Source organism: Furipterus horrens, unplaced genomic scaffold (genome assembly GCF_987537825.1).
Source record: "Furipterus horrens unplaced genomic scaffold, mFurHor1.1.pri manual_scaffold_12, whole genome shotgun sequence".
Taxonomy (NCBI): Eukaryota; Metazoa; Chordata; class Mammalia; order Chiroptera; family Furipteridae; genus Furipterus; species Furipterus horrens.
The window spans coordinates 77,984,620-78,042,395 of NW_028327182.1; the positions used below are offsets into that span (position 1 = coordinate 77,984,620).

Here is a 57,776-nt window from a genome sequence, read left to right on the forward strand (position 1 = left end):
GCCCCAGTTAACCACCCCTTACCACAAGCTGTAGCCACTGCAAAGATGGTCAAAGTCACTTCTGGCTCAGGTTATCATCACAGCCATAAGGACTTGCTGGGGGAGCATCCTGCCCTTCCCCCCTCCCATGGAAAGCTGTCATAGTGTGTAGTTACCACTCTAACTTTGGCTGAAGTGTCAGCAGCACGGGCTCCCTAAGCCCTCAACCCAGTCTCTAAGCAAATGGATCCCCTGCCTGAGGCTCCTCATCAGTTAACATCTTTTGTGATCTGCAGCCTTCCCATCACAGGGAGGGCCTGAGCGGTCACTCTACATTCAAAGCTGGATTGAGCGCTGTGGGACCCGCATACTCCAAAGCTACAAAATATCCTGAGGGAGAATGTCCTCATTCAGCCTTTTGATGTTCAACCATTTTACACAGAAACCTGTGTCCTGAGCCCTGGAAATCATCACCTTGGTGACAGTGATAGGCTCTGGCAGAGTGGGGAGAGAGCTGCTCTGTCCTTGCATATCAAATGCTCACTTCAGGCTGAAACTTGACTGCAAAAGGAGTTCCTACTGTTCACTAAGCACTGACGCTACAGTTTCTAATTCTAAGCAAAGTGTGTAGCTAAGATCTCCATTATGGAGATAAGCCTTAGGCATCAGAACTTTAGTTTGCCTGAGGTTCCCCAGTGAGTAGTTAAGGAAGAATTTGAACTCACCTGTCTGACCTGGAGGTCTGGGACAGGGCAGCATCTACAGCCTGTTTCCTGTTTTTGTACAACTGTCAAGCCAAGAATGATTTTTAGTTTTTTCAAATGTGGGATAAGTAAGTCTAGAGATCTAATGCAGACAATGATAATCACAGTCAACAACACAACAATGAATACTGGAGGTTTTTACATTTTTTAATGATTAAAAAAATAAAAATGACACTATTTTATGACACATGAAAACTACATGGAATTCAAATTTGTGGCCACAAAGTTTTATTGGGATACAGCCATGCTCATTTTCCTGCCTATGACTCTTGCCACATGACAGCAGCAGACTGGAGTAGAAGCTTTATCACATGCCAAACCTAAGGATTTGTTATTCGGCCCTTTACAGAAAAAGTTTGCTGACCCCTAGTCTAGAACCACTTTGAGGGTCAAGGAGATAATGTTCTGATTCACTTGGGATCCTGGAGGGTTGGAGCAGGCAGGGAAAATGAAGACCATATAACTCAATCTTTCCTCAAGGTGATGACAGATAAGCCACACAGGCTCCCCGAGGAGGGAAGTTCCAGATAAGGCGACTGGTATTCATGCTCTCAGTCAATGCAGTGAGTGAGGGCCTGTGACTGCCTCCTTAGGGTCATCAGATGCCTTTGTTCTTAGGAGTTCAAGAAATTGAACACATTAATCCTCATCCCAGGAGAGGGAAAATGTGTTGGGTCGCAGAATAAACAACGCAAGAAGGAAAAGTGAATATGAGTGAGAGAGGTTATTTGGCACCAGGGTTTAGGAAGTCCTAGCCATCCTCTGTCCTGTGTCTGTCCCCTATGAGTGCTGGAGAAGAATGCGTGTCCACTACGGAACTGTGGCGGTGGGAAGGAAATCCTGGCAGAAAGGCTGGGAGGCCTGAGCCAACTGCTTAATGTGATAGAGGAGAGAGTGCTCTCAGGGCTCAGAGTGAAACTGGTTTAGAGTGACATTTCAGTCAACTGAATGCGGAGGTACCCAGGGGTAAGGCCAGATTAAGGACCTGAGAGCAGCCCAACTCCCCCTAGTTACTTGATCTTGATTAGAATGATTCTGCCTCTGAGAAAGTCTGTGTGTTGCTTCTGACAGGCCCACCTGGGACAGGCATCGCCAGGAGCTGAATGGCTCTTTCCTGAGTGTCAGCCCTCACTGTAGGAAGTTTTCCAGGACCCAGGGAGGAAAAATCCAGATCATTTCCTCAGAAACTTGCAATCAAAAGGCAAATCAGACAGGCAAACAACAAACTAGAATACACACATTTAACCATGGGAGGACTGGTGGAGAGCTTCCTTTGGGTTCCACACCATGAGTCATTCCTCTTTGGTCTCCTTTCTAGAAAAAACTCTGGCCTTAAGGTCAGTATTTCCTATCTGAATCATGACTGGGGTGGCCTCCCCCTCAACAGTATCTTTCTGCTCAAATCCAGCTCATTCTGGGCACTCAGCATTCTAAAAGCCTGTGTGTCAGGTACCATGTGAACTCTGGTGATACAGAGATAAAAAGCTCGGTTCCAGTTTCACAGATGGGGGAGGGGGGAGGGTTTAGGAGCATCTATCTGTTAAACAGATCATTACTATCATTGAATGATGGTAACTCTTAGAAGTGTTTGTAGCAGTGGGAAGGGCACTGAGGGTGATGTATCTGTCCTGATTTCCCAAAAGAAGGCAAATAAATTTTCTAAATAACTCAATTTCTTCTTGGGGTAAGTGGAGACTCCCAGACTTACACATCTTAGTAGTGTGCGCCATCTCCTGGCCTGGGACCTGCCCACCTCCCAGCCTGCTAGTGCCTGCAGGTAAGGCTCTTTTAAGCTCACACATTTGTGAGTTGGAAAAGAAAATCACCCCTTCACCCCTTACAGGTGCTGGCTGAAGGATCATAAAACTGCTCTTCCACTTTGCTATGAGCCATGTGGGGGAAAGCAGGATTTTAAGATTTCTATCATGGGTAGATAAATTTAATAAAATCCCACTCTAAAAAAAAATGCAGTTATGTTCAAGATCTGTACTAAATTGGGGAAAGGAATCTTGTGCTGTTCTTGTATAATAATGTAAAGAGCTACTCTCAATGCCAATTATGCTGTTTTTAGGGACATGTTTTCCTCCTCAGTAAGAATGTCGATTGTGCTGTCTAAAACTAACTCAGAAATTCTGAGGTGTGTGTGCACACAAGCATGCAAGTATGTCTCAATACTAACCTGCTGGGAAACCAGAATTAACTCCTCATCACATACAACACAGTAGTAGGGAAGTCTGGAAGAGAGGGGATGTGGAATGCCTGAGGCTGCATGGATTATAGACAACATGCTATCTTTTTTTGTCATATGTGTTCTTTTTTCTCATTGTGGTCTAGGGAATTCACAGTCTCATTAGGCACCGATGGAGCCTTCTATACCTGACCGCAGATTATAGCTCTTTCAAAAGAACCTGTAGTTCTGTAGTATGAGATTCCTTTCATTTTGAGGGTCAAGTGCTCCGTTTGAGAATTAACTGAATGCCTTGAGTCTTCAGACTAATATGCACCATTTTTCTTTAGAATTTTTTCAGCTCTAGAATGCATAATAATTTACTGATCTTATAAAGAAGGCAGCTGTAACCTGTATCTCATTCCTCAAGGGAGTGTGTATCCCTATATGTTAAGGGGCTACCAAGACATCCTCACCTTTCAATTCATTCTGCATGGGAACTGTTCAATGATTTTCCATTCTCAGTGAGAAGGGATGAACTAATTCTTCACCAACTCCCAATGTAATGTTGAAATTTAGCCCACAACAGCTTCTAAAATCTCCTAATGCCAGACGCCTCCCTGAAATTTTCCATTAGCCCAAGAAACAGAAATTCTCCACAGCTGCTATCATGACTCCCATCTGCTTTCTTGGAGTCATTAGGACAGGCCTCCGGCTGTGCTTGTCATTTAACTCAACTTTCTTATTTTCAGATACAACTGATTCTAAAACTTCCAAGCATTAAGATATTGTTACAGTGCAATGTAGATTTACTTATATGAAAATACACTCTTTTGATGACTTTTGGTTTATACTCAAACATGGCATACTTTTTTTTTTTTTTTAATCGAAGGAAAGGAGGGAAAGAAAAGGATTAGAGGTAAGAGGAAAAGTCCTGGACCAACATGGGGGTCCATCAGAACAAGGGGAAAAGGAAGAGGGGAAGAAGGGAAAAGGGAAAGAAGGAGAGAGAGGAAAAAGGGAAGTGGAGAAGAGGGCAAAGGAGAGAGCAAGGGGCAAGGGTGAGCGAGTGGAGACCCCTGATCACCCAGAAAAGTCTCTAGGAATCATCTATCTCTAACATGGCATAAATTTTAAGTTCTAAGCTTGGCTTTAGTATCAGCATCAGTTTTGCTTAAGATTCTTTGAACTATACTAGCAATTTTCAACCAGTGTGTCACAAGAATTTTTAAAACATGCAATACCTGATTATTTAGTCAGTGCCACTGACCTCTTTTCCCTTAGATTGTCAAATAAAAAAATGACAACAGCCAACACAATAGTCATCCAGTGTGAATGAATCAAAAGTATACCTATCTTTTTGTTGCATCAGCCAAAAATATATCTCCTGGTGTGCTACATAATTTTACATTAATTTACGTGTGCCATGAGATGAGAAAGGCTGAAAACCACTGATCTGTACTATACTAATCTAGGAACTTTGGAGCCAGAACCTTGGAGCATTTTAAAGCTCAAGCTTTTAAAAATATCAACATCTGCTTGAACCCTTCACTTTGCCAAAGGCCACACAACTCCATGTGTGCTTCCACTCCAATTCCCTGAGACATTGGTTGTCTAGCTTCTGAAAGCATTTAAGTTTGCCACTCTGGATTTTAATTCCACTCCCTCATTCTACAGCTGAGAAAAACAGACTGCAAAGAGGGGCAATAACTTGCTTGGGGAAGCCGCTCTAGAAAGTAAAGCACAGTTTCCCACTCTCTCACTACACTACTCTCCCTTTTAGGGACATACTTTGTTCTGTGGCCAAAATCAACATTCGTTACCAATAAGAAATAGAGAATCTCAGATTCTCCCAGCATCTTAGAAAGATGAGTTGTTTGGGGACAGCAAGCATTTCTTGTCTATTATGTGGATCCATGTAGGCAGAATATTCACCAAAATTCAACCCCCAGTCTGACCCACTTCAAACCACCAACAAATACCTGGGAACCCAAAGACATCGTGCAGACCAGGAATCTCCTCTCCTAGCGTACGGTTTCACCCGAGTCCTCAAAGGAACGGGCCGGAAGTGGCGTACCGTCACAGAGCGGAGAGAGGTACCCATACCGCGGTCGCGCTGGCCGGAAGAGAAAGGTGCGGCCTTTAAAAGGGTCCCCTCTTAGTTCCCGCTTCCTCACCGTTGCTGTTGGAGGCGTTGGGTAGGAAGCTTACGCGGCCCTGGGCAGGCGGTGAGATGCCGGGCGGAGGCTGCTGCCCCGACTGCGGCTCCACTGACCTCGTGGAAGACTCGCACTATTCGCAGAGCCAGCTTGTGTGCTCTGACTGCGGCTGCGTGGTCACCGAGGGAGTTCTTACTACCACTTTCAGCGACGAGGGCAACCTCCGAGGTACCTGTGCCGTCCTTTCCTGGGCTGTGGGTAGGGTCTGGGGCAGCGGACGGACTGAAATCAGAGTCCTCTTATCTCCCGCCCACTCCTTGTCACGTGCACACCTAAGTACGGGCGAAAACGACCTAAAGTGAACGAGCGAGCTACAGAAGGTTAGGGACTGCCGTTCACGTGTGTTTTCCTAACGTCTAGTACAATAACTGATAAGTATAGTAAGCATAAAGAGTGTTCAATACATTACACAAAGAGAAACAGAGTTCCACTTAATTTACCCAGTCTGGTTGTGGTGGAAATATTGGGGGTCAACTTTTTACGGATACAACACGTTATTGCCCCTAAGTAAATTTTAGTACTAATTGGCAAACATTTTTTGTTTTTGTTTTTCAGTTTGCTTTCAGTGCAGCCCTCAAATCTGCAGCCGAGAAAATTGTCCAGATTGGACGTATGGGAGGGTGCAAATTTATACTGAAATTTACAAAAATGTGGACCACTTGGAACTTCAGTGCAGTCCTGATCTTCCCCAGTCTGTGTATTTGATAGTGCTTGTGGGCATAGGAAACCAGATGGGCCTTTAATGTGCGTAGATGGGCACCTTATGTGAGACAGCAAGCAGTTACCTAATGATTTGAATTCTACTCCCTGGCTTTATGTGGTGGGAGCGCAGGGGTCTGGTGGATAAAGGCTAAACAAGCTATTTGTTGCCCCCCTCCCACCAAAGTTTTTTTTTTTTTTTTTCTTTCTTTTAGAAGTAACATATTCCCGAAGCACAGGGGAAAATGAACGAGTTAGTCGCAGTCAGCAACAAGGTAAGAATCAAACTTTTACGACACAGTGGCTTTAAAGAAAATTCTGCTGATGGTCCTACCTGTGTGCTTGCTTTTCCTCATTTCAGCATTACCGTGTAAGGTAGAAGAGAAGAGGGTGGCGATTAGAAATAAAGGATGGGGATGGTTCTAGGAGAGGTAGCAAATCAGTGTAAGTTTGGGGTTTGCTCAGGGATATGTGTGATGTAGGCTCAAGGGTCCAGATCACAATTTGCCTCGACTCTGAATCAAACTAGCCTCCTGAAAATGGGGGGCTGAAATGTGCTTACTTCTCACAAATTTCTTTGAGCCTTTAGAATGACCCTTACTAGGTGTCACTCCTGTTATTGTAGAAAGGTACTATATTATTGTGCATCTCATATCAGAGGCAAGTTTAGCAGAAATTGCTAGAAGCTGCACAGTATCTCTTTTGACTCCTCTTACTCTTGCTGTGGGTTTTCCTAGGTCTCCGCCGAGTGAGAGACCTCTGTCGAGTTCTGCAGTTGCCATCCACGTTTGAGGACACAGCAGTTGCTTACTACCAACAGGCATACCAACACCCTGGCATCCGTGCTGCCAGGCTGCAAAAGAAGGAGGTGTTGGTTGGGTGCTGTGTCTTAATCACCTGCCGGCAGCATAACTGGCCGCTAACCATGGGAACCATCTGCAGCCTGTTGTATGCAGATTTGGATATGTTTTCTGGCACCTACATGCAGATAGTGAAGCTTCTGGGGCTGGATGTGCCTTCTCTGTGCTTGACAAACCTGGTGAAGACCTACTGTAGCAGGTACCTGTCTAGTGGGAGATGTGGGGATGGCATGGGTCCTTAGATGGGAATCCTTTTACCTTTGGCTGTCTCTTTTTGACTAAAATCCATCTAAAAGAATGGAGGAGAAAAATCTGTTCTCCCTCTTTTGTGCCTGTACTAATAAGGGTAATCCATTTTACATTTTTGGAATGCTATAATTTTCAAAACTCTTTGCCCTCACAGCACCCTAATGATGTAGGAAATCAGGTATTAGCCTTGGCACAGGGCTCCTGAGTTCCGCCACTCACATGCGTGGCCTGCGTGGCTATATGCAACAGCCCTGCCTCAGCGGGATCAACTGTGAATGCAGCTGAAAGGATATGAAATAATGTTAGCAGATGACAGAGCTGCAGTTAGAAGCTAAGCCTTTCTTCTTAGTAACTGTGTTCTTTTCTTTTTTCTGAAAAATATAGTAGAAAGGAAAGCCTATCAGTATCAAATAGTCTTGGGTTTGAGGCTTGGTCACTTCCTAGCTGGATGACTATGGGCAGGTTTTCAAATCTAAATGCACATAACAGGGTGTAGAGAAGGCAACAGAACATTTGTAAAGCACTCAAAGGCTGACGGGGGTTGCTCAACAAATTTTAGCTCCCTTCTGCATTCTCCTGCCCTTCATCTCACAAGCAGAAGACTCGCCCAATCTTTTCTCAGTTCCTGTATGAGACTTGCTGCCCAGAAAGCTTGAATGTTCCCAAGAGGCTAGAACAGCTTGCCCATCTTGAGCAGACTGTTCTTCGTCACTTGGGAAGAGCAGTCTCCCCATAGGCATTGAGACAAGATCCTCGTTTTGGTTATTTCAGCTTCAAACTGTTTCAAGACTCCCCATCTGTGCCAGCCAAATACGTGGAAGACAAAGAGAAGATGCTGTCACGAACACTGCAGTTGGTGGAGCTGGCAGATGAGACATGGCTGGTGACCGGGCGGCATCCCTTGCCTGTCATCACTGCTGCCGCTTTCTTGGCTTGGCAGTCGCTGCAGCCTTCAGCTCGTCTGACGTGTTCCCTGGCCCGATTTTGTAAACTGGCCAATGTGGACCTGCCCTACCCAGCTTCCTCCCGCTTACAGGAGCTGCTGGCTGTGCTGCTGCGGATGGCTGGGCAGCTGGCCTGGTTGCAAGTTCTGAAACTTGACAAACGGTCTGTGGTGAAGCACATTGGTGACCTGCTCCAGCACCGCCACACTTTGATCCGCAAAGCCTTTCGAGAAGGAACGGCAGAGGTGGAGGCCCAGGAGGAGCTACAGGGACCAGGACAGGGGCAAGGACAAGGAAAAAAGGAAGTGGGCAATAGTTCCGTAGATTTGCCTGAGAGGAAGCGACCAGCTAGTCCTGCCCTTCTCCTCCCACCCTGTATGTTGAAGCCCCCAAAGCAGGTCTGCCCCACGCCCCCTGCCCCCACGGTCACTGGAGATGAGAACATTTCTGATAGTGAAATAGAGCAGTATTTGCGTACCCCTCAGGAAGTGAGGGACTTTCAAAGGGCCCAAGCTGCTAGTCAAGCTGCCACAAGTAATACTAACCCTCCTTGATACACTTTGGGAGTTGAAGGGAACACTTGGCCCCATTCTGACAGCAACTTATTAAGCTGTCATATCCAGAGAAATAAGTGTGTACAAGTCCTTATGTGTTGTCTTTCTTGTTTAAAGGAACCAAGAAGGGCTCTGCAGCTAATTGGAGCCCAGGTCGTAGAGATCAGAAGGAATGTAGGGACACCTGGATTGGAGAGAGCATTCTGTGGGATGGCTTTCCTTTTACACTGTTGGGAGAGGGTCAGGCTCTCTCCTGCTCCTGGTTTCAATTGGATGCGCTGATGCTGCAGGGCTGATGGGGCCTCCCAAGTGGTGTGGAGCAGTTGGCATTTCCAAAGTTAGCAGCCCTCAGAGGAGAGGAATAGGGCAACTCGTGGCCCTGTGTCCTGTCCTAGGTATTGATGGGTTAATGTGTATAGTATCATGAGATCCTCTACCTCATAACAAAAGGATTGTGGGTGGACTAAAGTTATAGCTCAAAGGGCTTTGCAAAATTTTAATATATTAAAACAAGAGGCATCTGCTAGAAAACATTCTATTGTATAAAACCCGAGCTTTTAAAAACATGTTTTCTTTGGCACTTTTCATCCCCTCCCTCCCCTTTCCCCAGCGTATTGCAAAAAGCTCTCCAGTGCTAAGGCATTGGCAGGGTATGTAAACAGCAGCCAGCATATGTGGAAGAATAATACAAAGCTTTTTTTTTTTTTTCTTTTTCCTGTCTAATAGTGTCTGTGCAGCAAGCATAAATAACAGGATCCATACCAAAGCGTGTAGGTTTCCTTTCCTCCCTTATGTCTTCTTTCACCTTGGTGATCAGGCTGGGGTGACCTGGAGACTGGGAGGGGACCTGGACCAGGCCTTGTTTTCATGGTGCTATTTACAAGGCCCTAGGTTCCTTCTACTTTTACTGGGTCCTGTAGTAAAAGGCTGGTGGTTGCTTTTTAGGTTGGGGGGAAAATAGGAGTGCTGGTGTTTAAAAGTGGAGGCTCAGGCCCCAGGGGCTGTGACCGCCACTGGAAGGATTTGACTTGGGCTTCTGTGCAGCAGGAAGCTGGTTTGATATTTTGGAGGCTTCCGCATAACAGGGAGCTAGAGGTCAAATGATTGGAATGGGTCTTCCATGTGGCCTCATGGAGGCAGAGAAGTACTTTCCTTTAGTCCCTTGGTGTTGGGAGGATGACTGGGGACATGGGTCTTATAATTGAACAAAAAGTGCTTTTCCAACACCTCTTACAGTCCTGTGGTGGAGCCCCTCTTCTGGGCATTGTTTATAGGACTAGGTTTGGGGCATGACTAACTTCAGCCCCAAATCTAAGCACTACTCTACTTCCCTCAAATTATCCCCAGGCAGAGTCAATTTCTAGGTGTAGGGCTTTGTCTTTGTCTTCAGGAGCCACCTTGGAGCCCTGCTGTACGGTATGTGTGCCACTCATGTGGGAATGGTATCCCTCCCTAATTGTGTACCTGCCCCCGCTTTGATTTCCCAAGCTGTCTTTCACACTGCCCCACTTCTCTGCTTGAATAGTTAATCTGAAAAGCAGCACCATGTCACCTCCAGTTGGTTCTGGTCACCTGGAGCGTCAGCTGGGCTGGCTCCCCAGTTAGCCAAAAACTTCGGTTGGGGAGAGACCCTAGAATCTGGGCACAGATGGCTAACTTCAGAAGAGGGCAGTGAGAGAGCAATGTTCTTAAGTTCCCATCTGTGTTTTTCTAGTGAGGCTGATGGCCACCAGTGAGGTAGAGTGGCCTGGGTGCAGGGAGCACCTCTGGAGGAGCTTGCCTGGACTGGGCTGTGCCTGTCCACTATTCATCACTCCAGGCTGACGGGACCTCCCCTACCGTGCATGGCACTGAAAACTGCCCAAACTAGCCTGGGCTGGGGTAGAAATTATCCTGGGATTGTCTGTCGCTATCCCAGAAGGATGGCCCTCTTAGCAGTGGCAGGCCTCTGCCTATTCTTGCCTCCAACCTCCAGAACTAAAGCTGGTGAGCCCAGGTCCAGCCCTGGGCACTTGCACCTCAAACTTGTTGACGTACCGATAGACGTCTTTGAGGGCCCCCGAGAAGCCGGGATGACAAGCCCGTGTGGCCAGCCCGACCTAAAGTGTCACCCGCCCCACCCTAGACGGTGGTCTCGCTCTTCCAGAGGCCCGTCTTCATGCAGCCGCCACCAGCCGCCTCGGCGCCAGAGGCCATGGTGATGTCGTCGTACTTGCCGCCCTTGGGGGCGCCGTTCAGACTGGCCGTGTTGAGCGGGTAGGAACGGCGCTTGCTCTCCTTCTCCAGCGCGCCCTTGAGGTTGTCGCGACTGGCGCTGCGGCGCTGGCCAGGCCGGCCCGCCTCCGGGAGTGGCGCGGCGCTCGTGTCGCTGCCCTCGGACGGCGTGAGCGCGGGCTCGCCCTCCAGCTGCAGGCGGGCGCCGGGGCTGTTGCGGCTGCTGCCCGGGTAGCTGTCGGACGGGCTGTTGTGCAGGCTGCCGCTCTCGCTGGACAGTAGCTCGGGCGCCCCGGCCGCTGTGCCCCCGCGCAGCGCCTTGAGCCTGTTCTTGCTGCCCGCCTCCCCCGTGCGGTGCCCCTTCGCCCGACTCTTGTGCACTCGGCGCCCGTGGGGCAGGTTGTTGGGGTGGCGAGGAGCGAGGCTCCCTCGGGAGCCCACGGGCTCCGGGTCCCCTTCCCCACGGGCCACCACCCCCCCCTCGCACACCTGACTCTGGGCCAGCTGCAGGTTGGTGAGCTTGCAGGGGCCTGGGGGCGGCGCGTGGCCACCGCTGCTACCACTCGGGGATGACTTAAGGGAGGCGGGCCCCTCTCCGAAAACCGGGGACCCGTCGTCGGGGGTTGCGGTGGGCACGGCTGGGGGTGAGGCGCGCGAGGCCGAGGCAGGAGGGCAGCAGGCGCGCCAGGAGGCCCTAACGTCCCTGCGCCTGGCGCAGTGGTGCGTGAAGACGAAGAGGCCCAGGGCTGAGGCTGCCACCCCGTACAGACAGCTGCACACCACCCGGGGCAGCCAGCGCTGGGACACCGCCAGAGCCCCACAGGCCCACATGGCCAGGTACAGGAAATGCGTGGTCACCAGCGCCCCCAGCTGGACTCCCGGGGAATAGAGGCCGTCAATATCCTCTGAGGGTCCAGGCGTCACCACCCCCGCACTCCCGGTAGCCAGAAGGGAACCTGAGTCGCTCAGGAGAGGGCCGCTGCTCCTGAGCCTGGTGGAACCCCTCAGCTCCTCTCCTGTGTCCAGGGAGACTCTGCTCGTCCCCCCCTTTGAGTTCTGTGCCAGAGGACCCCTCAAACGCAGCCCTGCACACAGGAAATAGATCCAGGTGATCAGCAGAATCAAAGCCACGGGGACGTAGAAGGCTCCTAGGCTTGGACGCCACACCAGCCAGCAGCTGAGGGGAAACACAGGCAGTGGGTGAGGAGGGGGCGCAAGTCTGAGGCAGGGCCCATAGGCTTGGTGGTTGGGGACACAGCAGATACAGTGAGTTGACAGGCAGAGACTGGCTTAGCATGCACGGGCTTGGGTGGGCTCACTGGTGGGGTTGGGGGGCAGCGGGTGCCCCTGCCAGTGGAGTAGAAGGCATCTGGTGCTGGGGTGGGTAGGTTTGGGGCAGGCGGGCAGGCAGGCAGGCAGCGTGCTCACTAGGGGCTGTGGTCCCGGTAGTTGTGAATGTTGACAGCAGCTGTGATGCCACAGATAATGAGCGGGATCCCTCCGGCAATCAAATAGAACCTGGAGAGGAATGGGTTTCGGGGGGTTAGAGAGATAGGGAAAAAGGGAGAAGAACCAGGTGCTCAGAACCCTTGACTCAGAGTCTCTGTCCCATTTCCTTTCTCCTTCAAATTGCCAGAATTTTTTTTTTTTTTTTTTGCCTGGATGCAAGGCCCCTACAGAGCAGGCTTGGTAGATCTCTAGGAGACTTGGCCAAGACTCTTCTAAGGGTCATAGGCCAAATTGCTTGCTCTCTCTCACCCTAAGTGCAGAAGTCAGAGGGTGCCACTCAGATTCCCGGGATCCCTGCTCAGTGCCCTTCCCTGGTACTGTTGTGGTCACTTCCTTCCCTGGCCTGGTCATGCCTTAAAAGCCCTAAGGATGCACCCACTACACGACCCTCAGCAGCCTGGCACAGCCTTGTCGCTTGTCTTTGGAGAGTGGTTTCCCAGGACCTTGGACCCACCCTGCACCCACCCTGAGACAGTTGACTGTGGTGTAACCACCCTCTGAGCCTTTCCCCGCTGCGAAGCTGACATCTGGAAGCATGTACCGGAGCATGGGATGGGGAGCGGGTGGGGCAGAGTCCCCTTCCTGTGGAGGGGGCGCCCTCCAGGTGAGCTCCTTGTGGAGAACGCGGGCCTTCACACCCATCCAGAGCAGTGTGGACAGTGAAGAGTAGTGCAGAGTGATGCCCACCTGCGGGATCAAGGCGCTGAGGCAGGGACTGCTACTAGATCAGGGGGACTGGGCTGCTACCACTGGCGCCATGCCAGAGCCTCAGCCCCACAGTGTGCTCCCACTCCCCCCACCCCGTATTCCCAGGCCCCAGCTCCACCCAGATCCTCCCCCAAGTTCTGTCCCTGCTGTTACCCTCTCTTCTTCCACTCCAGGTTTTCCCCCAACTCTGGTGACTCCATGACCTTGTTATTGCTTTGCTACCTGGTTGGTCCCCAACCTCTCTTCCATTGCAAGTCCCCACTTTGAAGTCCCACCTCCTAGTTTCTCTGCTTCTTACCACCTTCTACTCTCACACTCCCCTCCCCCTACAAGTAAGACTGGACACAGAACAATGAAGCTGGGGCCTATTAGTGCGAGCCCCTTCCATCTTCCCCCACACCTCCCTACTGCCTAGGCAGCCATCACTAATCTTGGAGCTCCCCAACCACCACTCCAGCCCCTTCTCCTCTTACTGCCTGGCAGACCATCTGGTAGTTGGTGAGTGTGATGCCTCCTGCAAAGACGGCAGAGGTCATGGCCATGTGGAAGCACAGGTTCAGCAGCATGTGCCAGCTCTTCCGGGACACATGGATGGAGCTGCCCCAGAAACAGTAATAAATGGGCCAGCCAGCCCAAAGTCAGGCCCATGGGGTCTCAAGGCCATTGGGAGGGTCAAAGAGAGGGTGGCAGATATCTGTGTGCATGCATGTGTGTGAATGTGATAGAGGCCCCAGGGCAGGAAGGCCTTAACCCACAAAATGTGCTTTCCAACCCCAAAAACTTCAAATAAAATGCTGGGCAAGAGCCTGGCAAAGTTACACAGACCCATCTGGGAAAGGAACACTTACTTGCCAGTACTTAGTGAGACCATCCCCGCCCCAGCCTTCCTTCCACACCCTTCCTGCAAGAGCCCTCACCTGTGGTTGAGGATGTAGGTGATGATGGTGGAGAAGAGGCAGAGCAGCAGCAGGGCTGTGCAGGGGTACACGACTGGATGCAGCCCTACCCCTGAGCCCCCCACCTCCCTGGGAAAGGCACTCAGCTCCTGGAAAGAGTAGGGAAGAGGAAGTGTTTACTAGGAAGCCAGGAGTAGAGGCCATCCCATAGAGTCCTGCCAGGGCCAGTCCCCCCCTGGCCAGTGTTCCTCTTCCTAAGCCCTGTCAGCTTTGGTCCTCAGCGTAGTCCACCTGGATTGGCAGAGATGTAACTGCTGTGACATCCAGTCTTAGAAAGTTGGCCTGTGTAGCATTAATAATCTACTGCCTACCTTTCTGGGGACTTTAATGAGGAGGAAGTCTGTCTAATACAGCTGCATGGCTGCTCAGGATCTGGGAAAGTGGGGTGTGAATGTGGTGAGGGAGGGGAGCTAGATAGGGGTGAATAAGGAGAGTGACCAGAAAGGAGAAATGTTGTCAGATTCCTTTTTTCTACTTTAATAATCTGAATCTCAGAGAGTGCAGGCTGGGTCTCAGGAGACCAGGCCGGGCAGTTCCAGGTCCTGCTCTCTCATTCCGAAGCGGGACCTCCCTGTCTCCTGAAAGATGGAAAGTGTGGGCAAGACCAGAGGGACATTTCCTTGAGCCTGACAGTTCTGAGGCCTGACAAGGCTGCTGTCCTTTATTTCTCTGTGGCCTCAGGTGATCAGAGAACCCTGCCCCCGCCTGTCCTCTCACCATCCAGTCTTACCACTCACCATGAGCACGGCCACATTGCCCAGGTGCTGGCAGTGCAGAGAGCTGACATTGGGGTGGCTGGAGCGGAGCTGGCAGCCTTCGGAACTCCAGCCCCCAGCCCCGCCTGGCCCCTCCTGGCTCCACCAAGCTGCCACAGGTTCGGCCCCCTCAGCCCAGTGCCGCAGTGAAATGGCCACTGGCTCCGTCAGGTTTCCCACGCCACAGCCATCTGCGGAGGAAGGGGAGTCTGCACAGGCATGGGCAAGGCCACGGGAGGCTGGCTGGGTGGAATTAAGCAGCCAATGAGCAGGCATGGGACACCCTTGGGCCAGGTGTGTTTGGTGGATATAGCTGGATGCCAGATGTGGGCCTGCCCTCCAGGTCCTCAGTCTGAGGAGATACCAGGATGACTCAAAATAAGAGCACTGGGAGTTGGCCCACTCTAAGTGCCAAAAGGGGGACAGTGACGTGCCCTAAAAGAGATGACTCTAGGGCTGGGGTCAGGGACAAGAAGGTAGAAAGTAATGCTGAGGAAGCAACGCCCAGGTGAAGAGAGGATTCAGAAGGGCAGAAGGAGAGGTGGGACATCAGAAGGTGTGAGTGGGTCAAGGGTTTGCACTTAGAGCCCTTTTGAAATCTGACAAATCTTGCATATAAAATCCAGTGTCTTCCTGAACCTTCTCTCCAATAACCCCTTTCTTTATGGGATGTCTGTGTCCCCTGTCCTCCTTGGAAAAGGTGAGGGGCCACCTCCACGAGGATGTTAGGGGGTGCTGTGGGTGAAGGAAGAGCAGGATGAAGAGGCACAGAGCAGAAGGAGGGATCCCATGCGGTACCTGGACTTCAGCCCCTTACTTGTTCCTGCATAGATGACAGGGGTGGCCACACCGCGCCTCTTGCCAGGTCCCACAGCGCCAGGGCGGGAGGTGTTGCCATGGCTGCGGAAAAGGCGGCCATTTCGGAAGACGAGCAGTTGCAGGGTGCAGTCTGGGGGTGCTGGGGGTGGCAGGGCAGCCGGAAGGGACGAGAACAGACTGGGCGGCAGCTGGATGGAGGCCAGGGCCACGCTGTTCTGGGGGGGACAGACAAGTTCCTCAGAGACACCTGGATGCCCTGGGACTCTGATCTTTCCCAGCCCTTCCTCCCACCTCCCCTACCTCATTTTCTGGGTCCTGCCTCCTCTCATATCATCCACCTCCACCAGGCACCTGCCTGTCAGCACCTCCCCTCTTGCCGTCCTCCCTACCCCAGTGCCCACCTTGATATGGAAGGATGACAGAGAAATGTTGGGCCTCCCGGTGGTACAGCGGAAGCGGAGCTGCTGATCAGCCAGGGGCTCCGTCTCAGGAGAAGGGTTCTGGCCAAGGCCTGCGGGCCGGGTGCCAGGCCCGCTTGCCTCCCTCCTCTGGAAGGCTGTGCAGGTCAGGCCCACATAGCTGTTTGGCTTGATGAGGTAGGCCTCCAATGCCACATTCCTCGAGTTCTAGGGATAGGGAACTTGTCACCTGCCACTTTGAGTCATGGTGGCCCTCTTGCCTGAGACTGCACTGCCCCTCACTGAAGATCAGCTCAGGCCGTGTCCCTGTACTCTTTATCCCTCACTGTCTTCTTCAGGCCTGGTCAGTCTTATGTCGGCCACGGAGTCTCCCCATCCCCGGCCATGGTGCCTTCTTCCTCCTAAAGCTCTTCCTCCCACTCATTCATGCCCCGCCTTGTACCTTGCTCCCCTCTTAAATGGACTAGTTCTGCTTCCCCAGCTAAGCTGCAGAGCATGGTCCATGTCTAACCTCCTATGTTTCCGGAAGGGACCAGCACAGTATCTTGCGTGTAGAAGGTGCTCTGTCATGTTAATTGGTTCACAACCCACCTTCGGCCATGGAAGTCTCCATCGCTGTACTCCACACTCCATGATCGCAGCGCTATCCCCCTACTGTTTGGTTCCCCGCCATAATGTTGTGTGTAACTTCTCCAGTGTCACTGGCCTCCCTCTCTTTGTACTGCCCCTTGACTACTGAGGATTTAATTCCACCCGACTAGGAATCAAGTCACTTGAGGTGTTCGTGGCCCATGCACAGTTGGAGGACTTGCTGCCTGAGAGAGAAGCGTTTTCCTTCTGGATGACTAAGTCCCCTCCCAGCTGCCCCACATTACCACAGAGATGTGCTGGGCGTGGGGGCTCAAGGCGGCCCCCCCGATGCGCTCCAGGGCGCCCACAATGCCGCTGCAGGCCTTGTCCTCACGCTGGGCCAGCCACAGCAGGTGCTCGTCCACCAGCATCAGGTTGCTGGCCATGTCCACCATCACCTCCACCAGCTGTCGGGGGAGGGCAGGGAGTCAGTGAGGCAGAAGTGGGGTTTGCGACCCAGGGGCTGGGTGTGAAAGGCTTGAGCAAATGGGGAACAGAAGATTTCCAGGGGCCCCAAAGGCCTGGTTGAATCTCACCTCTTTGATCTGGTCGACATAACCCAAAAATTTCTGGATCATTTGAGCCACATAGACTACGTCCATCATGTCCGAGAAGCTGGCAGCCTCGGCCGTGTACACTCGCAGCTGGTGGGCCAGGGTCAGCGCGTTGGAGGCATTAATGGGCATCTGGGAGGGTTAGGGAAAGACGGGATAGTCCAGTCTTTTTCCTTCTTCCCCCGAACTGCCCCTAGTGGGAATGTTTAGGGTGCAGTGCCTGGGGAGAGGGTCTGGCCCACCAGCTGGGTCTAATCAAGACAAGAGGCATGCAGCCCTGACTGGTGTGGCTCAGTTGGTTGGGTGTTGTCGCCCAAAGTGAAAGGTCACCAGTTTGATTCTGGGTCAGGGCACATGCCTGGGTTGTGGGTTTGGTCCCTGGTTGGGGTGCCTGCGAGAGGCAACTGATTGATGTTTCTATCTTTCATTAATGTTTCTCTCACTCTTTTTCTCCCTCCCTTCCCTTCTCTCTAAAAGTAAATAAAATCTTTTAAAAAAGAAAAAGAAAAGGAGGCATGGGTAAGGAGTGAGCTCATCACAACTCAAGGCAACCTACTCCTAGCGCCACTGGCCCAAGGATAATGGGATGACTCATGCTGTCCTTGATTTCCCCTTAAGGCTGCCCTTACTGTGTTAGGGGATGAAGATGCTTGGGGTGGCCCGCACTTCCTGAGCCTGGCCTTGAGGACCTGAATCCCCTGGAAGAAGGGAAGCCGGAGAAGAGCCAGAGCTCCTCGCGGTGCACACCCAAGGAGCAGAGGAGCAGCTGTGAGGCTTCTCCCTGCCCCACTCCCTGGCACCAGAGCTGATGGGGTAGCCCCACCCCGTCCTGGCCTCACCAGCACGAAGGTGTAGAGCACCCGGGTAATGTCGTTGGTGTACAGACAGTGAGAGTAGTCCCCTGGCTCCCAGCGGCCAGCTCGGTCACAACGGCGGGAAGCCCGGGTGCCAGGGGCACCCCCACTCAGGGGCACCGAGGTAAAGGGATACTGCAGACAGGATTGGTAGGCTGTGATGCCAGCTAGAGTTCGAGGCCACCTGGGGGAAGAGACAGGAGTTGCTGATGACCCGGGGCCCTCCCCTGCCCATGAACTGTGATGTCAGACCCCTTGAGGGCATGATCCAGAATAGGAGTTTGGGGCTGCCTTCGAGGGGTTCCTTCTTTATAACTGTATTTGTACTGTTAGTGCTGTCACTGGTGCTATAGGGGCTAGACTCTGAGTCCCAAGTTAAAGTCACTTATTCTTTCTGGGCCTCAGTAATCTCTGCTGTACAATGGGGAGAATCACACCTCCTTCCTAACTGAGAGGGCCATGGGATATTAAATGTGATATTTGTGCGGGAGAGTTTTATAAGCTATTAATGTAATGTAATATAATCAGATGATGATTGTGCACAAAAAGATGAGGCCTCTAAATACAACAGTCTTGGGGCCTAAACAAGAGGAAGTGTTTTCTCCATTTTAGAGTGGTTGGGGAGACCCTGGTCACCTGTGGTCTCAGATCCAGGAGTTGGGGGTGGGGTGGAGTGGGAGGCTGGGTCGGGAAGGTGGTTGGGTGTCTGGGGCAGCAGGCACACCGAACCTGAAGTCCCCTCGGTTGTTGGCAACGCGTTCGGCAGGGCAGTAGGAGGCGGAGGTCTCAAGCACCACGATCTCCACCTTCTTGCTGGCGTTGCCCTGGACCGTGGACACGGAGCACTCCCATTCGCCGGAGGCCCCCACACCGATGTGAGACAGGGTCAGCTCACTGCAGGGCAGGGGGCGGGCAGGGCTGGCTTGGTGAGGCACTGGGGGCGCCACTCCCCTAAGTTCCCCTGGCCTGGCCACCCACAGGCACTCTGCCCCAAGTGTGCAGGATGAGCTTCAGGTTCTTTATTCTTTAATTGATTGAGGGATACAAGTGCATACTCCCTTAATTCTGATTGGCCTCAAGATAATGTTTTTCTGAGCTTCACTTTTCCCATCTTTATCATGGAGATAATACTCTCTTACAAGTCAATTGGAGAGATTAATTCTGATAACATAGGTAAGTATATATTGTAAAAGCGCTAAAGAAATATCAGATAAAACCTTTTTTCTATCAGGCATTTAATTTCTATTGCTTACCTAGATCACTGATTTAGTCTGGACTTTTATAAGCACACACACACACATGCACACTCGTCCACTGATGGCTTATCTCAGGAATTCGCTGGGCACAGCTCCTTTTGGGGGGTGGGAAGTCGGTGCTTCGGCCACCCCTGCCCTGGCTGAGAGGGGGAAGCGGGGCCTGTACCTGGTGATGAAGGTGCAGTCGTGGATGAGGCTCTCGGCCAGGAGGATGCCCGCCTGCTCATCGCCCTCCACGGGGGCCCGGTTGTGGTACCAGTGGATGCGGGTGTCATTGCCCAGGTAGCTGGCGGAGCACTGGAAGGGCAGGCGGTCACCCTGGAACACCACTTGGCGCAGGGAGGGGATGAGGTGGTGTGTGTGCAGCTCCAGGGCCCCCTCTGTGGGAGGAGACACAGGCAGCATGCCTGAGCGTGCCATGTGTGCACCTGTACTGATGTGGGAGAGCCCAGGAGGGGCAGCACCAGGCTGCCTCCGTCTGGGGCCTAGGGAAGGAAGAGGGGACGGGAGAGTGCTCCAGAGAGAGGAGCACAGGAGAGGAGCAGGAGGATTTTGGACAAATGAGTAAAAGTGCTCCTTTCCAGAGTACACGTGTCACTCCAGATGAAAAAATAAAGCAGCAACCCCAAAGAAAGCTTAGAAGATGGTGGAAGGTGAGCCCCAGTGGGACCTTAGGAAAAGGACACCCAGAGAGCGGCCTGCCACCCAGGAACACTTCAGGCAGAGGGAGCCAGGAGGCAGCCAGGCCCTTCAGAAGGGAGTCTGGGGCCCGAGGGGCAGGAGAGGCCCCTGGTGGGTGTGCAGGGTGAGGATTCGCTCACCACAGCGCAGCTGGGTCTCCTGGAGGCTGCCCAGGGCCTGGGCGCGTAGGGCACTGGGGTAGGCACAGAGCGTGTGCTCAGACAACTGCAGGGAGCGATTCCGGGCCCAGGATGGCAGCCAGCGAAGGTGGCAGTCGCAAGTCAGGAACTCGGTGCCCAAGTCCCTGCAGAGCGGGTAGAAGGGCTATGGAGTTGAGCAAAGGACTGTGGGCTCATAGAGTGGGGTGGAGCCCTAGGACGGGACTGAGGCTGGAGAGGGCAAACTTGAGTATGTGTGCACCAGCCCAGCAGTCAAGGGAAGGCACATATGGTGGAGTTTCAGCCATTGTCACAAGGCTGGCCACTGGTCGCAGTGCCTAGGCGTCTCCCTCCTGGGCAGAGGAACAAAGCAGCGGTCTGGGTTCTTGGGCTGGGGAAAGATACTCACAGAAGCCTAAGGGCTGGCAGCTCATCAAAGACCCCGGGTTGCAGACTGGAGAAGATGTTTCCAGATATGTTTCTGCAGGGGTCAGGGAGCAGTAAGACGGATCTTAGGGTCTCCTGGCACCAGAGGGGGTGGGGGGAGTGAAGAGCATGCAGAGACCTGTAAGGGCTTGGGGCTACCTTCCTCCTCCCAAACCCTTCTTTGGGGTGAGCCTCCCCTCTCCCCTCACTCACAGTCGGAGAAGCTTGGGGAGGCCTTGGAAGGTCTCAGAGGTGAGGCAGCCAATCCGGTTGTTGGAGAGATCTCTGGAAAGACACACACACAACCACAGCAAGTCGGCCACGTGGTAGCACGCAGATCAGTTCATGAGGGACACACCAGTGTGGCTGGGGCTTGTGTGGGAAGCGGAGTGAAAAAGGAGATGGGGTTGGGGTTTGAAATTTATGCCCCCAGACAATATGCTGTGTGGGGAGGGGGGCAGCTATGATGGGTGAGAAGAAGGGACCGAGATCATCGGAGTGAGCAGGATGGGTGGCTGCTACTGGAATCCATGGGACCCTCTCCTGGGATAAGGGGGGGGGAGGTTTCGGGGGACAGGACATGCCACTCACAAGCGCTTCAGCTCCCCCAGGCCCAGGAAGGCACCGGGCTGCACCGTGCTGATGACATTATTCCTCAGGTCCCTGTGGGAGGAAAGTGGGGAGGCCCTCACACCTCTCCCACTGGGGGGGGGGGGGGCTGCATACACCCCTGGGTCCTGGCAGCCTCCCTGTTGCCCCAAGAGTTGAGACTCAGTTTCTTTCCAAATCCTGGCTCTCCTTAGCACTGGCTGGGAAGTTGGATGAAGGACCCTGCCCCTCAGACAGAGGTTATTAGACACAAGGTTTACTAGGTACCAAGAGAGGGGATGAAAGGGCCTCGGGTGAGCACTGGACTCGGAGTCAGGAGGCCTTGGTTCCACCTCTGAGCTGCCCTGAGTATCTCATGGGGCGGCTGTAAGTATCATTTCAAATGGGTGTTACAGTCTTTTGTAAATTGCTCTACAAAGGTAAAATCTTCTTTAGCCTGGCTGTTGGGAGGTATTTTTATGGCTATCCTGTGAATCTCTCCATTTGACTAGTGAGGAAATGGATCAGGCAGTGGGCCAATGACCGCAAGGATGCTGCTGACCTGGTCTCAGGGTGATGGGCTCCAGGGCAGGGCTGTAAATCACCTGGCCTGGCCCCTCAGGACAGACGGTGGCTCACAGTCCTGTGCCTGTCTCTCCCCAGGGTCCCCTAGGAGCTCACAGCACTGGGAGAAGGTGGCAAGGAAAGTACCACGCAGGGCTGAGCTCCAGCAGGCCACAGACAGGATGGAAGGCAGTGGAGCCCCCTGCCACCCCCCAGTCCAGACTGAGCAGGGGGCTCCAAAGCCGCAGGGAAACCTCTAGACTATGGTCAGTAGGGGGTTAACTGAGCCGGCTCCCTGCTGAAAGGAGAGGAAATGGGTGTCCAGGATGGGGAGGTACCATCCCATCAGGGGGCCTGTTTTCGCAGTGACGGTCCCAGTTGGGGATGTAAACACCCAGAGAGGGAGGGAGAGAAAGGAATGAAGCGTCCTGCTCAACCCTGCCCATGGCCAGGGGGCCTCACACCTGGGCTCCTTCTCACACTGAGGACTCTGCCGGCCTCCATAGCCCAGAGACCCCTTGGGAAAAAAGGGAAAGCCACCAGAAGGGACCAGCTTCCTAGAGGGGTGGCTTCCATACCCAGCTGTGCTGGGAGGTGCCCCAGTGCTGGCCACGCGCCGGGACGTGTGAGTGTGCAGACCCTGGAACGCCCCTGCGGAGGACGGGATACATGACCCGCCTGCCCAGGGCTGCCCTTCCTGCCTGTCACCCTCTTTTGCTGCCCAGACACACCCCCTCACAGCCCCCCCACCCCATCCGATGCTGTTCCAGCATGTGCCCCCTGGCCCCTGTTGGGGTCTGGCCATTCTCAGGACTCTGTATTCCACCCCCATGCGGGGGACGGGCAGAGGGAAACACATTCCTCATTGTGTCACTTCCCTTCATGGGCTGCCAAGGGGCTGAGGCTGCAGCCCCCCGCCCCTTCCCTCTAGCTCACTTGTGTTTATTCTCATTTCCTCCTTGGCCCTTCTCGAGAACCCCCACCCCTCCTGCCCCACTGATGCTATGCAGATGGGAGCAAGGCCGCAGGCCCGCTTGCCTGTCCCAGCGCCTTCCTGCCCTGTGTTTTCTGCAGCCCAGCCATGCATGGGCCTACCGAAAGGGGAGCTTCCACCAAGTGTTGGCCCTCCTGCCTCCTTGCCTCACATCCGCAGAGTGGCTTCCTGGTTGACCAAGGCAGCCCCTCAAGTGCCCTTGGGAGCTTGTCTGCTCACCTGGACCAGCCAGTCCTGGGTCCTTTCCTGAAGGCCACAGGCCAGAGGCTGCTCACAGGGTGGAGCTCTGACAGCCCAATGGGGTTGAGGCCACACACACAGCAGCTGACTCCTGATCTCTGGTCCCTAAGCAACTCTGGGGCAGTGCCCTCCTTAGCAGCAAGAAGGTAGGCTATAATAGAACTCCTTTAGAAACTATGAGGCCCCCATAGGTTGGCAATTCTGCATCTTTCTTGCTTAGCACACATCCTTTTGAAAATTTGATGATGATTATGCTATGCGCTCCCACCCTCCCAAAATACATACATCCAACATTGTGCATATGAGTTCAGGGGCTTGTGGAACCCAAGTTATGAACCCCTGCTCTGGATTGTCTAATGTGCTCCCTTCATTTCTTAGGTGAGGTCATGAGGATGCACAGATGTTTCTGTGATGTGGGATCTCCCGCCCCTCTCTGCTTCCACAGAGCTGTGATCTTGGAACCTGGAGAAGGTGCGCATATGGATGGAGCCTCCCCTTCATCATACCCCTTGCCCAACCCAGACCAGGCTTCCTTGACTCAGCCCACCCCTCTCCCTGTATCTATGCCAATATGGAGGAGAAGGATGCCCCCATGGCAGAAGTCAGGGGAGGGGAGATTTCTGGGAGCAAATCATACCCTATACCCTTCTTGAGAAAACAGCTCAGGAAGTTGAGTGTACAAGAATGTGTGTGTGAGCACAGGTAACAAAACAGCAGATTGATAAGTTGGATTTAATTAAAAAGTTAAACCTTTTGATCTTTAAAGGACACCATTAAGAAAGATGACCCATGGAATGAGAAAAAATATTTCCATCATCATATAACCGATAAGGGACTTTTATCCAGAATTTATAAAGAACTCAGTTATAAAAAGATAAATAACCCAGCTGAAAAAATGGACCAAGGATTTGAATAGACATTTCTTCCAAGGACATACAAATGACCAATTAACGCATGAAAAGATGCTTAGCACCAATAGTCATTAAGGAAGTGCAAATCAAAACCACAGTGAGATACTGTTACTGGAGACAGTCAGAGTGCTGAGGAGTCTCCCCCATCAGCCAAACGGCACAGGGAGGTTCTTACACTGAGTGCGTCAAGAGACAGAAAGATGAATGGACAGGGCCCAAGCACACCAAAGGCTGCAAAGATGATGGGACAGGACCTGAGTGCACTGAAAGCTAGAAAGATGAACAGACAGGGCCCAAGTATGCCAAAAGCTAGCAAGATAATTAAAAAGAAAAAAAGCTCCCTCTTCTCGATCCCTATAAGAACCTTGGGCTTGAGCAGGAAGGGCTTGAGATGGTCTTTGAGATGGGAGGCCACCATCCTCCTAGGTAACAGTGCCTGAATAAATCTCTTTCCTTTTTCACCAGCACCTGTCTCAAGAGTTTGGCTTTTGTCATGGTGGGCAACCAAATCTGCATTTTGATTACAGTTTGGGGCAACCCCAGATGGGACGGCATGGACCTCAGTAGGTCCAACAGGGCCCAGGCTGGGATCCCAGCTGCCCGTGGCAGGCTGACCCCAGGAGCAGACTGTGGGGACTTCCCAGCAGCTGCTGAGAGCTTTTCTTGGGGAATTTGCCTGCACTCCTCAAGGCATCAGCTGCCTGAAATGCTTAGCTGGTGAAGGAAAACACGTTTTGGGGGAGCAGATGGACGTTAGGACTGGATAAGCTGAAAGAGCATGCATGCTGGAGATCCTGTATCCCTGCTGCACGGGCTTTGTGCCACTTAGGTCTGGTTAGGACCATTTGTGGTACTGATTGGTGGGCTATCCCTGTGGCTTGGGCTTTGTGCCACTTGGACTTCATGCCACTTGGGCTTTGTGCCATTTGGGTCTTGTCAGGAGCACGTGTGGTATTGGTTGGCAGGAGATAAGATGCCAGGACTTGCTTGTGAGTGCTCATTTGGACAGACGGATCACGGATCCAAGTTTGGTTCATATATCCCCACTTCGCCTGGGGTCTTTCTATGGTTACGGTTTTGGGTTTGTACTTTCATGCCATCGAGGCTGTTCTGTTTCAACTCCTGAAGGGAGCCTACTGGGCCAAATTTTAGCAGATTGATCCAATGACAAAGAAGGAATTGGTTTTCTATTGTAACACTGCATGGCCCATGTATACTTTATACCATGGGGAAGAATGGCCCCTAACTGGTCTCCTAAATTACTACACTATCATTCGTTGGAATTGTTCTGCCAATGGTCGGGGAAACGGGACAAAATCCCTTATGTCCACACATTTATGTCTTTACACAATAAGAGTTTGGCAAAGAAAGGGAACAACCTAATCATGCATGGAAGGGAATTGGCTTCAAATCCCCTCCTTGATGGTAAGACACAGGAAGAAACTGAATATGAAAAGATAAGTCTCCCTAATGCCCTGAACTGGGGAACTGAGGATTAGCAGCAAGAATATTTCCCCCACCACCACCCTTGCTGCTAGGTACCCCTGAAATAGGGCCCAGAGGGGTGACAACCCTGCCTCTGTATGATGAAGGAAGGATGGCACCCTTGAAGACCCAACAGGGCACACAATTTGGACAGAGAGCATCCCTATCCAGAGCAGGACAATTCTCTTTGAGGCAATACCCTATAGGTGGAATAAACCAGGAAGTCCAGCCTGCTGGCTACTATTGGGCCAAAACACTCCATTTTCCACTTCAGGTTTATTGAATTAGAAACATTCCAAACCCCTCACATAGATCCTGCAAAAATGGCAGATTTATCACCTGATTTTTGCCACTCATGATCCAAACTGGGCAGACATACAGTCTCTCCTTAACATCCTGCTAATGACAGATGAAAGTATGTTAGTTACAAATAAGGCTAATGGGGAGGCTCATTGCTTGCATAAAGAAAATCTCAATGGGACCCCCAACTGAGCTAGAGCAATTCACTTGACAGAGCCCAACTGGGACCTGAATAGCAGTGTCTAGAACATTACAAAAGTTGCACATTGGAAGGGCTTAAGAAAGGGGAGCCTAAATAAAAGAGCCTGAATGTGATACAGGCCATTCATCAAACATCAAACAAAGATCTTTCTGAATTTTTAGAAAGGATGTATCAGGCCTAACGAAAGCATACCAATGCTACCATGACCGGTGTGGCTCAGTCGTTTGGGTACTGTCCTGCAAAGCAAAAGGTCACCAGTTCGATTCCTACTTAGGGCATGTGCCTGTGTTGTGGGTTTGGTCCCTAGTTTGGGTGCATGCAGGAGACAGCCAATCGATGTTTCTCTCTCACATCGATATTTTTTTCCCTCACTTTTTTCCCTCCCTTCCCCTCTCTCTAAAAATGAATTAAAATCTTTTTTTTTTTTTTTTAAAGAAAGAAAACACACTGATGCTGACCCACAGGCACCAGAAAATGTCCAGATGGTACACATGACTTTGATTGGGCAAAGTGCCTTGGATATCAGAAGGAAGCTCCAATGTTTGGACAGGGCATTGGGAATGAATCCCTCCCAGCTGATGAACATAACCTTTAATGTTTACTATGCCCGGGAAATAGTAAATTAAAGTAGGCCATGTTTTCTTAGAAGCTGTGGAAATACCAGGAGAGGCAGGACCCAAAAAGGAAAGGGAAAGACCCACTAGGTGCCAATCAATGTGCCTATTGCAAAGAGGAAGGCCATTAGAGAAAGGACTGCCTGGAACTAAAAAAACAAAAAAGAAAGGCTAGAAATCCTCACTGAGAAATGTTAGAAAGGAATGATGAATTTGATAATGAATGAGGAGACCCAGGGACTCCCCTAGACAGCTCCTGACCTATTACTGTTTCTCCACAGGAGATTGGGGTACAATTGACAGTGGGGAACAAGCTAATCGACTTCCTCATAGAAATGGGAACTACATGCTCAGTGCTAAATACGAAACTAACCAATAAAAATTCAACTGTGGTGTTGGTTACTGGAGTGACCAGACGATTACAAAAACAGGCATTCCTTCAAACTCCAGAATGCCAGTTCGAGAATCAAAAACTTATGTATAGTTTTCTTGATATGCCAGACTGCCCCCTTCCATTATTGGCCCGAGATTTACTTTGGAAATTGCATGCATAAATAATCTTTTTCCCCTGAAAAGCAGCAATTATGTTTAGAAGTCCTGCTGGAACATACTCTCCAGCTCCAGGTGCTCCTGACTCGCACGGAAGGGCCTGGAAGTGAACTCTTCCCACCCGAGATCTATGAGCAGGTTTGTTGAGCTGTTTGGGCTGATGGAACCCCAGGTTTCACTTAAAAAACCCATCTGCAGCACCACCTCTTAAAATATGAAGCAGTCTACTAGCTTCTCTTGCTCAGCGGTGCTGTCCTCTAGACACTGCCTATGTTGCCTTTTGAAGACAGCAATCTTTCTCCTTCACATAAAGGCTTCCCTCCATCCTTGACTCCCCCTTCTTCCTCTAGGAGACAACAAGAATGCATAGACCAGGGGATATAGGTAATACTACATCCCTTGACAGCAGGAAGAAACTATCAAAGATGAGACCTCCATCCACTTACCCTTGTAAGATTAAAAGGGTCCAGAGTTTTGAAGGGGGTAACTGTTACCAGAGACAGTCACTCGGAGCGCTGGGGAGTCTCTGCCGTTGGCCAGGATGGCACAGGGGCAGGTTCTTACACTGAGTGGTGCCAAAAGCTAGAAATATCAATGGACAGGATCCAAAAGCACCAAAAATTAGAAAGATGACTAGACAGTGTCTAAGCGTGCTGAAAACTAGCAAGATAATTGGATGGAAAAAAAAGCTCTCCACTCCCTATCCCTATAAGAGCCTAGACCTCGAGCAGGAAGGAGAGATGGTCTTGGGATGGGAGCCCACCATTCTCCCAGGTCGCAGCACCTGAATAAACCTTTCCTTTTGTACCAACACCTGTATCACGAATTTGGCTTTCGTTGCGGCAGGCAGGCAAACCTGACTTTTTGGTTACAATACCACTTCATATTCAATAAAAAAGATAGACAATAGCAAGTAGTGATGAAGATGTGGAAAGATTGGAGCCCTTGTATATTATTGGTAGGAGTGTAAAAGGGTGCAGCTACTTTGAAAAACAGCATGGCAGCTACCATGTGACACAGCATTTCCACTCGTAGGTAGCTATCCCTGGGAGGTGAACATACACCCACACAGAAACCTGTACCAGAATGTTCACAGTAGCATTATTCACAATAAGCCCCAAAGTGGAAAACCCCTAAATATCCGTCAACTGATAAGTGAATAAACAAAATGTAGTATCATCATACAAGGAATATTATTCAGCCATAAAAAGGAATGAGGTACTGATACATGCTATTATATGAATGAACCTTGAAAACATTATACTAAGTAAAAGAATCCAGTTACAAAAGACCACATAATCTCATTTATATGAAATGTCCAAATCTACAGAGAAAACTACAGAGATAGAAAGTAGATTAGTGGTTGCTTAGGGCTGGGAAATAGGGCGTGGAGGAATGGGGAGTGACTGCTAATGATTCAAGGTTTGAGGACGATGAAAATGTTCTAAAATTAGATGATGATGATGATTGCACAACTGTGTAAATACACTAAAAACCATTGGATTGTACGTTTTAAATGGGCAAACTTTATGGTATGTAAATTATATCTCATTAAAGCTGTTAAGAGAGTGTGTGCGTCTGCATAACAGAGTGTGCATGTGTACGTTTGTGTGTGTGCATGTGTGTACCACGTCTGGACAGGGTGGGGACGGCACAGTTAGCTGTGTCTGGCCCCTGCAGACCTCCCTGCTTGTGGGTTTGGAAACTAAATTATTGGTTCGGAGGCCACAGAGCAGCTTTCCCTGGTTCCTCCAGGACTTCCAGGGTTCATTAGAAAGCAGGGCCTGGCTGAGAAGGGGGCCAACAAAACCCCGCAGGTACAGAGGTTGTCTGCCGGGAGGACGAGGAGAGGTTCTGGTGGCTGGGAGGAAATCCAAGATGATTCCAGCCTCCCTCTCACCCCCAAGCCCTAGGCCCTCTCATCTCTGATATCATCCGACAGGTATTTATTGAGCACATACCCTGAGCCAGGGATTGGACCTACAACAGCAAGCAAGAGGGCTGTCCTCGAACCCATCAGCCTCCCTTCCCGGCCTTCAGCTGCGCCAGAGCCCAGGGCAGCCTCTCCGCCGCATTCCTCCCCACTGTCAGGGGGGATGGGACGGGGGAGGAGGGACCGAACTCCCTGGCCCCGCCTACAGATTAATAGAAACCACCTGGCGGGTGAACCGCACTCCACCCCCAGGCCCCAACTTGCCACCATTCCCATGACCATCTGCTTCTAATGAGTGCCCCATCCCCCTGCATACCAGCCCCTCCACCCCCTCCGGGCTTATTAATCTCATTAGGCAATGACAAATCATCCTGGGGCTGAGCAGGCTCCCCGCCCTGGGCCCTTTCCTTCAGGCGCACAGCCTCTGGGGGCGGTGTCCACACATCCACTGGCTCCTGCGGACTCCTCCGGGGGCTGTCTGCCCTGTGGCCCACTTGGTCCCCGGTGGGGACTTCTCACTGTGACGAGGGCATCCTCGGAGCCCTGGGAAGCCTTCTGGTGGTCCGCTCCCTGTTGAACGCGCGTGGTGGGGGATCTGGGCAGAGATGCGAAGCCCCAGAGGAATGAGCCAGCGTCGGATACTTTCAGCACGTCCATTTCATCTACGTGACTGCCTGCTCAAGGCTGGGGGGCCTCTGGACAAAGCCGACGCAACGAGGGGGCGTATAACATCTTGCAACTTGGAACTCTTTCCGAGGAGAAGGGAACAGCCATTTACTGACTGAAAGCCCAGGCTGTCTGGAGCTCTCTTCCTAGAGGAACCCAGCCACTCCCATGACAACCTGTCAGGGGGTCATGCCTTGCCCCATTTTCCAGGTGAGAAACCTGACGCTTGGACAGGCACCCAAAAGGTAAATGGCAGAGGCAGGATTCAATCCCAGGCCTCATTTTACTGCAGAGAAAAGCTCTGTACCCCTTCATAGCCTGCCCACTCCCCTCCCAGAAGTGTTTCCTCTGTGCAACAAAGAGGCTTGTCCACGCTGAGGGGTGGTGGGATTCAGAGAGGAAGGTCTCACCCATGTCTGGGCCCTTCCGGCCACAAACTCCTCTGCTGGACCCTGTTTCAGGTTTTCTTGTCCATCCTGCCTGGCCGAGAAAGGTCTATCCCTACCCTCACCCCAACCTCTTTGGAGCCTGGGTACTCCTGTGGGAACAACTCAGCCACATTCCTGCTCTTGGTTCTTTCTGTCCCCTCCCCAGCCTCAGGGTCCTGCATTGCAAACAGCGACTGTGCAGACCTATTCCCCCACACGCTTACACTGGACCGTTCTCAGAGGCCAGAGGGCTTCTCAGCACAGGCAGGCCGTGCTGGCATTTTCTAGAGCAGCCCAGACCTACCCCTTTAGTTGTTAGACTAGGCCCGGCCCTCCCATGGGACCTGCTGCTGTGGACTGTAGGATGTTAAGCTGCCCTGGGCTCAGCTGCCCAAGTCTGGACGTCTCAGCCTGACAGGACAGAGAGATCAGTGTTTCCTGGCACCAACTGCACACCCGGGCCACGGCGTCTCATTTGTCATGAATAGGCCCACAGTCTAGGGGTCATCTGGTCCACTGGTTCCCAACCCCGGATGAGCATGAGAATTGCCTGCATACCTTGTAAACAATTCTCAGGCCCCTTCCAACCTGCCACAGTAGTGATCAACCATGCTGGAGACCCTAGGTCCTTCAGCCCCTGTACTGCCCTTCTGTCCCTGGGAAGCCTGGGCACCTGCTGAAGACAGTGCCTGCCTCTGCTCAGAGGCCTCCCCTCCTTTGCAATGACTGGCCACATCACTTTGATCTTCAGTCTTTTCCTTCACATGCAGCACTTGTGGATAGCACACACACACACACACACACACAGAGGCTCATAGAATTTTAAATCCATAATGCCCTGTACAAATCACCCTGCCCCCACTCCCCTTTTTACAGATGAGGAAACAGGCCCCAACCTGGCATCCACCCCAGCACCCCTCTGACCTCATCTCTGACCACTTCCCAGTCACACTGCCCTTCTGTTCCTCACTCACCAGGCACACTCCGGACCCGAGGGCCTTGCCAACAGCTGCTCTCCACCCTCCAATTCCTCCCAGTTACCCCGTCCCTTGAGGTCTCAGGCTGTCACCCTGTCAGCGAGGCCTTCCTTGACCTCATTAAACAGAACAGCAACCCCCCCCCCCATTGCTTTCTATTCCCTTTACTCTGCTTTGTTTTTCTTTGTAGCACTTATCGTCTCCTGACATATTATACATTTATTTGCTACTTTCTGGGTCCCCGTCAGTAGAGGGTACGTTTCAGGAGGGCAGGCACTTGTCTATTGTGTTCGCTCCCCGTGCCTAGAACAGAGCTTAACACATAAATAAAGGAGACTTATGATATATAAATGAAAATAAAATATACTAAATAAAGGGGGCTCAATAAGTTTCTCTAAAATGAATGACTAGAATGCCTCCTAACAGAGCAGGGGCTTGCACTCAGGACCTTGAATTCCCGCTTGAGTGCCCTTTCTCATGCCCAGCACCCCTTCCTCCTCACATGACTCAGGATTTAGTCATTGTTCTTTGACTATTCCCCCAATTTCCGATTGCCTCCCATGCTCTGCATGCACCTGCTGTGCTGGCCAGAGTCCGATTCAGCGTGTCGGCATGGATGGGAAGAAAAGGGCCATCCTTTTCATCTCCATCAGAAGACCTACCCTTGGGAGGGTGAAGGATGAGGAGGGGGCAGGCCCCGCGCAGCTCTTTCCTGGTGCAGCAAGAGGGTGAAGATGGGAAGATGTCAGGGAGGCTACGAGGGGCTCAGAGCAGCGCCAGCTCATGCTAAGGAGAAGGGAGAATGTCTCTGGGTGGTGACTGGCCCTTGTGGGGCAAAGCAGAGAGCTGGTGAGGCAGCTGCGGTTTGTCTTCCTCCAAAAGATCTTAGAAGGAGAGTCTGGTTTCCTGCCACTCAGCCCTCTAAGACCAAGCCTGGGCTGAGCATAGGAACTGGAGCTCCCCAAAGGCTAACTGCTCTGGGAGGACAAAACCTGCCCTGTTTGCTGGTTCCCGAGGAGACATTTACACAGCAGCTTGGTGGCAGCTCTTCCTCCTTGCCTGGATCACCCTGTCTGTGAGCTGCCCAGCAGACGAAGACGGCCAGAGGAACCTGGTCACACAGCTGTGTGCATCCACTGAAGTCAACATCCCAAGACCCCCTCAGGCCCCCTATATGCAGGCCATCAAGCTGTCTCCACCGCCTGGGGCAGAGGTGGAGAGTTTGGAGGAGAGGCTTTCCCCTCCCCTGTGAAGTAGGTGTGATAGAGACAACCTCATAAGGTTGTTCTGGTTCAAGGTCTAAACTTTTTGTCATGTAGATATTGCCTCTCACTTCCCCTTGAAGCTTCCAGCCTTCACTGACTGATCCTTCCTTTGGACTTCACGGGAGCCCCATCCTACCTAATTCTAACATATATACGGCATTGTCTGAGGTCTCCAATAGATTATAATCTCTTCGGCTTCAGTCTTATTCTTTTGTATCCTCCATCATACTGATCCAAGCCTTTTAGGCAAAATGGTACTACAGGAGGCAGGGGCCCTGTGGGAGGACTCAGGAATGCCCAGCAGGGTGGGAGCAGAGCTGGGAGAGAAGGGGGGCGGGCAGAGGGGCAGGTAGAAGGGTTCGGTCTCCAGGAGGAATGGGAAGCCCAGGTCTTCTGTGGAAGAGACAGGACTCAAAACTCTGGCACAGCCTGTGGATCCTGGAGCATGCCAACTCGACCGGGAATTGAGAGAGGGGTTGGTTCAGTCACCCCATTTGGCAGGTTAAGTAAGTTCGTTTGGGCTAGCAGGTCCTCCTAGGTCTGCTGCCAGCCTGCCTGGGTCTGCAGGGCAGCTCTAAACCAGCAGCTCTGAACCAGGAGGGGGTGGATTTCAATGTGATCGGTATCCCCAACCTCAGCCCAGGGTCTGGCCCCTGGGGCTCTGTTTGCTGAGGAAAGAGGTCTCAGTCACACTAAACCCTCTCTCAGCCCTTTCTTTATGGTGGGCCCCCAGCTGGGAGGAGGCAGAGGCTTCTGGCCCACTAAGGGGCTCAGTCCTCATAGCTAATTGCTCATTAAAGAGTGTTAATGAGCTTCCCTGAGCCCCATCCCTGCCTAGACCAGCAAGGTTTCTCTACTTCTCTCTGCTGCCACTGGTGCAGGACTTGGTCTCTCTCGCAGATAAACCCCTCACTGCCTTTCACTGGGTGGTCAAGTCCTGGACAGGGTCCCAGTGGGTCTGACTCTTGGCCAGCAGGTTCTGCGTTGTGGGGTCCCTTAGCAACTCATGCTCCTCATCCTCCCTGGACTGAGCTCTTGCCCATAACCTCCACCCCCCTCCTCCACCCCACCTTGCCCCAGCACTCACAACTTCTCCAGCAGGGACAGTCCCAAGAAGGATCCATTCCGGAGCCCAGTGATCTTGTTGTTGCTCAAGAGCCTGAGGAAGAGGGAGAACACAGGAGAATGTGCTGTTACAGCTGGAAAGTGTCGATGGAATGAGGAGCCAGCTTCACCACTATAGCCGTCCCAGCTTCATTCTGTATAAATGGTGCTGCCCAAAGCTGTACAGGGCAGCAGACGCCCCATCAGCTCCAGGAGACTGTAGGGAGGAGCCAGCAAATGGTTCAGACAGACTGTTCAACCCACTGAGCCCCAAATCAGACATTTCACCTGCCCTGGGCGGCCCCATGGCCTCGTCTGACTTAGGGTTCTGTATACAGTGGGCTGTGTAGGTGTAAAGTTGCAGTCAATGCTCCTTTACACCTTGGAACCTCAGGGTCCAGCCCACAGCGCCCCCTTCCAGCCCTCCAAAGCTCTGTCTAGCCCAATCGCTCAGCCCAACTTCCTGAGGACAGCGGTGGGGAGAATGACCTGGATTGGGTCAGGGCTCTGGCAGGTGGAGCAGTAAGCCCAGTGGGTGTGGAGGCAGATGGGAGGAGTTGCCCCTCCTTGGGGTCTTCGGCACTTTCTCTGTGAGCTGAGGACCTCACTGGAAGGGGACATTCCCAGCCCTGAAAGGGCCCCCACTTAGGGGGCCTGAGTGCATTTGCCTCCCTAAATCTGTCTGCAGCCTTAACAGAAAACTGATAGGGCCCTGCCCCCTCACCACCACCCAGCCTTTCTGCCAACTCGGAGCTCTGTTTATTTATTAGTTTGTATTTAAGGGAGGAGGAAAGAGGCCCCAAGCCAGCTGCCTGAACCCACTGGCCCACCCACTCAGCCTTTCTCTGCCCAGCTCCCTGCTGTGAGGAGGGCATTTCAGACCAGCCAAAGGGCTCATCCCTTGAGTTAATTGCTTATTCAAACACTTTAATGAACCTCTCCACCCAAACTCCTGCCTGCTCAGGGATAAGGCAAAGGGTTTCCCTCCTATGCTCCTTCTGGTGGACCTGGGAAGGCCAGAGGTATAGGCCTGGGGACTTCTTTTGAGTGGGAAGCCTCTGAGCTGGACAGTAGGGAGAGGGCAGGGGCTGGGGACAGGCGTGAGAGGAGCTGTCTGAGTGCTGCCCCAAAGCTCACTGGAGCTGTGTGGGTGAATACACCAACAGGCAGTAAGAAGACCCCAGACATGGGACATTCCAGTTACCCCAAGTTCAAGGGCTTGTGGAGAACAGACAATGGCCTTGATGGAGGCAGGAGTAGAAGGGGCTTTCTGGGTCACTGGGAAGGGATGGAGACCTCATCTCCTTCTTCCCTCCTCCCCTCTCCACAGAGACCCTTCCTACCCTTCTTGTCCCTGCCTAACCGTTCCTCCAACGATGGCATTTCCCAGTAGGACCTGAAGGATGAGTGTGTGGAAGAGTTGAGGCGGGGAATGCTGGGTTTCCAAAGTGCTTCACACACACACACACATAATGTTATCCTGGTATTTCCAAACGTATATAACAGAAGTCACTATATAAGCAATTAGAACTTTCATGAACCCCTTTATTCTCATTTTATGGATTAGAATAGCTTTATTTCACATTACACATGGTGGTGGAAAAATCATAAATAGTCTTGTCATTTCTTAGTGCCTCTAATGGTTTCATTCAGGCCCTGGTGGAGCTGGGGTGGCCCCCTTGGTGGTGACTGGCTCTTGATGGTGTGACTTTTAAATCTAAGCCTGCAGTGGCCCTGGTGGGGTAGTTCAGTTGGTTAGAGCATCATTCTGATATGGCAAAATTGTGGTTCAATCCCCAGTCAGGGCACATACAAGAATCAATCAATGATGCATAAATAAGTGGAACAACAAATAAATGTCTCTCTCTCTCTCTCTAAAATCAATTAAAAAAAAAAAAAAGAGCCTGCCTTGCCTCACCTCACCTCCAGTTCATTCCCTCAATACACCCCCAGAATGTGAGCTTCAGAGGTTATATTAAAAGTTGTAGAAGCCAAGAACCTCCCCACTTCTCCCCAGTATCCTTAGTAATGTCAGGGAGGGGTCCTGAACTGTCAGGAAGGTAAGTCCTGGCTAGTGTGGCTCAGTTGTATTGCATGCTGGCCTGCGAACCAAAAGGCTATTGGTTCTATTCCTGGTCAGGGTACATGCCTGGGTTGTGGGCCAGGTCCCCAGATGGGGGCATGCGAGAGGCAACCGATCAATATTTCTTTCTCACATGGATGTTTCTCTCCCTCTCTTTCTCTCTTCCCTCCCCTCTCTCTAAGAAATAAATAAAATTTTTAAAAAATGAAAAAAAAGGCATCCTTTTCAGTCTACCCCAAACCCCAGGGGTTTCTCCCAGGTGTTGCTCCTCCCTGGGTACGTGTGTGTATGTGTGTGTGTGTGTGTGAGAGAGAGAGAGAGAGAGAGAGAGAGAGAGGATGGGGATGCTGGTGGAGTTGGTGGGCAAAGGGGAGAGGTGGAGGGTGTGGAACGACAGAGGAGCAGGGCTGCCAGATTATCACAGCCCCATCTGTGAAGCAGGAGGCCTGAGGACATAATTTCTGAGGTGTGGGTTCGGTATGGACCTGTTAAAGGGAGGGAAACAGTATCTTATTGCCTGTGAAAATATCTGAGGATTCCATTTCAAGAAACATTGACTTTAGAAATGAAAAGCTTATATTATGAAAATGCCTTTTAATAAAGAATTATCTGCAAGAGATTTTTTAAAAGGCCATTGAATTGAAAACAGAACATTTAAAAATTTTCCAACTCCCAAATCCCTGAGATTAAAAGCTGGGATCCTAATTTGAGAACCCTGTCCAGACAGGTCTAGACTTTTCAACCTTTCACACTTGAACTCCAAATTTTTTAACCTAGAGCTCAACAACAGAAGTTCAATGCAAGCTGCATAAATAATTTAAAATGTTCAAGTAGCCAAATTTTTTAAGTTTAAGAATTAGATTAATTTTAATATTTCATTTTGCCCATATATCCAAAATGTTATCATTTCAGCATGTAATTAACATAAAAAATTATTGAGGTATATTTCTTTTTCTTTTTTGTACTCAGTTTTCAGAATCTGATGTGTATGCTCTCCCTGCAGCACGTCTCAATGAATAGGCACATTACAGGTGCTCAGGAGCCATGTGTGGCTAGTGGCTCTAATCCTCAATTAGTCTCCTTGTGGCCAGCACCTCCCCAGGAAGAAGTTTGGATTGCATGAGAGATACTGAGGCAACTGGGGTGATGTACGTATGCGTGCGTGCGTGTGCGTGTATGTAGCGTGGGAGCAAAGCAAAGGAGCAGGGACCAGCCCCTGAGACAGGTGAGGACCAGCCTCCAGCCCCAAATGGCTCATCTCTTGCATCCCATCCTCTCTACCCTGAACCCAAATCCCCTGCAGGCCAGACCCCTTCACTCTCCCTGAGGCAGCCTCTGTTGTGCTGGGGAGGAGAGGGCAGAATGGAGTGGGGGTCAGCTGTAACCCATGTTTCCAGCTTGGCTAGCCTGGTGCAAAGGTCAGCCCTGAAAGTCTTGAAATGAAAATTTTTTTCTTGTTGCAGAGAACCTGTCCTTGATCCCACACACTCTAAGCCACTCACAAAAGCAGGGACACCAGGCAAACAGCATTTCATCCTTCTCCAACGAGCCCTCTTCCTGCCACAGTTCCAGTTCTTGGACAGACTTCAGGCAGACATCTGTATGACTTAAGTCCCCAGATACCCAGACTTGGATCTTCTGGCCTTAACAACCTAGATAGGGCTGAGGAAATTTTACTTTACACTCAGACTACCCAGAGAATGGCCTCAATTGTGCTTGTTGGTTTATTTCCCCAGAGCTGCCTCTGGTGGGTCTGGCGTTGTTCTGGGCAGGTAGAGAGCTGGCAGTCACAGGACTACCAGTGGGGTAGGTGAAACACACACACAGCCTCGCACTGTGTTCCCACCATGCTAGGCTGCCTCATGGGAGGAAGACAGGCAGGGCAGCCCAATAATCAGGCCGGGAAGAAGGGAGCCTTGGCCCCAAGGTGGCCCCAAGGTTCTTTCCAGCGATGCAAATGCAGTGCCAGTCTTGGCCTCACCTCTCTCTCTCTCTCTCTCTCTCTCTCTCAATGCACACACCCCAAAACAAAAAACAACAAAAAAACTACCAGACAGACACTTCCTCGGCCTGCACCAGCCTCTAGCCCTGCAACAGCTCAGGGAGCCAGCCAGGTGGGTTTCCTTCCCAGACACCCCAGCCCCACCTCACAGACCTCTGGCTGGCTCAGCCAGCATCTCCAGCTCCTTTCTTCCTGCCTCCCCCACCCCCCAACACCACCACTCCAACATCAAATTTTCATAGGAAGGCATCCAGTCCCTGGAGTCCCCTGTTCTCTACCCCAGAATCTGAAATCTGACCAAGGAGAGGGGCACACTGAGTCCATTTCAAAACTCTCTCCCAGCTAGGGTCCTATTTTAGGGAACAGAAGCAAGCGGAGTTACCACTAATGAGGCTCCAGGCCAAGGGAGCGAGTGGCTGGCGTCTACAGAGAGGCCCTGTGGGCTCTGGGAAGCCACAGGAACTCACCAGATCCCAGCCTGACATTAAAGATGACCCTGTAGGGGTCACGTGGACACTGCTCTGTGGGGCGTGGGGCCAGCATATGCCTGAGCAAAATGGCTCTCCCACGTGCAGAAAGTCATACATATAAGATACCCCACCCCCGCACACAGGGCTGCAAGAACCATGGCCTGCATAGTGGTCTGCTTGCTGATACCAGAAAGGCCTCAGGACCATCATGTGCCCTGACCATCAGGGTGTACTGCCCAGGGCCTTCAAGCAATTTCCAGGGCTCACAAAAATATCTAAAACCCTAAAAAAAAAAAAAAAAAAAAAAAAAAAAATCACTGCCTCTGAAATATAAATAAATTGAAATTAATAAATGCTTAACTAAGCAACTACCAAATATCCTATTATGCTAATTAGCAGTAATTATATTTCATGAAGGATGGGGGTGCATTTCAGTACGGGGGATACGACAGCGGGGCCTCCAGAAGCGAGGCGCCGCTGGTCCCCAGGCTCTGCTCTGACGCACACCCTCAGGCTGACGGCTACCCGCCTGTGGCTTGCCTTCCTTTCCAGCTGCCCTTTGTGTCCATTTAACCTGATTGCAGGGGACGTCATTGCTGGAGAGAACATTCAACACTCCTGTACTTTCCATGATCCTGTCCCTTTGCTGGAAGCCTGTCCAGTCAGCCCCGAACCTGGTTAGCACGAGACTCAGGTAGGGCATTTCTTTCCTAGGCTTTGCAGGGTCCTGTCCTGAGACAGTTTCTGACCTTAGCCTTGAAGCTGGACTGCCTAGGCAGGGCCTGAGATCAAGATCAAGAGAACAAACAGTCTCGCAATGGCTCTTATACATAAAGCTTCCTTGTCTCCTTTTCTCTAACCTACCCTCTCTACCAGGCACCCCGTCTTGGCAGTGAGCTGGTGTTTGTGGGAGATGGACAGCATGCTTTTGATGGGGATTCGGGGCCCCCAGCACCCTCATTTGGGCACATGGAGTCAGTCTGCTGTGATCATTCACACCTAGGCATTCATTCATGTGTTCTCCACACCTACACTGACACCTATTGTGTGCTCAGCCCCGTGTAACACACTGGTGCCTCAGGCATGAGACGGTGTGCATAGCCTTCCAAGCACGGAAGGAGGAGGGAGATATGTCAGACAGGATAGAATAATTGTGAGTGTGTGCCCACCTGACTGGAGGAAACTGGGAAGTTACTCCCCGTCCACCCTCAACATTTCCTCCACACATGGCTTGAAGTCTCACCACTGGGGAGCCAAGCTCTTGGGTAAAGAAAGTGTTTCTTTTTAAATTCAAGTAAACTTGAAAGGATCAACCTTTTATCAGTCTTGAATACATAAGTATAAATTATCTCTAATCTTTCCATCCCAGAAGATGTCCTTGGGAGTCCCGGCCCCGATCCTGCCTTGCTCTGTGAGTCTGTCTCTGGTCTCCATGACAAGCCCCTAAGGCCCTGAGGAAAGAGACCAGGTCTCTCAGAATGAATGGATGGGTCTGTGGAGGGATAGAGCTCTGGGGATGGTAGGGGTGGTCAGTAGCCAGAGTTCATGCTAAACCCTGGTTTTCCCAAGACAAAGGGCAATTTCCTGCTACCTCCATTCCCAGGTACCCTCCCACCTCCCCCCAGTCAGTCTTGGCAGAGCTCCCTCCTGAGCAAACCTGTCTCTAAGCACAGCTCTCCTGGGACACCCTAGGGTTGCAAAGTCCAGGCGCTGGGAGGGGAGAGGGACAGGAAACACAGGGAGAATGCTTGAGACACCGTGGTCCCACTTTTCCTGGCGACGACCGTTTTTTCCCCCAAATACACATATACTTGTTAGGCTGTCATTGGGGATGGCCGCCCCTTTTCCCTGGCTTCCAAATCCTTGTGGAGGAAGTGGGTTAGCATAGCTGCCCTGTCTGTCCCCAGGGATGACATCTCTGATTGGTCAGTGTGGGAAGAGGCTGACTGGGAGCAGGAGCCCTGGGGTCTGGCTAGGAGCTGTGTGACCCCAGCCAGGTCAGCCCTCTCCTGGGTTTTCTTCTCTGTGAAAGAAGGGTCTGTACAGAAGACTCGCTCTCTATATTTGACAGCTTTTCCCATGCTGGATACAGAGACTCCAGGAGCCCGAAGTCTAGGGTTTCTGCCTCACTACACTGTTCCCAGCAGGCCAAGAGTCCTGGGGGGAGGGGGCACTGAGCCCTTCCCTTCCCAGCTGGGAGATGTCTGGCCCCTCAAGTTCAGGCTGGAATTCCCTCCGTGGGCTGCTCCCTCTGCCCTGCTCCCAGCGCCTCGGTGACAGATTGGCTTCCCCTGCCCCTCACCTGGCCCCATCCATCTTGCACACCCTTTGCTCCCCCATCTGCCTCTCCTCACTCCCAGTGCCGGGAGACATGGGTCCTGGGAGGCTGCCCGGGTTAGCTAGCTCCAGCGTCTCTGCTCCCCCACCCCCATCACCCAGTCCTAAAAACAAAGGAATGTTCTGGAGTTTGGGAAGGATGCCCCCTCACCCAGGAGGGAGGAAGGGGAGGAGGCAGCCTTGTCCTGTCAGTGTCTGAGCTCTAAATAGAACAGCGGCTGGGATGGGGGAATGAAAATAAACAGCCCCTCTGAGCAGCCCCTTCCTAGCAGATACCGGATTTTCCTTCTGCTTTCTCAGCTCAGGGCCATTTCCCTCCTCTCCTCCCCTGCTCCCAGTCTGAGCCCAGCGAGGCGCAGGGCAATCTCTATTTCAGGGTGACAAGGGAGGAGGGGCCTGGCTGTGTGGCATCGGGTCTGGACTTTGGTGAGGAAAGCCCACCGAATGGAAGGCCAGGGATCAAACACAGAGGTGGCTAGAACTTTTTCTCCCTCAGGAAAGGGTTCTTATCCCAATGACTCCCATGTGGCTTAAACTTAGAATCACTCTCTCCCTTTAAAAACATGACCCCAAATTTAAGGGTCAATTTCTGGCTAGGTTCAAATTACACTGGTTGGCCTGTGCCTTTGGGGGAAATTCTCAGACTCACCCCCAGGACTAGAGATTGCTGCCCCCACAACACAAAGGGATGATCCTTGGTAGCCAGTAGGAAGGGTCTGCCTTTCATGGATCAGGAGTGGCTGGCTGGTTTCATGCTCAGGTTCTGAATAATTCAGGCCAAAGAACCCATTCTGGGTCCTGGACCCACTCCCGGGGCTGAATTAAAGGTGTTGTCTTTGGAGCTCAGTGCCATGGCCTCTCCAGACTCTTTGGTGTCATGGGGATTCAACTAGGGAACCCCAGAAGGCTCTGTTCTCTGCCCAGTGCTTGCCTTGAGATGAGACCATGGACCCTGACATTCTGCACCAGAGGGGGAGCCCCAGGGGCAGGGCAGCCCAAGACCTCCAGGAAGCATCTGACTGCCTCCAGCTTCTCTGGCAGGTAGGTGGGAAGAGTCAGGGAGGAGCTTGGACTCCTTCTGGGCCCCTCATTTCAAACAGGCAGGGTTCCGGACCCCTCCTGGGGTCTTGCAGCTGAGACCTTGCCCCACTGGAGGGTAAGGGAGTGTGTTGGAGGGTCCTGGCCTCCTCCCACCTCTGCTTCTTCCCTCTTTTCTTTCCTTCTTTCTCTTCACTCTCTCCCCTCCCCCCTCCTCCCCTCACAAAAGCTCTCTGTACACAGCCACTTCCTCTGGCTGCTGTCTCTGAGCCCAGACCTTATGAGAACCATATGGGGGAAAGACGCTGGAAGAGAAGGGGGTGGGGAAGCCAGCACGGGCCCGCCCCTCTAGCCTGCATCATTCCACTCCCCTCAGGCTATGTGCATGGCAGTTGGCACACTCTGTCCCAAACTCCCCTAACAGGATCCTGGTGGCTGGGGTGAGGGGTACTGACCAGAGCCAGAGATCCAGAGGGAGATCTGTACTCAAGAACTACCTCTCTGAGGCTGAAGCAACTGTGAAGGGGCTGTCCTGCCCCACCATGGTGCTTCTGAAGACCACCAAACTCAGAGCAAAATGTCCAGCCATGGCTAGGCACACCTGTGTGGCAAATGCCCCTCTCCCCTATGTGTACAGCGTATGTGGTGGGCAACTCCCCTCCCCCTCCCCTCCCACCCCCAACTGGGAGGCTGAGTGGATGAAGGTTTGTTGGCTCTGGAAGAACCTGGAGTGACCTGTCCCATGTCTGGCTCCCTCCGCACCCAGCTTTGGAATGTTCCCAGGTCAAAAGGGCCTGGGTCCTGCTGGGGAGGAACAGGGTTTTTTAAAGCAGCTTTTGTGTGCGTTGGGTCCCAAGTCCAGCCAGGTGAACATCGAGTCCCTGACCTGAGAGGAACGCTAAGAGAACCTAACCAGCTAACCCTGGTGTCCGCTAGCTAGCTGGGTGACTATTAATTAGCAAGAGCCAGGACCTCCCCTGCCAGTCTCAGCTTGCTCAGCTGTAAAATGTAGATGTAGGGGCTGGACTTGCTGATCTCTAAGGCCCTTTTCAGCACAAACAGTCTAGGAATTTATGACACTGGCTGGTCTCCTCTGAGAGGCTGTTCAGAGATCCTGGGAGGTCCTCCTAGAAGATTTCCTTCTGGAGTTATCTATTATCAGTCTTTTCTTGCAATTCCTTACAATGCTGCCTCCCTCTCAACTCCAACTGCCAGAGCTGAGAACCAGAGGGCAGGCCCATCAGCTGCTGCCCATGGGTGGCTGGGGGCTCACAGTGGTCTACATCTCCCTCTCACACCCAGGTTCTCCCCGTAGTAAGCCACCCCACCATGAGACCTTCCCCCAAAAAGGACAGGAGCATAAGTGCCCACAGCTGTCCTGTGGCCTGGGCCTCCATACTGCGGGCGGGGTAGGGTGGGACAGCTGGATCAGGAAGGAAGCCAGGAGTTCTACTTTCCTGGAAAACCTCGAATGAGAATTGATATGGGGAGGGGGGCATGTGGTCTACAAAAACAGAAGGCAGAAGTTGAGATAATAGGGTGGAGGTGGAAGGGTTTTCCGTGAGGTAAATAGGCGTGTTCACAGAGGCGCTTTTGAACTGCTTGGAGGCCTTCTCTGAGCAGAGAGGCTCCTTGCAGACAGGCCCCTTATCTGGCACCTTCTTTGCCTGAAGAGTCTCAACACCGGGTGTTTGCTGGATTTCCCAATGTGGAGCCCCACGTGCCCTGAGGACCTGTCAGCAGGGTGCCGTGTGAAGGGGACTGGGGTCTGGTGGCCCCCTCTGGAGGAAAGCAGGGGAGGAGGAAGGATAAAGCCACTGCAAAAACTGTTGGCTCAAATCCTGTTGTTTCTACCAGGTGACAGGCAAAAAGGTGAAAGGGGAATTTGTGTGGAAAAAGAAAAAGAGTGAGGAGGAAGAGTTTGGGAGGGTGTGGAGGAGGTTCCCATGCTCCTGCCCTCGTGCTGTGCTGCCAGGCTGAGGCGGCAGCCCCTTTCCAGGCCTCTCCTCCTTCTTCCCGCAGATGCTTGCTGGGGTGGGTTGGGACGGGAGGGCTGTGCTGGAGGGACTGAGCCCAGAGAAGAGAATCCTGGCCTGGCTTCTGCTCAAGAAGAATTTGGCTTCTTTCTACTTCAGGAGCCAGCATGGTGGGGGGGGGGGGGGGACTAGGGTGGGGCAGGGAGTCAAGGGTGGGGATGGGGGAGAACCTAAGAAATATGTCTGCAGCTGGGGTTCAGTCACACTCCAGGCTGATAAGCCAAGGGGCTCTCGGTTCTTCTCTGGCTTGGCCTGTCTGTCGTCCCTGTAGGGATGTCCAGCCAGGCTCAGGGGACTGTTGCTTTGGAAGGTATCTTAAACCAGCTAGATTGGTGACCCAGGATGAAAGGGGGTCCTTCCTCTGGGGACGGATTTGGATGGGCAGGTGAGCTAGCAGTCATGTTTGCTGCCCCCTGTCATAATATATTCTCACCCAGAACTGGCCCCACTCTCTCCCTGGAGTGGCGTCGGTGGGAATTAGCCATGGCTGGAAAGGATTAGTTGCCAAATCATTCTAAGATGTACTGCTAAACCATCTTTTAGCGTTTTCCCCCTTCCTTCTGCCTTCAATACGTTAGGAATTCTTAATCCCGACAAACAGACACATAAAGAGACGGCAACCTTCCTAGGTGTATGGACACAGCCACAAGGCCCAGTATATACACACATACCCCTCTCGGGAACAGAACTGTCCTGGCCCAGCAGGGACTCAGCACAACCACCCGCACAGCCTCACAGCAAGCATTTTTCTCCTCCAGAACTGAGTGGGCTGGGGAATGCTGGGCCTGTCTGGACCCTTCAGCAGGAGCGGACACCCAGCAGGACCTGGAATGAGCAGCCACAGATGCCATCGCAGTATCCCTGAGCCGCTGGGAGGTGAGAGAAGGCAGACATGCCTGCTGCCTTCACCCCCTAAAGCACACATGCACACACACCCCAGCTGGGAAATGCAGGCCAGGCGGCCAACGTCAGAGGCTGACCAGTCTTGTCCTGTCAGGAAGCCGGCAGCCTCTGAACTCACCCAACCAGAGGCGTTACTGTATTGTTCTGGACACAATCGGGTAGAACGTGAGCCAGCCGGACTCGGGCAAGGGGCGTTGGGGAAACGGTTGCCACCGGGGTCTGGAGGGCAGGGAAGGGGAAGCAGCTGTAGGCTGGGTCCAGAACGACAGGAAAGGAAAGGGCCGCCGTGAGGGCCCAAGCCTCCACTCCACGGCGTGGCGTGCGTGGAGTTCCAAGCACATGGTCACGGCTGCGGTTGGGAGGGTCGCTAACTCCTGCGGGAACTTCATACCCCCATCGAGGAGGCTTGGGGTCTGGCTGCCAGCAAAGTGAAGGCTTAATAAGGCCCTGGCTGGGGACGGAAACGGGACGCCTACCCCTCTGCCAGGTTTCTTTCTTAGCAAAATTCAATGGAGAAACTGCCAAAACTGGTGTCATAGCCAGGGGAGGGAGAGAGGAGGGAGGGATGCAGGACCCCGCGCACAGCTCACTTCCCAGATGTGCGAGGCGGGAGAGGGGTCCACGAGGAATCGAGATGCTGGGGTCTCATTCGGACCAGAAGCGCCTGCACCCAAAAGACAGACTTCCTTCCCGCCCTCCCTAAGTAGTCCGACCGGCTGGAAGCCGGGAGCGAACGGAGCGCCCCCCACTGGAGGAGCCAGGCCCGCTGGGTGAAGCCGGGAGACTCCTCGGTACCAGCTGGGACGCTCCGCGGTGCTGACGACCACAGCCACATACTGGGCCCGGACGTCGAGCTTTCCTGAGACTTTCCCCAACCCCACCCACCTCGGGTCCCCGAAATTCGCAACACCAGCCCGGGCTGGAAACTCAAGGGGCGTGGGGGTCCTGCCCGCTCGCATTCCCTTCACCTGTGCAGGTGAGTGGGCGCCCGCAGCGCCTCTCCCTGGGTCGCGCCCGCTCCCCGAAGCCCCTTCTTCCTGCCACATCTCTGGAGCCCTAATCTCTCCCCTAGTTCTCCCTCCTCGGCGCCTGGAATCAGGCCTGTCCCAAAGTCTCTGAAGTGGCGGCGCCGTCCCAGTCCCCCTCTTCCCGCCCCTTCCGTCTGGTCTCCATTCGTCCCCCTGTCCGGGTTCAGGCCAGGCCGGCCGAGGAGGGTACTCACAGGGTAACGGTGCCGTTAGGCAGGAGGCCGGGCTCGGGCGGCTCCGGGAGTTCCCCGCCGCCGCACACCACCCTCCTGCGCGCTGGGTTGGGGGCGCCGCCGCTTAGCCCCTTGGGCCGCTCCCCCGAGCACTTGCAGCTGCGGATGGGGACGGGGCAGCCGGGCGCGCCCCGGGTCTCGCGCGCCAGAAGCAGAAGCCACGACAGCAGCGGCAGCAGCAGGCGCGCCGGTGTCCCCTGCATCCTGCGTCCCCCAGCGCCCATCAGCCCATAGCCCCGCGGGGACCGACAGCGCTGGGGCCGGTCTGCGCGTCGGCCGGAGGGACCCGGGCGAGCAGGAGGCGTGCTCAGCAGGGGCCCGGGGCGCCCGAGGGCGGGGCGGGGGGCCCTGGGCGGAGGCAAGCCCCGGGGTCCCCGCCGCCGCACCCCGGGGGCATGTCCGGCGAGCGCCCCGGCGGGGAGGACGCCAGCGGCTGTCAGCGCAGAGCAGGCGGCCCTCCGCGGCGCTGCCGGAGTCTCTGCGCGTCGCCCCGGAGTTGGTGGAGGCCGGGCCCCTCCGCGTTGCCTGCTCGGTCGGCGCTGGGCTGAGACCTAACGGATCGCGCCGGGCCCCTGCTGCCGCCGCCGCCGCCACCGCTCCGTGCCATGGATGGAGGCAACTCAGCGCGGCGCAGCTCCCGCTGCCGCCAGACCCCGCCCGCCTGCCCCAGGGTGCGCCCTCCCCTCGCCAGCGCGTCCGCTAGGCCCTAGCGCCTCCCCACACGCAGCCAGGCCGATGCCCTCCCGGGCGCGACCGCAGGCTGGCCGGCTCGAGGCCTCGCGTGTCCCCTGCACCCATCCTGATCCCAGACTCCTGGTCTCTCCTGCCCTTCTCCACAGCCCCTCTCAGACCTTCAAGCCCAGCGCCATCACGTTCCTCAAAACCCTCCGGTCCTCATGCCCATCCAGCCTGCACCCTGCTGCTTCTGGGGCTTTCATGGACCTGCCGGCTTGACCAGAGATGTCTGGTGCTCCCTGTTTTGGACTGAAATTTATTCACCGCCTTGGGGTTGCTGAGACTCAGCATCCCTTGGCCCCTGACCTGATGGGGTCATTCTGGAACGCAGCTCTCACTCGCACAGCCCTACGCCAGCCCCCGCAGGACACAGCCGAAGGCTAAGGAGGCCCAGACCCTCCTCTGCCGCTGTGACCTTGCCCAGCGGGGTGTGCATGTCACTTGGCCAAGGAGGGGGCAAAGGCCAAGGCAGACGGGCTAGATTTACCGTCTAACCTTTTCCATATCCCAGCGTATGTTTGTGTGTGTGTGTGGGGGGGGGAGAATGAGGGAACCCAAGAAGGCGAAAAGCAGGGATCTGTGTGGGGGTGTGGAAAAAACACCCTACTGTGAGTCAGAAAGCTCTGTGGGACTTTGGACACAGCCGCTAACATCTCGGAGTATTTAATCTCTGGAGTCAAAATGGGGCCGTGCCTGCCCCCTAGTTTATGAATGTAAGTTGTGGCATGAGAATGAGTGAGTGAGCCAGAGGGGGCACCCTCCAGTTTCCAGAGGCAGAGGGCTGGTGGCTTGGGACGTAGGCCTGATCTTGGCAGCTGGAGATGGGGATGAAAATTGCCTGTGGGTCTTTGTTGGACAGTAATGCAAGCTGGGATGGAGCTGGGGATAGAAGAAGAGTGTGGCCCAGTGTATCTGCTTCCTCAGTTTCCCCACAAAGGCTGATTTTTCTGCCACTTAACAGAGCCTTGCTGCTGAGGGGCAGGAAGTCTTGGGTGGGGGATCCCTGAGCAGGACTTCTGTTCTCTGTGCTACCACAGTGGCTGCTGCACTTACCACCACTTTCTTTCTGTGTTCTTGGCCCTGCTGGTGTGTGTAGCACCTTTTCCAGGATGGTGGTCTTTCGGCCCGTCTCTCCCCCCACCCCCACCCCCACCCTTGCAGGGAAGCAACTTCTCTTCCTTGCCCGTTGGCGGCAGACACGGGGCCCAGACACTGGCTTCGTCACTTTCCCTCTCTGGCTCCACAAGTCTCTCCCAGTTGCAGGCTCTGGTTCCTTGAACTTCCAAATATAAATAAATAGTGATTGCAAATGTAGGAAGAGAGAAGGGCCACGCACTCCCCCAGCAGGAGCCCTCGGCAGGCGGCAGGCGGGCTGGGGCTGCATTCCTCAGGAAGGGTCAAGAGAGCGAAGTGTGTCTTAGAGCCACGGCCCAGAGGCAGGGTCTGCGATCCAGCCGACCCGCGCCCGGGAGAGGAAAACTTCTCAGAGAAAAGAGGAGAGGAGGCCCCTGGCCTGGGTCACACAGCCTTTCTGTCATTTCTTTTTGCTAAATGAAGAAACTCGAAGTCTGGAAAGGAATTCCACTGTAACACTCTCTGAGGCTGAGTAGAGGCCAGGTGACATTTACCAGGTGAAGCTTCCCCACAGGTGGGAATGAGGTGCTTGGTGAAGACATTTTCAAAAACCGCTGTCCTGTCTGTTGGTCATCTTTTCTGGCTTCTGTTCCCCACCCAGGGAGGTGAATGGAGCTGGGGTTACTTTCCCATTTTACAAGTGTGGATGAGGAAAATGAACCACTCACTGAGCGATAAGGGGTCTGGGGTGTGAACTTACCCTCTGATTCTTTTGTAAGCGCTCTTTTCTCCCAGCCACTTGAAGCTTTTCTGATAGGCGCTCCCGGTTATTTGTACTCAGAGGTGCAGGGTGGAGTGAATGAGTGGCCTACACGAAAATCTTTTTGTCTTGAGGTTTGTTTGAGATAGAAGGATGACTCAAACTTTGTTTCCAACCGCAGGAAATCTAGCTAGGGAGTTTGCTCAAAGTCCCTAGTTCGTGATAAGCACTTGAATGGAGTGGGGATAAGGTACCATGATAATAGGGATGAGGCTGAAGTAACCCTGACTGAAGCAAGGGAATGGGGCTTACCATAAGTTTTAGTCCAATCTAGGACAGGATTCTTCTAGACCATAATTATTTTCTTAATGGTCTGAGGGCTCACATCTGCTATGCTCTTCTCAAAAAAAACAAAACAAAACACCTTGCCTTTGCCAGGTACTAGCTTCGAGCCAACCTCTCTCTTGGTCTCAGCTTCAATGCTGATCCATTCCCCCTTATCAAGGAGTGGCTGGGGGCTTTTCCCCCAAGAGAGACCAGGTCCTTCATGAGGAGCAGCTGAGAGTGAAGATGGGGGAAGGGTCACTGCCTCCTCTCTCCAAGACTAGAGCAGACCAGTGCTACCGAAGGACCTGCACATAAGGAGGGTACCATCCCTGAGTGATTATCATGTGCCAGGCACCTGTTTACTGCATTTTGTAAGAATTAGCTCAGTTAGTCCTCACAATAGGATGAAGATGACTGTTTTAACAGGGAACTGAAAGGTAAAGAGATACCTTAATAGTAACTTGCCCAAGGATATACACTGAGTAAGTAATAGAATCAGGATTTGAACCAGGTATTCTGGACTTCAAATTTTTAACTGCTGTGCTCTATAATTTCTAGGGGAGGAAAGGGACCCTCAACAATTCCGCCATAAGTTTCCCTCCCCTTGAGCTTTCCTCATTTTGATTCCCTGGTCCCTCTCTGAGCTGAACCTTAAAGATGTCCACTCCCAAACCAGAGCTGTTAGTAGAACCAGGATCCACTCCCTTACTTTTCTAATGGAGTTGAAGAAGACAGAAACTTCTCAAAGGAGTTTCACTATTCATCTAGAAGAAAATGAGGGGTCAGTAAAGACTATCAGAAGGCTATAAGCACATACAGAATCAGAACACATCCCAGCCCCAGGTCCTGCTATGGAGGCCCCACCCTCCAGGTTCACTTTTATTTCTTAGGTCATCTATTTCCCTCTGTGCCTTGTTGCCTTTCAGAGGGAAGGTCCTAACACAGACGCAGGACAACATTGGGTGACATCATAGCCCATAATTGAATTGATAATGCAAACAGGACATTTCTCTAGGGCTCCGTTAGCTTACAAAGACAGTGGAGGCACTGAGCTGTGACACCCCCCTCCATCCTCCCACCTCCCTGCCAGGTGGCTCTACTGGGTGGGCAGTCTTCTCAACACGCTGTCCCCTCTTTCCTGTCTTGTACCTCCCTGTGGGGACTGTGTTGAGCTGCCTGTCCTGTTGGGACATTCACACTGAGTGTTCATGACAGCTATTTATGCCTCAACCAGAAGAAATGAATAAGAATTCATTCCTCTCTAGATGAATATTTGGGACTGCAAGGGCTTCCCTTTGGTGCTCAGGTTTCACCACATACCAGCTACCTATATATATATAATTTAGACATTCCCAGGGTTATAATCTCTGTCTCCATTAAAATATGACTCATTCTCTGAGTGAAACCTACTTACATTATCCCAGATAATGGAATATTTCCTCACTATGAGCACAGTGGCTAAGAGCATGAATTCTGAAGTTAAAGTCAAACCATGTCTCTCCATTTTACTAACTGTGATTGTGGGCACGTCACTTACTTTATCTCGGCCTCAGTTTTCTCATCTGTGAAATGGGGACTAAAAACATTATTTGCTTCAGACGATTGTGATGATGGTATCAGTTGTATGTGTGGATGAAAATAGGGCCACATACCAAATCTGACAAGCTTGCGAGATGCCTGCATGGTGGGCCTTACAAACTCAGAGACTGAAAGTAACCATATACAATTGGCTGAACATAAAACTTCCCAACTAAAAATGTGTCATGGGGACTTCCCGCCAAGATGGAGGCGTAGACAGACCCGTTGAGTCTCCCTCCACAACTAAGAAGGAATACAACTACCTCAAAACTATAGAAACAACCAGAAGTTCCAGAAAATCAAACTACATGGAAGTCCAGCAAACAAAGATATAAGGAAGAAATACTCATCCAGAGAGGTAGGAGGGACGGAGCCGGGGCAGAGAGGATGCGGTGTGGTGGCGGCAGAGGCGGCAGTAGCAGCAGTGGGCTGGCAGAAAGCGCAGTAACACATTTTAAAAAGTCAGGAGGGACACCTGGGGGGCGTTCCCAGCTCCTCACCGGACCTCTCAGCTCAGGGTCCCAGCACCGGGGGAAATCAAGCCTCATTGCTTCTGACTGTGCAGACCAGTGGGGGTTGGGGTGGAGGTGGAGACTGCCAGTCTCAGCAGAGCCCGTTTGTTTAAAGGGCCCCCACGGTCCTAGAATGTCTGCAGACCCACCCACTCTGGGAACGATGGCCAGGGCAGCAGCTGGGGGACGCCAGAGTCTGGTGTGGAAGTGGGAGAGGTGCCTGGATTGGGGGGGTGAGTGCTGGGTAGGTGGCATTGTTCCCTCTCGAACCCTTCCCCCACATACTGCTCTACAACGTGGTGAAACAGGTCACCCTGTACTGACGAATCCCTAAGGCCCCGCCCCTTACAGCGTAACAGGAGCAAGAGCTCTTCCTGGGAAGCGGAGGCAAACAAACACAGGAGCCTGTCAGAATGAGGAAACAGAGAAGTATGGCCCAAAAGGGAGAAGGAATCAAGGTTCCAGTGGGAGAACTAAGCGACGAGGAGATAGCCAACCTCACAGATGAGGAGATAGACAACCTAACAGATGAAGAATTCAAAACACTGGTGATAAAGATGCTCACAGGCTTGACAGATATGCTTGAGTACGGCAAACGCATAAGAGAAGAAGTGAAGGCTATGCTAAGTGAAACAAAGGAAAATCCACACAAAACCACTGGTAAAGGGAAGAAAACTGGGGTTCAAATCAATGATTTGGAACATAGGGAAGATAAAAACAGTCAACCAGTGCAGAACAAGGAAACAAGAATTGAAAAAAATGAAGAAAACTTCCCAAATTTTGGGAAGGACATGGACATACTGGTCTAGGAAGCACGGAGGGTCCTGGGCAAGCTGGACCCAGAGGGGATCACACCAGGACGCATCATGATTGAGATTCCAAAGGTGAAAGATAAAGACAGTCCTGGGGGCAGCAAGAGAGAGGGGGAGAGTTGCCTACGGGGTGGGGGGGGTGTTGCCTATAGGACTATCCGCTGATTTCTCAGAGGACACTTTGCAGGCAGGAAGGGACTGGCAAGCAGTATTCAATGTGATGAAAGGCAACCTGCAACCAGGATTACTCTATCCAGCAAAGCTATCATTTGGAATGGAAGGGCAGATGAAGTGCTTCCCAGACAACGTGAAGCGAAAAGAGTTCATCATCACCAAGCCATTATTATATGAAATGTCAAAGGGGCTTACTGACGAAAAAGAAGATCAAAACTATGAATATTAAAATGACAACGAACTCACAACTATCAACAACTGAATCTAAAAAATAAAAACAAAATTCAACTAAGCAAATCAGAATAGGAACAGAATCATAGGTTTGGGGATCATTTGGAGGGTTATCAGCTGGGAGGGGGGAGGGGGAGAAATGGGGATATGGTGCAGGGATTAAGAAGCATAATCTATTGGTACAAAATAGACAGGGGGATGTTAAGAATAATATAGGAAAGGGTGAAGCCAAAGAACTTATATGCACGACCCATGGACATGAACTAAGAGGGGTGGGATTGCTGGAGGGAAGGGGGGTACTGGGCAGAGGGGAGCAAAGGGGAAAAAAATTGGGACTACTGTAACAACATAATCAATAAAATATACTTAAAAAATTAAAAAAAAACGTGTCATGGCAGGTGGTCTGGTCTAGGCCTGAAGCGTCTCTGACAAATGTCAACCTTTACCTTCAGTGAGCTTGTCTATTGTCTTTTTGCAGACATTTTGAAATGACAGCGTAATCTTGTCCAGTAGAGCGCAAGACCACAGAACCCCCTCATTATCTTGTTTCCTGAATACCATCTTTGTGCTGTGAATGTTAGGTATTAACTATCCTGTACCCACTTATGTAAAGGAGGTATGTGTCCCTCTATTTGGCTTTTTATCCAATGTCAGATATTTCTCTGCTTTGCTTTCTCCTGCCTCCCTAATGTACCACCAGTGGATTTCACGAAACCTCCTTATGTCTCCTTTTATTCTACTGTATAAAATAAGCTGCTAAACTGCCATTCTCCAGAGCACTTTCTCAACCTATTGAGATTTTTCTTCCTGGCAATTGTTGTCAGTTTGGCTCAAATACACTCATAAAAATTCTCTACAGGTTTGGACATTTCTTATGTTGACATATGTAAATGAAGCCTGGGTGGTATGACACCAAAGTATATTTGGTCTTTGTCCCTGGTTCCTGACCCAGAGCTTCTAAAGCCCTTGAAATTTACTGAGTAATAGGAGTATGTTTTGGTATTCCCAAGGACACTTTTTGAGCACACCTGTATTTGTGCTACTGCTGTAATTTAGGGTGCCACTTTTAGATAACCTCAGGATGGGGCTAGTCGCCAGAAAGCAAGTGATTAGAGGGCTTGCACTTTCAGCCCCACCCATGAGCTTCCACGAAAGGGAGAGGGGTTGCTGGAGATTGAGGTTTATAAACCTTCTTGAGCAATGGGGTTCAGAGAGCTTCTAGGTTAGTGGCCACCTCAAGGTGCTGGGAGGGTGGCACACCTGGAATGGGTAAGTAAGTTCCATGTCCCCTCCCCCCACATCTTACCCTGTGCATCTCTTCTAGTTGGCTGTTCCTGAGTCATTTCCTTTATAATAAACCAGCAAATGTACATTTTTCCCCCTGAGTTCTATGAGCTGTTTTTGGGGGAAAAAAAGAGGAGAGAGAGAGGAGAAAAAAAAAAAATCAAAACTCAACAGGGAGTTGTGGAAATCTCTGATGATTTAGCCAGTCAGTCAGATGTCCAGGTGGCCAGGGACTTGGACCTGAAATAGAGGCAGTCTTGTGGGACTGAGCCCTTCACCTGTGTGGTCCACACTAACTCTGTGTTGTCAGTGTCAGAATGGAATTAAATTGTAGGATATCTTGTAGATGTCAGAGAATTGGAGAATTGATTGTTGTCAGAGAACACCCCAGCCTGGCACATGCAAGTAAGTCCTCAGGAGTTGTTAGTTTTTGAGCTAACCTGCAGCTTCTAGGGCTTGCTGCTATTTTTCTTTCTTTTTTCAAGTACGCTTTATTGATTATGTTGTTACAGTAGTCCCAATTTTTCCCCCTTTGCTCCCCTCTGCCCAGTACCCCCCCTTCCCTCCAGCAATCCCACCCCTCTTAGTTCATGTCCATGGGTCGTGCATATAAGTTCTTTGGCTTCACCCTTTCCTATATTATTCTTAACATCCCCCTGTCTATTTTGTACCAATAGATTATGCTTCTTAATCCCTGCACCATATCCCCATTTCTCCCCCTCCCCCCTCCCAGCTGGTAACCCTCCAAATGATCCCCAAACCTATGATTCTGTTCCTATTCTGGTTTCTTAGTTGAATTTTGTTTTTATTTTTTAGATTCAGTTGTTGATAGTTGTGAGTTCATTGTCATTTTAGTATTCATAGTTTTGATCTTTTTCTTCAGTAAGTTCCTTTGACATTTCATATAATAATGACTTGGTGATGGTGAACTCCTTTAGCTTCACCTTGTCTGGGAAGCACTTCATCTGCCGTTCCATTCCAAATGATAGCCTTGCTGGATAGAGTAATCCTGGTTGCAGGTTGCCTTTCATCGCATTGAATACTGCTTGCCAGTCCCTTCCTGCCTGCAAAGTGTCCTCTGAGAAATCAGTGGATAGTCCTATAGGCACCCCCCTGTAGGCAACTCTCCCCCTCTCTCTTGCTGCCCCCAGGACTCTGTCTTTATCCTTCACCTTTGGAATCTCAGTCATGATGCGTCCTGGTGTGGTCTCCTCTGGGTTCAGCTTGCCCGGGACCCTCCGTGTTTCCTAGACCTGTATGTCCATTTCCTTCACAAAATTTGGGAAGTTATCCTCATTTTTTCCAATTCTTGCTTCCTCGTTCTGCACTGGTTGACTGGTTTTTTTCTTCCTATGTTCCAAATCATTGATTTGAACCCCAGTTTTCTCCCCTTTACCATTGGTTTTGTGTGGATTTTCCTTCGTTTCACTTAGCATAGCCTTCACTTCTTCTCTTATGTGTCTGCCATACTCAAACATATCTGTCAAACTGTGAGCATCTTTATTACCAGTGTTTTGAATTCTTCATCTGTTAGGTTGTCTATCTCCTCATCTGTGAGGTTGGCTATCTCCTCGTCGCTTAGTTCTCCCACTGGAACCTTGATCCGTTCTCCCTTTTGGCCATACTTCTCTGTTTCCTCATTCTGACAGGCTCCTGTGTTTGTTTGCCTCTGCCTCTGTGTCCCAGGAAGAGCTGTCACTCTTGTTACGTTGTAAGGGGCAGAGCCTTAGGGATTCGTCAGTACAGGGCGACCTGTTTCACCACATTGTGGAGCTGTATGTGGGGGAGGGGTCTGAGAGGGAACAATGCCACTTTCTCAGCACTCGCCCCCTTTCCAGGTCCTTTTCCCACTTCCGCACAGGACTGGCACCCCTCTAGCTGCTGCCCTGACCATCGTTCCCAGAGTGGGTGGGTCTGCGGTTGTTCTAGGACAGTGAAGGCCGTTTAAACACGGGGACTCTCCTGAGACTGGCAGTCTCCACCTCCACCCCAATCCCCACTGGTCTGCACAGTCAGAAGCAATGAGGCTTGATTTTCTCTGGTGCTGGGACGATGAGCTGCAAGGTCCGGTGAGGACATGGGAACACTCTCCAGGTGTCCCTCCTGACTTTAAAACGTGTGACTGTGCTTTCTGCCAGCCTGCCACTGCTGCCACCACACCATGTGCTCTCTGCCCTGGCTCCGTCCCTCCTACCTGTCTGGATGAGTATTTCTTCTTTATATCTTTGTTTGCTGGACTTCCATGTAGTTTGATTTTCTGAAACTTCTGGTTGTTTCTATGGTTTTGAAGTAGTTGTATTCCTTCTTAGTTGTGGAGGGAGACTCAGCCTGTGTGTCTACGCCTCCATCTTGGCCGGAAGTCTGCTGCTATTTTTCTTATTGGTACCTACATAGTTTTGCTGTGTGTTGTAGTTCACTGTTTACATATTTGACTCTTCCATTAGATTGCAACACCCCAGAGAGGGAATTCTTTTCTCTATTTTTTATAATTCTCAGTTTGTATTAATAGTGCCCAACAAATAGAGGAGACATTTATTTAACTTGCTCAACAAAGTGTTACTGAAGCCTTAGTCATTTATTTAAACAAAATTTATTGAGTGTTTGCCATGTGCTCCATACTGTTTTGGGCACTGAAGATATAGCAATAAACCGAAAGAAAGTCTGTGGTTTCATGGAACTAACATCATAGCAGAGGGATCCAGGTAATGTATAAATAAACAAATACACTGTACGTATGTATAATCTAGTAGGTGGTATAAGATCAATGAAGCAAAATTAATCAGGGTAAGGGAATGATGAATGATGGGGAAGACCTCTCTGATGAGGTGATCTTTGAGCAGAGTTCTGACGGAAGGAGTGAGCCCCATGGATTTGGGGGGTGGGGCAGAGCATTCCATGCAGAGGGAACAGCAACTGGCAGGAACATGGGAGCACACTCCCTGTGGACAAGTTAGGGACTTGTGTGGTTGAGCGCAATGAGCAAGAGGAAGACACCCCTCCTTCTCCACCCGCCACCTTGCACTGAGGTGGACAGTGTAGGCAGGTGTGGCTCTCTGGTCTCCCCAACACAAGGCCAGGCTCACACACCCTGGGGGAGGCCCCAAGCAGCACTGAAGATAAAAGAAGAGGAGCAAAAAGCTGTTTGGTGGAAAAAGTTGCAGGTGTTTTCTGGGCTGGAGGAATGGTGGGGGACAAGCCTGGAGCACTTGGGATCATCCCTAGCATTGGGCCCAGGAGCATTGGTGAGATTGAGGAGTAGGATCTCCTTTTGCAAGGCTGGGCTGAGGCTGAGGCAAACGTCAAACGTTCCTCCACAGCGAAGCCTGCTTCTAGCCTCATCAGTATTGACAAAAAGTATTTTTATTAAAGCAATACATGCATAAGGTTAAAAAAATGAAACAGTATGGAAGAGCCTAGAATGAAAAGCAATGGTTTCACCCAATTCTGCCCCGCCCACCCCAGAGGAGGCTTTTACCTGTTCCTGCTTTCAGTTCTCTGAAGGAGCCTTAGTACTCGGGAGGGCTTCCCCGTCTGGTGGTGGGTTTGCATGGCCAGCCCTCAGGAGCTTTCCTCCCAGCGACTCTGCACAGATTTCCCAGCCTGGCTCTCTGGGTCACTGCGGCCCTCTCCCAACACTGTGGCCCCTTCCCCATGGGCCACTCACCAGGCTTGGAGCAAGTGGGAAACCCCTCCAGTCATGGGGGTGTCTCAGAGAGACACCCTCATTTACACAGAGCGGAGGCTCATCAGCAGCCTGGCAGGTTGGATTTCTAGTTTTCTGGAAAAGTCTGTCTCTGCGCGGAACCATGATTCCCTGCAGCAGCTGTCTCCTTGGTGCATAGCGGGCCCGGGGCTGGTTTCTGGGGCTGGCCCTTTGGAATCTGTCTCTTTTGTCTATCTCTTCCTTTCCCTTCCTTTGTGCTTTTCTTTCTCCTCTCTTGTCCTCTTTGAGTGCCCTCCTCTCTGTCTCTGGAAGGTCAAGGTCAAACTTCTATGCATGAGGTTCGGCTCTATTACCTAAGACCTATCAGTCTGTCTTGGCGCCCTGGAAGGCCATGGTCATGGAGAGGAGGCTGGAAGAAAGGTAAGAGGAGCCCTCTCTCTGGGCCTCCAGTCCTGGGGACACACTCAGGCAGCTTGGGTGTGTCACTGGAGTCTTGGCTCCTAGGGTGTGTGAGCCAGAGTATCCAGTTTTGGTTTCTCTCTGGGCTGATTGTGCTGTTTTATGCCCCAGTCCCTAGTTAGGTCTTTAAGACTGTGGGGAGGGAAAGGGAAGGCTGGGGTGCTCATGTTTGGGCAGCATGTTCAGGGGAAGCTGGGCTTTCCCACCTCCCTGTGTCCAGCCCCGTGTGCCAGCTGCACTCAGCGATGCACTCACAAGGGAGCTGGTTGTGGGCACCAGGGCTTTAGTTGTTTCTTGGAGGGACCCCTTCCTCCTCACCGTAGAGGATCATGTTTTGTTTCCACAGGAAAGCAAGAGTTTTCCCAACAGCGCTTATCTGCTCTGTCCATCAGCACTCCACCTTGTTTCTCCAGGGAGATTCAAACAGACTGTGAAGCCCAGCCAGGCTGGGTCCGGTGCGCCGTCCCTAACCTTGGATGAGCTTTCACTTCGTGCCAGGTCCTGTACACAGCACTTCACATGTTTTATCACATTTAAACTTCACCACAACACCATGGGGCAGTTGTTCTTACTGTCATACCTATTTACAGATGAGGAGACTGAGACACCAAGGGGTAAATTCTTTAGCCCAAGGTAATTTGAGTGGTAAAGGACAAATTTGGGATTCAAACCCAGACAGACGGGTGTCGGGTGTCGGAGTCTTGGAGCAAGTACTGTGGCTGTGTGTGTGTGTGTGTGTGTGTGCGTGTTCCCCTGCCCCAGTGGGGCCACCTACTTTTCCTCCTGCAGCTCTTCCCACTGCATGTTCCCACACTTACTACATGAAGTCTTTTTGATGCCTG

The 57,776-nt window shown here is 52.0% G+C and overlaps 2 protein-coding genes across 3 annotated transcripts; one reads left to right on the forward strand and one right to left on the reverse strand.

The window, feature by feature from the left end:
* The first annotated feature begins 5,034 nt into the window (after nt 1-5,034).
* On the forward strand, nt 5,035-9,143 carry BRF2 (BRF2 general transcription factor IIIB subunit). The gene is made up of 4 exons (XM_090257973.1): nt 5,035-5,297; nt 6,044-6,103; nt 6,566-6,887; nt 7,709-9,143. The coding sequence occupies exons 1-4, from the start codon at nt 5,144-5,146 to the stop codon at nt 8,433-8,435; spliced, it is 1,263 nt and encodes a 420-aa protein (XP_090114099.1). The 5' UTR covers nt 5,035-5,143; the 3' UTR covers nt 8,436-9,143.
* On the reverse strand, nt 8,898-45,909 carry ADGRA2 (adhesion G protein-coupled receptor A2). 2 transcript variants are annotated; one of them, XM_090257971.1, is made up of 19 exons: nt 45,286-45,909; nt 33,178-33,249; nt 20,966-21,037; nt 20,588-20,659; nt 20,358-20,429; nt 19,931-20,094; nt 19,276-19,489; nt 18,583-18,747; nt 17,839-18,037; nt 16,982-17,131; nt 16,691-16,852; nt 15,798-16,022; nt 15,395-15,611; nt 14,560-14,768; nt 13,784-13,911; nt 13,340-13,463; nt 12,700-12,845; nt 12,078-12,167; nt 8,898-11,826 (listed from the first exon to the last, which is right to left on the reverse strand). In XM_090257971.1, exons 1-19 carry the CDS (start codon nt 45,546-45,548, stop codon nt 10,557-10,559), a joined length of 4,014 nt encoding a protein of 1,337 aa, XP_090114097.1. In that variant the 5' UTR covers nt 45,549-45,909; the 3' UTR covers nt 8,898-10,556. The 2 variants fall into 2 exon arrangements, with proteins under 2 accessions (XP_090114097.1, XP_090114098.1); XM_090257972.1 differs by lacking the exon at nt 20,966-21,037.
* Nucleotides 45,910-57,776: the final 11,867 nt, after the last annotated feature.

What these genes read in the sequence shown, in the direction of transcription:
- BRF2 (XM_090257973.1), top strand. Translation starts at nt 5,144, where the DNA reads ATGCCGGGCGGAGGCTGCTGCCCCGACTGCGGCTCCACTGACCTCGTG. An exon ending in CGACGAGGGCAACCTCCGAG is followed by an intron (nt 5,298 to 6,043) that starts GTACCTGTGCCG and finishes TCTTTCTTTTAG; the next exon opens with AAGTAACATATTCCCGAAGC. An exon ending in TAGTCGCAGTCAGCAACAAG is followed by an intron (nt 6,104 to 6,565) that starts GTAAGAATCAAA and finishes GGGTTTTCCTAG; the next exon opens with GTCTCCGCCGAGTGAGAGAC.
- ADGRA2 (XM_090257971.1), bottom strand. Translation starts at nt 45,548, where the DNA reads ATGGGCGCTGGGGGACGCAGGATGCAGGGGACACCGGCGCGCCTGCTG. An exon ending in CCTAACGGCACCGTTACCCT is followed by an intron (nt 33,250 to 45,285) that starts GTGAGTACCCTC and finishes CCTCTTCCTCAG; the next exon opens with GCTCTTGAGCAACAACAAGA. An exon ending in TGTCATCCTTCCATATCAAG is followed by an intron (nt 15,612 to 15,797) that starts GTGGGCACTGGG and finishes TGTCCCCCCCAG; the next exon opens with AACAGCGTGGCCCTGGCCTC.